The sequence below is a fragment of the Canis aureus genome, chromosome 28, assembly GCF_053574225.1.
Source record: "Canis aureus isolate CA01 chromosome 28, VMU_Caureus_v.1.0, whole genome shotgun sequence".
Classification (NCBI taxonomy): domain Eukaryota; kingdom Metazoa; phylum Chordata; class Mammalia; order Carnivora; family Canidae; genus Canis; species Canis aureus.
In genome coordinates, this window is record NC_135638.1 from 41,246,111 (window position 1) to 41,318,199 (window position 72,089).

At 40.8% G+C, this 72,089-nt stretch overlaps 1 long non-coding RNA gene across 2 annotated transcripts; it reads left to right on the plus strand.

Annotated features, from left to right (window-relative positions):
- Positions 1 to 24,278: 24,278 nt before the first annotated feature.
- LOC144300676 (uncharacterized) lies at positions 24,279 to 37,821 on the plus strand. 2 transcript variants are annotated; one of them, XR_013367485.1, is made up of 5 exons: positions 24,279 to 24,636; positions 24,805 to 24,970; positions 31,790 to 31,935; positions 32,462 to 35,765; positions 37,087 to 37,821. It is a non-coding gene; the product is annotated as an uncharacterized LOC144300676 (long non-coding RNA). The 2 variants fall into 2 exon arrangements; XR_013367484.1 differs by having other exon boundaries at positions 24,279 to 24,970.
- The last annotated feature ends 34,268 nt before the right edge of the window (positions 37,822 to 72,089 follow it).

Sequence of the window (72,089 nt, forward strand, 5' to 3'; positions counted from 1 at the left end):
CAGAGCCAAAGGCAGACACTTAACCTACTGAGCCACTTAGGCACGCTTGCCTTGGAGAGTACTGTCCACCAAGTATACCCTGGTCACCGTCCCATGCATTCATCAACCCTTCTCCGTTTGCCTCTGGCAAATCTTTCTCATGCCCAGGAGTGAAAAGCAGTTTGGTTATCTCCTGCCACCTTTGCTCAACAACTATTCTTTCATCAAATATTTAGTGAGTACTTACTCTGGGAGGGCCCTGCTTCGTGTTCTGAGGTTCCAGCTGGAACCGTGTGCTCACCCCTCGTGGCGCTTTGTCTTCCAGTAGTGGGGGACGAGCAGCAAGCAAGCAGACAGTATATCAGATAGCCATAAAGGCAGAACAGGGAAGTGAAACAGGAGGCTCCTATGGGTTGCCAGGACTGAGGGTGCTATTTTGTTTCCGGTGATCCTGGAAGGCTGTGCTGATAAGAGATCTGAGCAGAGACCAATTTTCTCCATAGCAAAGGAAGCCAGCTTTTTGTCCTTTATGGAAGGAATAGCATGTGTAAAACACTGGGACAGGAATAGCGGCGAGAGGAGACGACAGTGTGGTTGGGCAGAAGAAAGGAAGAATGTGATAGGAGATGAGGTCAAAAAGGCCAGGTCATGCAAATTGTACAGGTCAGGCGAAGACTTCAGCCGTGCTCAGTGTTGACAGCTGGCCACTCCAAGTGACTTAATCTAATTTCTGCTTTAAAAGCCTACTCTGGATACGTGCAGAAAAGAGCCCAAGGGAGCTATGGAGGAGGTGGAGACCAGGCCGGCAGCCTCCCAGGGCCCAGTGAGAGACAAGGATGGCTTAGTGAGAAGGCACTGGTTTCTGGAGGTATCTTGAATATGTGATCAACTGGATGTGTGGCGTGAGAGGAAGAGATGAGTCAAACATGACTTCAGCATCGGCAGCCACAGCCTCACCCTCCTCCCCCAGGAGGCTTATCAAGGTAGCGGTACAAACAAGGACAGTTGTCTCTGTAGGAGGAGTTTGGAGAGGAACAGCTCCTGTAACCAGTGTCCCACCCACTGTATATCCATGGGCTCCTTTCTCCTCTCCCTGAGGAGGCAGAGGGGGTTGGACCGTCCTCTGGCAGGAAGACAGGCAAAGGGAACTTTTCCTAGAATTGTGAGTAACAGAACGCTGCTAAAAATGAGGCTTGACTTTATAGGGCACATACTGGAAATGAAGGCTATTAATAGGCTCCTGCAGGATGGCTGCCACACTGAAAAAGGCCACGCAAGGCAGCGTTCACAGGAGGTGAGAAAGCCCCAGGGCTCCTAAGCAAGGCAGGGAAAGAAAACCATTTCATAGAGGTGCGTTAAATGCAAAAAAGATTAGCAATCATTTCCCATCACCCCTGCGGATGGCCAAACAAAGCTGAGAGCTAGTATGTGACTTTTTTTTAGATGTGTGTGTTTTTTTTTTTAAGATTTTATTTATTTATCCATGAGAGACACAGAGCGAGAGAGAGAGAGGCAGAGACAGAGGCAGACGAAGAAGCAGGCTCCGTGCAGGGACCCCGATGTGGGACTCGATCCCGGGACTCCAGGATCACACCCTGGACCGAAGGCAGGCTCTAAACAGCTGAGCCACCCAGGGATCCCCTAGTGTGTGACTATTTGACCTAAACAGAGAACTGAAAGCTAAACAAGCAGCCAAGAAAAAAGAATCCACTGTGGTTTATCAGAGATGGTGAAAAGTGATTAACTTTTAAAGGACCAACAGGACACATACCCTTGAATCTTAAATCTAATACAATTGTTCCTTTAAATTAGTAACTGGTAACCAGTCAACCTCACCCTAATAAGGAGGTTATGACCCAGACTCACCAGGCTCAAATCCTGGACAAGGAGCAAAGATGCTGAGTTGGATGCTATCTGGTCCAATTCTGTCTTTACACACAAAAAAATAACATAATGGGTGCTTTGGCTCCCTTCAACAACATTTGCTGACACCTGGTATGTGCAAGGCACTGGATGAGCCATTCTCACACGGGGCTGCATCTGTGAACCCAATGTGCTATTGGGAAATGAGAAAATCATGCAGCAGGAATGAGAGTGGTTGAAAAGCAGCCCATCTCTCAAGTAGCAAAATGAAAACAAAACAAAACAAAAACAAAAACAAAAGTGAATGAATTCTCATTGTGTGCCATTTTTCCTAGCCAGGGCCCTGGAGAACTATAGATAATGAAACCAGCACGGTATAGTAAAAGAGAGCGCAACTTTGTAGTCTTACAGATCTTATTTTGAATTCAAATATACGTGCTCCTCACTGACCTTTGAGAAACTGACCTAATGCTTTTTTGAGCCTCCGTTTCCTCATCAGTGATATGGGCATAAATTACTTATGCCAGAGAGTTGTGGGAATCGAATGGGATAACACTCAAAGGGACTGGCTCCAGTGCATTGCTGCAAATGTTAGTTTGCCTGGTTGCTAATGGAAGAGGAAAACAAAGAAGTTAAAACAAGAGAACTTACATAGCCTGGGAATCCAGAAGGAAACCATTGCAATAGGCATATTTTCCAAATTGTGTCACTGGACACTGATCATATACTGAGTATATAGTTGCAAGAAATGGTGCCCTACTTCTCTGGACCCTACCAGAATGCCTTCTGTGCCAGTGCAGTATTGCAGTAACTCTGTTCAGAATTTGTCTAGTTTGCAAATGAAAGTAAATTGCCTTGCTTTTTTTCCGTAATCTTGTAGATTTTTCAAATTTTCTTCAGAATTTAGAGGACCCCTGAGTTAGCCAGACTGCATTCTTTGAATGCCAAGACTCAGGAAATCCCACGAGGTGGTTTTTCTCCTTTGATTTCACCCGTGTGTCACAAAACTAGCAACCCCTCAACTAGAAACAGAGTCTGTGACTAAATCAACACCTTTTTTTTTTTTTTTTTTTTTTTAACCTCTTGGAAGAGATTTGGGAGGAATCTAAGTATCATTGTAAAATCCACAAAATCCTCAAACCCACTGAGCGAGCAACAGATGAGGGAAATTGTTCCACATCCTGTCAAGAGGAAACGAACAGGACTGGGAGGAAGAATGTGCTGCATGGTGCGATTCCTGATGCTGAACATCTGTCACATTTTTGTGTGGAGCTACCATCTCAAGCAGACAGCGAGGACCCTGCGTTCAGAAGCCTCCAAGTGCAAACTGGAGCTGTCCCCCTTGGCGGCTGTGGGAACACGGACAGGAAGCAAGGGACCCTGGAAGAGACAGTGTAGGAGTACATCCTGTGGGGATAGATAAAAAGTAACGGCCAGGCTGTGGGAAACTCTTCCGAGCAAACATGTGAGCTCAAGAATTTCCAGAGCCAAAGATCTGACTTCAGTTATTTGTTGTATCTATTTGTTTTCCAAGAGATTCTGCATAATTCTGACAAAGCAAAAGAAGATACAAATCTAAAACACGTATGATTGTGTCGTTTAAGCTTTTGCTCCCAGAGCATTCACATGATACTGGCACAGGAGTGCCAGTCTGAATTCAGATTTTGTCTCTAGGGACAGGGGGCCGCAGGCAGTGGCAAGAGGTGCACGAGAGGCCTCTGGTCAGCAGGCACTCCCTCAGGTCCAGGGGGTGCCTTTCCTACTGCATCAGCTACTCTGGGCCAGTGAAGAGGAGTTCTCTCAGAATCACATAACCAGGAAGCAATTTATCATAATCAGGCTCCTTATCAGAGTCTGGCATTCTTCTGAATTTCCAAGAAAACTGCTCCATAATTTTTACCAAGACTTATAATTCATCCATCTAATCTTGCACACTAGGATTTTAAGCAATAAAGTACATGTTGGGTAAAATTGTATTTCCAGCACCTTTTAGAGGCAGAGACTTATTTTTTAATCCTTTTAAGATAATAGCTGAATGGATTTGCTCAGACACACCTTTTCAGCTGCTGTGAAACAGAATTGAGTAAGGGGCTTCTGTACCTTTGCAGAAGCATCTTGCCCTCAGCAGGTGCACTGTCCAGCCCCCCACATGGGCCACACCGGCCACAGTCCCCGTGGTCAGCACTTCCCCTGAGTGTCTCCTCAATGCCCCTTTGGAACCTGTATCCAGTGTGTCAGGTCTCACTTTCAAACACGTTTCCTGTTACCTCAAAGTCGGCTTTACAGAGTGCTGGGCTCTGTGTTGCAACACAGTGACTTCTCATGTGTGCAAACTTCCACGGAGTGTGGAAAACACTCCACCGGATTGAGTTGAGTTAAACTGATTCCATGTTTTCCACCTTGTCTTTCCCATCAAGCAGCCCTCCACCTCATGACCTTCTTCTCCCTGAGGTCGCCTCTGTATCCAGCCTCTCAGGAGACCAATTGTCCGGGAGCCCTCCCACAAGGCCACAGCTGTGTCTCCAGTTCAGGCCCCGCCTCAGAGGCACCACACTCAGTGTGCTCTCTATTAATATAAGTTTTACTCCCATCTGATCTATGTATCAAAACAGTCTTTATTTTTCCTTAAAGAAATGTTCCCTTCCTTTCACCTCTTCATTGTACCCTTCTCTCCAAACCTTCTTTTCAGTGCCTTCACGCCCTGGAAGGACAAGATAGAGCCAACCATCCCGGCAGATGCCCCCAGGTGGACGGGCCCAGAAGCCAGCCCTTCGCCAGGGCACCAGGGCCCCTTTCAGTGTGGTCTTCCTCTGCACTCATTTCCAGAAAGTGCAGCCAGAATGTCTGTCCTGGCTCTGCTGCATCCAGCTCTCTGCTGTGGGTTTACAAATTTGCCTTCCACTGTGGGCCGTCGGAGGCTACGGCAGTCCACCCGACAAGTCACCTCCCCCTTGGATTTCACCGTGAACGTGGATATACTCCTGCATGATGGTAAAGGAAAAGGGACAGAGCAGGAAGATGTTCCCACAAACACAAAGAATCACAAAGAAGAAGAATTAAAAATACCCCAGGAGTCAGGCTGAACATCTCGCAAAGCATCGCTGAGTTCCCAAAGCTGATGGAAATATTCTGAAGGTATTAATAGAGTGCAGATGTTAAAGAATGCCACTTAGAATTCTGCTGAACAAATGACCCTATTGGGAGGTCGTTTCCAGTCTCCAGGGACATTCCACAGAGGGCCCAGCTGATTGTCTCATATTGAAACAACATGTCCAAGACACATTCCAGCCAGAAGAAAGCGGAACAGGGCTACTCTGACCAAATATAAATCATAAGGCAAAAGGGCAACTTCACCGCCTCGGTTCTCTGTCCCTCCTTCCCTGATTCACCCTCCCACCCCCTCGCACCCCCTCCCGCCCCCCAAGGAAAACAGAGGGTTGAGTAAGCGCCTGCCAAGCCAAGCTGACTCCGGCGCCAGCCGCCGTCGGCCCGCGCGGCACAGATGGAGGCCGTTCGGGAAGCTCACAGCTTTCCACGCTGAGGCCCTGATGTTTTTACTGCGCTGCAATTTGTTTCTGATCTTCAGTCAAATCCTTACAATGCTGGGATCCCCTAGAGAGTTTATACTTTGACCTTATGACAATGAAGCCAGAGGCCTAGGAACAAATGGATAAGAGAGAAATTCTGTTGGTGAGAGGTGGATGGTCGGAGGATGAGGTGGGCTTCATTACTAAAGTAAATGTGTTATTTGTGAAATTATTTCCCATCCAATAAAAAGAACACAGTGTCTTTAAGGACACAAGCTGCCAAAATGGAAAGAAAGTCTTCTTTCAAAAACTGCCAGACCTGGCGATCCTCAGTTACTCTGTGTTCAAAAAAGGACACAAATTAGCTGAAGGTGGGGGCTGAAGTTCTTCCATGGGGCTGAACTGGCAGCTAGACAGGGCCTTTCAGAGCTCGGTTTGGCCATGGAGATGTGGGCGAGCCAGGGAGGGTCCCTCTCCAACCCCTACCTGTCCCCACCCCTCAGGGGCAGACCCCAAGCTCTAGGCCAGGAGCTGTGGTCAGATTCCAGATTCCAGATGCCCCGACCACCGGGGTTGCTGGCGGGTAGCCGGAGGACACCAAGCAGAGCAAGAGCAGTGTTTGTTCTCACCTACTGGATGAGACACAGGGTCTCAGGGAAAGAGGAGGACACAGTCAGTGGTTGAATACCACCACCTGACAGGCCACGAGACAGTAGGGTCAGGGGCACCGAAGACTCTCCTTTCCTCCCAGCCTCACCGAACAAAGGTGCATGTGTCCCTGAGGATTTGCCCAGAGATACGAATTTAAGAACAAACGCATACAAGAAGTGTTCGGTCGATACCCAGCCTGGAAACAGGGGCTTCACAGTAGAGCCACCCAAACTAGGAGCCCCTCAGAGCTCAAGACAGGGCGCAGGGCCTCCTGTCTCTTCACCCTCATTTAAGCTCCCTCCTCCCTGCCCCATGTACAGGCAACACAGAGGAGGTAACCAGAGAGAAGGGCTCCCAGATGGGGCACTTGCTTAATTCAAATCTTGGCTTCCTTTCAGCTCTCTTAATCTTCCTCCCAAAGACAGTCCCTGTTTGGGGCTCAGTCCAAATATGAAGTAAATGGCCAGAGTGACATCAGCATGCACTGATGGAGAGCGGCTGATGTTTGGTGTGCAGGAAGTTGCTGGGAGAACCAGCCTATCTCTCATGGAGACTTCCATGGTGGAGGGTCCCAGAGGACTGTGGGCTGTTCATTATAAATCACCCCATCCCAGAAGAAAATAGCCCAGAGCATGACAGATATAAAATGGTTCTCACCCACACAGAAACATATCAGCAAACACAGAGGAACAAGACCAGCTAAAGAGGCTAGTTTTCAAAAAAAAAAAAAAAAAAAAAAACACTTCCAAGTGGAAAAGAAATAGCCAGAATTATTTTTTCCCCTGAGAAGCTATCAGAAAGCAAGATTATTATTACCCAAAGCAGCTGAATGTTTGGGCTTCCTCAGAAAATAAAACATTCCTTGGATAGAGGGTGCCTACTGACGCTCCCACTGCGGGTCCTGCTTCGAAGTGCCAACAGGGGCTGGGGTCTGTCCATGGTTCCCTCCCAGGTAAGTGGAGAGGAGAGGCTCTGCACAGTCCTCAGGGAGGAGAGGGTATTAAATGAGCTGAGGAGAGAAATCTATGCAAGTTTGGGGGTCAAGGCAAGGTAGGCAGTGGAAACATAATCTAGGCTGAGATCTGAAGGAATTATCCAGGTGAAAAGGAACAGGAACAGTAGTTTTATTTTTATTTTTCTAAGATATTATTTATTTATTCATGAAAGACAAAGAGAGAGAAAGAGAGAGAGAGAGACGCAGAGGTTGAAGCAGGATCCCAGGAAGGAGCCCTGATATGGGACTCGATCCCAGATCCCAGGATCACTCCCTGAGCCGAAGTCAGACACTCAACCACTGAGCCACTACTCAGTAGTCCTGAAGACTACTGTCCTCAGGAACAGTAGTTTTAGACAAAGGGAACCACCAATCGTTTTGGGGGGCTTGTTATGGGGGCAGGGGTAAGTAGAGGATGCTGTGGAGGTAGGTCTGCAGAAGCAAGTAGTAACCAGACCACAAACTGTTAACCTAGACGGTAAAACCATGCTAAGATGTGGACTTTTTTTTCAATTTTTTTTTATAATAGTAAAATACGTATAACATAAAATTTACCATTTTAACCATGTTAAGTGTACAGTGTATTAAATACATTCATATTGTTGCATTTCTAGGAGTCGTTTCATCTCACAAAACTGAAATTCAGTCCCCATTAAATAACATCACCCACTCCCCCTCCCCCCAACCCTGGCAACTAGTAGTCTACTTTCTTTCTCTGTGATTTCAACTACTTAAGTGCCTCACATAAGTAGAATCATACAGTATAGGATTCTTTGGCTTATTTCACTTTACATAGGGTCCTCAAGTTTCATCCATGTTGTAAAATATGCCCTTCCCTTTTCAGGGCTGAATAATATTCCACTGTATGTATATACTACATTTTGATTATCCATTCATCTGTCTATGGACACTTGAGTTGCTTCAGTGTTTTAGCTATCATGAATATGCTGCTATAAACGTGGATGTACAGATATCTCCTCTGTACTCTGTTTCCAATTCTCTGGGGTATATACCCAGAAGTGGAATTGCTGGGCCATATGGTAATTCTATTTTTAACTTTTTGAGGAACCTCCATACTTCTTCCACAGCAGCTGCATCATTTTACATTCTCACCAATAGTACACAAGGGTTCCAATTTCTCCACATCCTCGCCAACACCTGTTATAAGGATTAGACTTCTCAAGAGAAAAACCTTGGAGGATTTTTTTTTTTTTAATATCCAATGCAGAGGGTTGAGTTAATCATATGCCTCAGTTCTTGGCACATTATTATCGTTAGCCCATGTAATTATTAAATTTCCCTGTTTCCCATCCCCCACTCTTTCCCTTCCCCTTCAAAGGCATTGCCTTTACAATGTCTCTATTTGAATGTGTTCTTAAAAAGTGTCTTTTTATGCACATGTATTCCCTATTCCTGTAAATGGATGGTGTAATTTACCTCATTAAATGTTTAGGTTTTTTTTTTTTAACCAAGTACTATGTTTTTCAGGTAGTCCATACTGTGGTGCATGCAGGGGCCCATTGCTTCTAACCAGAACACTGCACATTGGTTCCAGTTTGCCCCCAACCCCTGTTCTTCACACCACACTCCTGTGAACATCTGCAGACCCCTCACCACAAGAACCTACCTGGGGATTTCCAGAGTTATTGCTGGTCACAGAGTGGTCCCATAATTGATTTGCTTGAAGGGGGCCAGTTCTGTCCAAAATGGCTATCACATTTGCATGCCCACCAACAGGGCATGAGGGCTCCCACAAGGAGGAAGCTGTGGTGAGAAACCATGCTTGCAAACCAGATTAGAATTCAAACTTCAGTGTCTAAAGAGTGGAGTCATGGGGGGGATGTTAGCAAACTCCTTAAACAAAGCAAATAAGCCCACCCTTCATATTCTGAATAATTCTTAGGCAGTGCCTTTCTGTCATTCTCTTGTTCCAGACAGTGCTGATAATTGGACTTGACCACAAAAGGTCAACCTCAGAGATTAAGTTCTCTGTCCCATGCTCCCTACACCCTTCACTAACACTTGGAAGCTCATGCAGCTTTTTAAAAATGTATGTCAAAAGCAATTTGCTAATAAGAAACCATAGAAGAACCAAGGATCAGGGGATTTCAGTCACACTCATGTGAAAACTGTCTGTTATTATAACCTGTACTCATATAAGTGGTTGCCTGCCTAAAGCTGTAGGATGGGTGGAGAACTAAAGAGGATGAAAAGTGGAGTCAGTGAAGAGAATGTGGGAGAGAACTGGAAGGGATAAGTAGATGCTAAAGTCAGAGCCATTATAAAACAGAAGGTCAGAGGGTAATCATCCGTGAGCTCCCCCTCCATCACCAACATCATAAAAAATGTCTTTGCAGTGAAAAGGACATGGTCACCAGGGAGCTGCCCAAGAAAGTGGGACCCTTATGAGCCATAATGCATAAGGATTAAAAATAGATTATATGTACACTAGAAATCAAAATTCTGTATTCTTTATGTATGCATCTGGCTCTCTAAACCTGTTTCTTGCTCTATAAGATGATGATAATAAAAAAAGTTTCTGTTTCTCCTTGTTGTTCTGAAGGCTCATTCATACTTTGTGCCAGGCTCTGCTCTAAGTATAAGGAGGTGCAGCAAATGAGCAAGTCAGACATGGTTTCTATCATCAGGAATCTTACACCCTAGTAAGGAGAGATAGGGATAAATATATTTTATTCCCCCACCACCACCCCAAACCACAGGTATGGTAATCCAGGTGTTAGCTGGGAAGTCCCAGCTCCTCAAGAGCTAAGTGCTATTATATTCTACCTCTCCTCTCAAGACTGTGGGGGGAAAAAAAAAAACACAGTGATCTCCCCAAATCATCTGCAAACAAGTTTCCAAGGAATTTACTTCCCAAGATGATCTCTGTCTCCTATCTGCTGCCTATTTTGAATTCTTGTTCTATACATATATTACAGCAGCCAGATCTTTCCTTGTCTCTAATGGAACAAGCACCATTGGGCTTCCCAGTGACCCCCAGTACTGGGCTCAGTGGATGGTGGTTCTGTCTTCATCTCCCTTCGACCTCCTGAAAGCTTTGACACTCATGACCACACCTTCCTTCCTCAAATGCGCTCTTCTCTTGGCTTTGTGTCCCTCTTCCCTCTCTGCCACTCCCTTGGAAGTTCACCCACCTCCCCCTGCACGTTAAATGTGGAATCTTTTCAAGGATTTGCCCTAGGACCACTTTTTCCTCACTCAATACCAATGGTCAGCAAACTTTTTCTATTAAGGGTCAAAGAGTTAATATTATAGGCTTTATGGGATATAGGATCTTTTGTTGCAACTGCTCAGCTCTGCCAGTTTAACACAAAAACAGCCATAGATGATATTTAAGTGAACAAGCACTACCATGCCCCCAATAAAACTTTATTTACAGAAGCAGGTGGCCATCTGGTTTACCGCATGGCCAGCATTTGGCAACCTCCATACTCTACTCTCTCTTAAGTGAACAGATCCATTATCAAGTCTTCAACTGCTATCCAAACATATGGTTTTCACCCAGGTTTCTCCTCTGACTTCCAGACCCATTCTTGCCCTATTGGATAAACAAAATGCACCCCGGTCCACCAAACCTACGTGGATGTCACAGCTTCCTGACTGTCAAATCAACCTCTTCTGTTGTCTTCTAAGAAACACACCCAACCAGTCAGACAATCCAGACACCTGGGAGTCATTCTGGACTCTGCCTGCACCCTCAAATTTAAGTCCAGAATGAAGTATGCTGATTTTACTTGTTAAGAATTACTAGAGTTTTACGCTTTCTTCCACCCACAGTGTTCCCTTTGCCCATATTCCTGCCACCTTTGCTGGGACAGCCACACCAGCCTCCCACTTGGGGTACCCACATCCACTCCTCCCCTCTCCAACCCACTGTCTACAGCTCAATCAACAGGTGCTTCCAAAACGTAGCTGGGCACATACTTCCCTGCACATGACACTGTCCATCATGCTTAAAATAGCCCTGAGCCTAGCCAAATAGCCTGGCAGTGTCCACCTCCTTTCCTTGTCAGCTGCACCTCAGTCCCTATTTCCCTCTATCTACCTAAAATTCTCTTTTCTTCCCCTTCCCTTATCTAATTTCTTCCCATTATCCAATGCATTTCAGTTGAATATTTATCTTTTTTGATTGGGGTTGGCAAACTACCACTCATAGCCTGAGTCTATCCACCATCCATCTTTGTAATTAAAGTGCTATTGGACACACTCATGCTGTGCAACAGCAGGTCTGGGCAGTTATGCCAGACCACATGGCCTGCAAAGCCTCAACTATTTACTCCCAGGTCCTTTACAGAAAAAGTGTGAAACACTGGTTTTGCTTATTTGATAAGTCTATCTTCTACACTGGACAGCAGCCCCACGAGGATAGAGATTGTGTTTGCTTTTCTTCACTACAATACCTTCGTGCTCCACACACCAGGCCTGACACTCAGCAGAAACTTGGATATGGGGATACTGGTTGAACAAATTAATAAATGATCAGATATGCTGTGCTGTCTGGGCCCACTTTTCATAGTAAGGAATTTTCTAGTCATGATTCTGGCAGTTAAGAGGATAATCTTCCTTGCTTCTTTACTAATTGCATGCACTCCAGGGCAATAATAGTTGAGGCCCGTTGATGACTCTTCCTTCTTCTAAGAGGGAGTAGGCATAAGAATAACTAGTCTGATTAGAGGGAGCCTCTTCCCCCAAGTATGGGCAAAGCAGTCATGCACAAACTAAAAATTATTCTCGCAGAACAGGCCCTCATCCACACGTTTCACATGCATCCTCACAGCCTGCACAGCACAGAGATCCTGGCATAAAGGCAAAGTCATTTGAAGAAGCTCACTCACAACTGCTGGGTGCAAAGTCTCTTCTTTTCAATGCACCAGCATTTCCAAATATGTGTGTTATGGAAATGATTATGAGGGAAAGGGGGTTCCCTGTTCAAATGTGATTGGGAAAGCCCTGGTAGAGATTCTGGAAGAAAGAAAGAAACTTGTTCAACATTTCTGAAATGTATTTGAGCTAGGGAAATACCTAGAAACCCTCTAAACAGACTTGGAGAACACACATTTTGAATAATCTGACTGTCCGCCATTTACGCAATGTTAGAGCCAGTCAGGCATCCCTCAATTGTCTGCACAGTGCCTACCATACGCCTGCCATTGCTGACCTGAAGTTAAGAGGGTGTGGGGAGTGGGCGGGGGCGGGGGGTGGTAGTGTCTCAGGCCTTCCTTCCTCTAGCTTTCAGCAACTAAATCTCCTCCCTACTCCACTCTGTCTCAGAGTAAATGATTTCTACTGCTTTAAGAGAAAACCAATCTCATTGCCTGAGCAAAGGAATTCACTCAAATTGAAATGATGGAAAGAATTCTCATGAATGATCTGAGAGTTTGAAAGATGAGCATATACACATATTCATGTGTCAGCTGGGTGTCAAAATACAACTCACTCTAGGTTACGCCCTTGTGAGCCCCCATTCATACTCTAAGTTCATAAATAGTGATCAGAAAAGCAGCGACCTTCTGAGATACTGCCAATGGTCTCATGTGTATAACCAGAGCCACCACCTACATGTGATATACTGTATTGCTTTCTCAGTGACAAGCGTCTCATTTATCTTTATATCATTCCCACAGCCTTGCTTAGTGTTCAAAAAATGCTCATTGAATGAAATTTAAAGCCTTTCCATTTTAACCTTACAGGTTTTTAGCCAATAAATATTTCCTGGGCACCTGCTACATGCAATAAACACCATTCACAGCCAAGCCACGAGCTCACAGTCTACATGGGAGATAGGCAGAGCTATGATAATAAGATAAGGCACATGATAAATATGTCATCATGATGAATGTCAACAGTGAGTTTCCAGAGAATTGGGGAGAGGCTTACAGAATAGATTCAGCCATTGGAGTACCTCGTAAGGGCAGCACACCCCAGAACCAGGCTGGAGGATCTGGACATGCCATCATAGAGGCTGTGGGGGCTGTGTGAGCCCAGGGCCGCAGGGTGGCAGGCAAGAGGGGCTGTCTGGGTTGTGGATTGTAGGGGTTCTGGTGTGCCAACCTGAGATGTCTGCACTTTTTCCTATGGGTAATGGAAACCATGGAAGATTTTTAAGATTTTGTTTCCAAATTGATTAAATCTATGTTAAACACGAAACTTTAGTGTGGAGGAAAGATTATAAGGCAGAAATCCTCTTCTTTACTTGAAAAGGCACTGAAATGAAGCTATAGTGTCCCTAAACTAATCTGGGGAGTACCCTATTAGGCATCCCCCTAAAATACAGGTACAGTCCACCATCTAGCAAGTGACACACATGGTATGCAGGAGGGAAACATCTCTGAGATTCTCCAACCTGCTTTCAATGGGACAACCCAGATAGCCAAGGACCAAAAGGAACCCACTCTTTCAGAGCTTCTGGTTTCCTCCTCCATCAGGCATGGGAGAACACATGGTTATGGTGAAGCCTGGGGAGGGCGCAACCGCGCCCTAAGGCTGCAGGAGGACGCCGGTGCCAGGCCGCAATGTCCGCCAGTGTGGCCAGAGACAGGGCCTTGCAGGATGCTGGACAATACTGGGAAGGAAAAGGAGGGAATCCTCGACCTTGAGCTGGAGCCGGCCATAGACCACTGAACCCTGGGTGTCTCGACTAGTCTCAAGAAGAAAAAAATTCTTGGAAGCTGACGAGGCAGCAAGTGAAAACAAAAGATTCTATCTGGTAGGAAATAGGACAAAATGGAGAGAAATTTGTTTTGTTTAGGGAGATAAAATAAGCAACAAACCACTGAACTCAGGTCAGCAAAGCACTGCAGCCTTCCCCCAGAAGAGACCGCAGACGACGAAGGAAGTGTATTGGAGGCATTTATAAAAAGAAGCTATTTTGAGGAAAATTGTCTTAAATCTAATATGGCTTCTTTCTGCATAGAAGGCAGCATCCATGTGAACAGACTAATGAAATCCAATGTGTTGAAAAATATCCAAGGAAACACTGGGTCATATAAACCCAAAATCAGGCCTGTGGCGGGGAGCTCTTTAGTCTCTGCACAGATCCCTGCCTAAAGGAGGAGACTACTGAACAATGCACACTGGCCATCTTGCCTAAGTGGATTCCCTCACTGAGTCAGTGCAATTACCAAGTTTTTGTTTGGCTTTGTGTATGCAGACCCAGCTCTGGAGGCCAAAACCACCAATCAGAGTAACCTCAACTAGAAAATCAGTGGGCTCAGAAGACCTCAATCATCCCCTACTCAGCCTTGGGTCAGCCCAATGGCTGTAGGGACATTGTGTCTGAAAAAATAAAATATTTTGGGCCAGTAGTATTTTCCATATGCTTTGGAGCCACTCTTCATACAAAAGCATTTTTGCTAGCAATAATTCACTGAATGCCTCTTAAATGCACTTATCATTACCAGGGGAACTTCGGGATATAACCACTAAAAGAGCTTTTGTGCTCCTCTGCCTGGTTTATTTCCGGGTAGTTTCAGAAGTGGAGTGGCCTCCTCATGGGAGAAATTCTTTTCTATTTTATCTCACTTGACTTTCTCCTATAGGATGGCCAGAAGGGCTTTCCCAACAGGGCCATTGCATCAGAAAATACTTAGAAACTGAAAACCTCATTATTTGTTTCCTTGGAAGATTATGTTTTCCAAATACATAGCCGTCTTCATTCCATAATATCAGCCACTTAGATTATGAAGCCCAGTACAGCATGCATCATTGGACTGGTCTTATATGGGTAGACTAATGACGCTATCACATTGGCAAGTGATTTAGAGGATCAATGCAGTTATTCAGAGCAATCCTGGCAAAAGACACAGGTATTGGGACAAAGAGTCATCTGAGACTCATAGTGATAGGTCATTCATGGTAAGAGAGCTGAAGGGCTCCCCTGCCACTAATTTGCTGTGAATGGGACCAGGAAATTTATGGATGATAGAAGATAGATAGATAGATGATAGATAGATAGATAGATAGATAGATAGATAGATAGATAGATAGATATCGATAATAGATAGATAATATTATACATATATATGTATGTGTGTATATACATATAAATATACCAGCTCTATAGAGATATAATTCACACACCATACAATTCATCCATTTAGCATGCACAATTCAATGATTTTTAGTATATTCATAGAGTTGCACAACCAGAACCACAATCAATTTTAGAATATTTTTGTCACCCTAAAAGAAAACTCCGACCCATTAACAGCCACTCCCTATTTAGAACCCACCACTCCAGCCCTAATCCACCTTTTATCTTTATGGATTCTAGGCAAATTTTCAATATGCCTGAGCCTCAGTTTTCTGTAAAAAGAGAGAAACTAGGATACGTGGATTCTATAGAAGTTTTCAAAAGCCTCTATCTCTTTAAGATACCTAAGACTCATAATTATGTAATGAACAATTTTTCATGGGATCTTGCAAATAGGAGCCATGACCTAGGTTCTGGCTTGGGTTGTTCTTCCTTTAGGTAAGAGTGTAAAATTTACCTGAGATGTCAAGAGTCCATTGCAACCCATTTCCTTGGTGCTCATAGGCTGCACTCTGTCACACACTCCCCTTTGGAGAAAAGAGGCATGGAGCCTCAACACAAATCACAGACCATACACAGCAACAGGATATCTTACTAAGATCCCTTACTAAGATGAAAGCACTAGTCGCATTCTAAAGAGAAATTATAGACTTTCAAAGAGATACTCCAGCATCTGTTCTGGGACACTTAGTCTCCACCCCCTTCCAGCCTCAGGAGAGGTGCCAAATGGATGGAGCAGATTCAGAGGAGATTTCATTAAATTATCCATTTTAAAATAAACTATTCAATGGCATTTTGCACATTCACAATGCTGCACAACTACCAACTCTATCAATTCCAAAACATTTTTATCACTCCAAAGTAAAACCTTCTACCTATTTAGCACTTTATCCTCATCTACCCCTGAAAACCACCATATTGAATTCTGTTTCTATGGATTTATCTATTCTACATATTTTGTATTAAATGAAATCATACAATATATGACCTGTTGTGTCTGAGTTCTTTTAAATAGTATAATTTTTTAAAGTTAATCTACATTATAGAACATATAAGCACTTCACTCCCTTTTTATAGTTGAATAATATTCCATTGTGGATACACCACTTTTGTCTATCCACCCATCCACTGATGGGCAGTAGATCTGTTTCCGTCTTTTGGCTATTGTGTATAGTGCTACTATGCATGTATGTGTTCACCCTCTTGTTTGAGTAACTGTTTTTACTTTTTTGGGGTATATTTCTAGGAATGGAATTTTGGGGTCATATAATAATTTTAAATTTAACTTTTTAAAGAAATGCCTCACAGTGTCCCACAGGGATTGTACCATTTTATATCCCCAGCAGCAATGTACAAGGATTTCTGTTGAGCACCTATCTTTTTATGTATTTGTTAGCCATTTGTATATCTCCTTTTTTTTTCAGTTTGGTTGTTTGTTTTTCAGTTGTAGGAATTCTTTATATATTCTGGATCCTATACTCTTATCAAATACATAATTTCCAAATGTTTTCTTTCATTTTATAGGTTGCCATTGCATTTTTTTGATACTGTCTTTAGATATGCAAAATTTCTTATTAATTTTTATGAAATCCAATTTATCAATATTTTCTTGCTGTTATTCATATCTATGAATCTGTTATCACCCATGGTCTTGAACATTTACCCTTATGCATTCTTCTAAGAGTTTTGTGATTTCAGTTCCTATATTTAGACCTCTTTTGCGTTAATTCTTATATATTGTGCTCGACAGGGGTCTTTTTCTTTTACGTATGGGTAACCAGTTGTCCCAGCACCATTATTGAAGAGATGATTTTTCCCCATTATTCAATGAAACTCAAAGTCTAGGTACACTTGTCAAAATCAGTTGACCACAAATGTATAGGTCCATTTCTGAACATTCAGTTCTATTCTATTGGTCTATGTGTCTTCCCGTTTGTCTCTTTTGAAGGGAGTTTTGAAGTAGAGACAGGTGTGTTCTCCAACTTTGTTTTCCTTTTTCAATATTGTTTTGGCTATTCAAAATCCTCTATAATTCCATATTAATTTGTGGGATTAGCTCTTCCTTTTGTGCAAAAACGTCATTGGAATTTTAATAAAGAAAACGTTGAATCTGTAAATTGCTTTAGGTAGAGTTGGCATCTTAACAATATTACGTCCTCTAGTCCATAAACATAAGAGGTCTTTCCATTTATTTGTCTTCTTTAATTTCTTTCAGTGATGTTTTGTAGTTTCCACTGGACAAGTCTTCCACCTACTTGATTAAATTGATTGCTAGATATTTTATTATTCTGGATGATATTGTAAAAAAAATTGTCTTATTCCCTCTTTGACTTGCTAATTGCTGCTGTATGAAAACACAACTTATTTTTGCGTGTTTATATTAAACTTTGAAACTTTGCTGAATGCATTTATTAGCTTTAGTAGCTTTCTTGTGGATTCTTAGGCATTTTATATGTTTATGTATAGAGTATCATGTTATCTGCAGATAGAGTTTTACTTTTTCCTTTCCAATGTGGATGTCTTCTTTTTTCTTCCTGCCTAATTTCTGTAAACTAGAATTTCTAATACAATGTTGAATAGCAGTGGTAAAAGTGGACACTATTGTCTTGTTCCTAATATTTATGGGAAAGCTTTCAGTCTTTCACCACTTAATGTAATGTCAGCTGTGGGTTTCTCATAAATGTCCTTTATATTGTTGAAGAAGTTTTCTTGTATTCTTATTTTGATGAGAATTGTAACCATGAAAGGATATTGGATTGTATATTTTATTCAATTTGTTAATGTCTGTCTTTTGAAATGAAGACTTTGCATTTAATATAATCCATTGGCATTTAATGTAACCAAATGTAAAAAAGGAAGAACTACTTGATAAAGAAGGATTTCCTTCTAACATTTTCATATTTGTTTTCTTTATGCCTTGTCCCATTTTATCGCTCATTTCCTCCATTGCTGTCTTCCTTTGTATTTGGTTGGTTTTTTTTCTAGTAAACCATTTTGATTCCCTTCTCAATTTTCTTTATATATTATATATATATATATTAAAAATATATATATACATATATATGTATATATAAATATATATGTGCTTATAATGGAGATTACAATAACATCCCAAATTTATAATAATTTTGTTATAATTAATGCCAACTTAACTTTAGTAGAATACAAAAACTCTGCTCCTATACAGCTCTTTCCCTTTTCACTTGTGTTGTCACAAATTACAATTGTATAAATTGTGTGCCCAATAGCAGATTTTTAATTGTTTTATGCATATGTCTAAATAATGTAGAAAATAAAAAGTAGCATTACAACCAAAAATGCAATCATATTGCTTTTGTATTTGCCCACATAGTTACCTTTCCTAGAGATCTTTGTTGCTCATATGGTTTCAAGTTATTGTCTAGTGTCCTTTCATTTTACTCCCTTTGGTATTTCTTGTAAGGAAAGCCTACTGATAATAAATTTCCTCAGCGCTTGTTTTTCTGTGAGTATCTTAATTTGTTCTTCACTTTTGAAGGATAGTCTTCCCAGATACAGAATTCTTGGTTGATGGGAGTTTTTTTCTTCATATTTTACATGTGTCATCCCACTGCATCTATTCTCATTTCTGATGAGAAATCAGCTGTTAATATAATTGAGGATCCCTTGTATGTGATGAGTCACTTCTCTCCTGCTGTTTTCAAGATTCTCTCATTTCCCTTAGCTTTCAACAATTGTGTAATGTGTCTCAATGTGAATTTCTTTCCACTTATCCCACTTGGAGTTTGTTGAGATTCTTGATTTTGTAAATTCATCTCTCCTCCTGTTTGGTAAAATTTCAGCCATTATTTTTTCAAATATTCTTTCTGCCCTTTGTGTAGCTCTTGTCCCTTTTTGGGAATCCAGTAATGCATATGTTGATTTTTTTTTAAGTGATATCTCACACGTTCCTTGGGCACAGCTTGGTTTTCTTCATTCTTTTTTCTTTGTATTACACAGATTACATAATTTCAATTGTTCTAGCTTCAATTTTTCTGATTCTTTCTTCTCTCTTTTCAAATCTAATGTTTAAATGCTCCAGTGAACTTTTCATTTCAGTTATTGTACTTTAGCTCCAGAATTTCTATTATTTCTATTTAGTTCTTTTTAATCATTTTTATCTGGTTTCCCTTAGCTCTTTGTCCATAGTTTCTATTAGCTTCTTGAACATATTTAAGACAGATTACTTAAATCTTTGTCTAGTAACTTGGATGTTTACACTTTTTCAGGGATGATTTATATCCATTTATTTTGTTCCTTTCAATGAGCTACATTTTCTAATTTCTTTGTATGTGTGATTTCTTATTGAAAATTGGATGTTTAAATATTATAGTGTGGTTAGTCTGGAAATCAGGTTATTCCCCTTTCCCCAAGGCCTGGTGTTTTTGTTTTGAAGGCTGTAGTTATCCATTTGTGTGACGACTTTATCAAACTATATTTTTTTCAAATACTGTATTCCTAGTCCTGTGTGAGCACTAAAGACTATTCCTTTAGCTTGCTTTCAGCTGGTGTTTTGACAGATTTCTTTGACTTTTAACAGCTAAAACACAAAGCAAAACAAAACATACCTCTACTAATCTTTGAAGATTGCGCGGAGGCACTCCTTCAACCCTTAGCCAATCTGTTTATAGCTCTGCTTTAGCCTTCGTTTTGTGCCTGCAATGATTTTTTAGATCAGTCATTGGTAAAAGGTTAGGGTTTTCCCAGAACTTTTCTGTGCATGAGTCTTTGCCTGAGCATGCATGTTGCTTTCTAAATTTCATGCTATATATACAGGTGCTTTAGAATACCCTAATTTCACACACACACATACACACACACACACACACACACACACACTTCAGTTTTCTCTCCCAAGATTTAGGTGGTCTCTTGTATGTTTCAACTGTAATCTTTTGCTCAAGAGGCTGTGACTTGTTTGTTTGTCTTACAATGTTTTAAAGAAATGTCCATTACTTCTCCACCCTGATAGACTTCTGAATTAGGTGAAACAGAGACAAGCACCTTGTATCAGTCCTTCAGGGGGTTCACAGAAAGGGAAGAAGAGACAAACACAATCATTTCAAATAATGTCTGGAGTCAGGGACCATGGTTCCATTCCAGAAATACAGTCTGCCTTCTTCAAGATTGTCATCAACTGTAAGGGGGATGTGGCAAGGCTAAATAAAAATGCCAAAAGATTCTACACCATTCTAAACTTGTGTTTTCCTTGATTCAGCATTCTCTTAGTTGCTATAAACTTTTTGGCCATTTTGAAGAGTTCTTAAGAAGTTCATTCTAACTATTTCTGCTCATTTTCTCATATTTCTATGGAGGGGTCAGTGCTGCCTACTCTGCCATTTTGTTGACCCACACAGACAAGAGGTTTTTTTATTTATTTATCTATTTTTTTTATTGGAGTTCTTCTACAAAGAATCCACTGAAGCATCTATTTAAAGAAAAAGCCAGTATCTGGGTACCTGGAAAAGGTGTTAGATATATTAGATAATAGCTATCTTAGGCAAAAGGGATCTTCCTATCAGAAATTTCCTTCCTTCCCCAGCCCTAACTCAAGAGAAAGAAGGGAGGATGGAGAAATACTCCCTTTCTCCATGCCGAGTCCCAAGCCTAGATTAGGATTGAGATCTAGGGCCAGAGTGAGGGTCAGATCCAATTAGATGGGAGAGTAAAGTTTTTATTTAATTCAGAATGAACTTTCAATACCTGAAAGTAAACAAGAAAGTTACAGGCTGTGGACAAAATCTCATCCCAGGGCAGTGAAGGGATCTTCAACTGGATTAATTAAAAATAGTATTGTTTCCTACTTTGCATGTTCACAAACTAAGTCCATACAATACATGGCTGACACACATCAACAGAAGATTAGTGGAGGAAAATGAGGGGCAAGAGAAAGCAGGAAGTCAGATTTGAATATATTTAACCCACTGCTCCTTCTTATAAGTCAGAAAAAAAAAATAGGGCAAGAATTAAATTAAACTTTTAACATGACATACAAGTGCATTATAAAACTTAGGATCTAAATGTATTCTCATTGCACTGACTTCCTTGCTGTGTTAAACAAGATATGTGGGGGGTGGGTGAGCATGAGCCTATAACATCCCAGGATTCCGTCCAGAGAGAGCCCTTCCTCACTTTCAGGCCTATGAAATGGCCAAGGCAGAAAATCCAGAAAGCCTGCTGCTGGGATCCTGCAGAGGGTGTGCCTCAGCACCAGCTGTGTGGAAAACCATGTGTTCCTCGATGGTTTCTTTAAACTTGGTGCCAGGGAAGCTTCAGCAAGTTGAAAGTCTGAGCTGTGATGAGTATGTGAGACATTCCAATTCCAGTGTTCCCCACAAAATTAAAAAAAGGAGAAATGAGGAAAGGAAGGCTGAAGTTCATGGGAGTATAATAGAGTTTGAACCAACTGAGCATTCATAACCCTACCAATCCCATCTGGAAATGGGGGAAATAAATAGCCACTCTTGTCTTCATGTCTCAGAACTCCAGCCCAGGGGGCAGCAAGGATAGTTGACAGTGTTTGCTCATCTTTTACCCAAGTGGATCCTATTTAACCTGGTTACTCCTTGCCATGCACTTTGGTTCATGTCTTTCTGGTAATAAAGTTGAAATAATTTATTTTCTTGGCTGCTCCATAAAATGTTCTATGAATTCATTCTAAAGGAGAAAAGGAAGAAGGAGGAATAAATGTGGCATTGGCTTTTCAATTGTGGTTTTCATTTCCATAAACCTTAGATCACAAGAATGCATGAGATATTTACACAAATCTTTCCACAATTCCTGTGGCCTTTGGGGGCATAGCATTTGCATGACTTCACCACCATGGCTGGCGTGTGCTTTCTCAGCAGCTTTGCTTGCAATAGGGAGCAGTCCCTACTAGGCTTGTAGCTCTGTGTGTGTGTGTGTAGGATTTGTCCATATGTGTGCAGAGGAAGAGAGAGAGAGAAGAGAAGAGAAAAAGAGAAATTGTCATTTCTTTTTTCTTGTTTTTTCTGTAGCAAATACAGCTTTGCAAAGGGATTCAAATTTTTCTACATCACAATTTGGTGAGTTTCCATTTTGTAACTGTACACTTCTAGATAATTTCTGTGGGAATGGCAAAGTGAGAGGACCCTAACTGTGGAGGCTGAGGTCTCAGTTTTGCAGCAAGGAGGTGTGAGGGCTGATCTGGCCCAGACAAGAAGAATGTAGCAGATTTAACTGTGAGGAAAGTGGAACCCAGATTCCACTTCTCTGTGAGTCAGATTTCTGTGGCTGCAACAAGTTCTCCAAAAGCTAGGGGACTTAACAACTGGGGGTGTCCTCGGGCTAAGCAAGACCTTGGCATCAGCTCGGGGAGCCCACACACAAGCACGGAATGCACAGTAGGTCCTGGGACAGAGCAATGCCTAGGCCATGTATAGCTGTTTCTCATGTAGACAGCCCCCGCCCAAAAAGACTTCAAGGGCCAGCTGTGTGCATCAAGTTAGAGAAGTAATGTGCAAGTCACTACACCAAGCCACCCAGCATCCTGGTGGAATACAAATGAATCATCAATTCACCAGACACTACACCAATCATCTTCTTTCTTATTTCTCTGATTTTATATTATTGCATACTAAGAATGCTGACATCACACCATCAGTATAAATGGTAGAAGATCCAAGAGGATGGTATGGAGGTTGGGAAAACACAGACCTTATGCAGCAGGAGACACTTGCCATTTTAGCCCTCCTTCTACATCATCCTCATACCACTTGGTCTCTTGCTTTGGAAGAAAAAGCACAAAGTTCAGCTAAGTAGACCTGCATCTAAATCCTGTCCACACCATTCCCTAGCTATGAAATTTTGGCCATATTCTCTAGCTTCTCTCTGTCTTTCTCTCTGTGACTCAGTAGTCTTTTTATAAAGTAGAGAAAATGGTCTAAAAATGTTGTGAAGATGAAATACAGTGCTTCATGCAATGTACCAGTGCAATGCCCAGGGCTCAGTAAACTCAGGAATTTCAAAAAGGCACCAGTTGAGCCTGAGAACTGTCCTCTAATGCAGGTTTATAATTCTTTTGATTCCCCTGACACCTGCATTGGACAGAAGCAAAAATCTCTGCCCTCATGTGAAACAGGACTGTGTTCGAAGTAGGGAAACACAAGGCATCCAATGGGATTTGTCCAGTGATTAACAGTCAGCATGTGGGGGTTTGTTGGCCATAGGAATGAGGCATGGATGCCCCAAATGAGGGCCCACAGTATCTGTGAGAGTGTGGTCCCTGCAAGAGCAGATGCATGCTCTGATTCCAAGCAGGAATGTGTGTGCACAGCCAGCTCCGTGGATGTATGTCCATGCATGCACTGCCACAAGGTCTTTCCCAATGTCTATTCTTTATGAGGTTTCCAGGGAAATTTCGTGTACTTTCATGAAGATTTAACAAGAAGCAACATAGTTTTTACTATACGCAAATTAAATAGCCTGATCAAAAGTTTCAATACATTTTGATATTTTAATGTGACATTAGGGCTCTGTTACATCCTGGAGAGCTTGAGTCTAAGTCAAGGGCCCTGTGCTCCAAGTTCCTCAGGAGCCGGCAGCTCACAGTGCTCTCCTGGGGTTGGTCTTATCTTCTCCCACTGAACAGAGGCAGCTCATCTATCTCCTTAAATGAATATGAAGATGGCTGGCTGGGCTGTGATACAAGGCATTGTCAGCATTTTTATTCTATATCATTTAGCACCTAGAGAACAAAGCTACTAGATTTTAAGTCAAGACCTCTATAAGCCTAAGAATTCTGCATCACTATTCTTAGTTTAAGCTGGGGGCAGGGAGAATGATAAAGTTCTCCCACAGAGGGAAAAAACAAACCCATTATTCTTTTAAAAGTCAAAGTATCTCAAATCTCCTGATAAGAACATAACACCCCATGCAGATCTCCGTGAGGAAGCCCTTCACTGTGGTGCTCAAAATATTATCTAAGAATGGATTTTTTTTCTGTGCCAGCAAGCTCTAATTCTTTATATATTATAACCAGATCAGGCAACTCCTCATGGACTGTGATTCTAACAGTGTTTGAAGTTAATCTAAGAAATGATTTAAGCAATACATTTCACAAACCAAGTAAAAAACACAAATAGAACCATACAGAAGCCCTCTGAGAGTCTTCTTTGAATAGTGATTCACTAGGCAACAGGATATAGAACAGCCTGTAAGCAGTGGAAGCTGTCTGAGGCATAAGTGAAAATTCCGAGAACTCTCCTGACTGGTCCTTGAGAGCAGAGTTAGGAGCAGTAAGCTGAAGAAACCCCAGGAAAAGCAGGACACATTTCCACTAGCCATGTAGCGGTTTGGGAACAATCTGTGACAACTCCCAGATGAGTGACTTGTTTTCCTCTTTTTATTCATAGTTTTATAACACTGGCATACACATTAAGGCAGGTCTGGCAGGTGTAGTTCTGGATTTGGTTTCCTTAAAGAGCTTAATCAATGACAGTGAATCTCAACTGTCATTCACTCACTTAGAAACTCAACATCAGCACTGAATTAAGACAAAATTGAGAGAATCTTCCGTTCAAACCAAGAAGGTACAGAACAATACCTAGAAATGCAAAGCCTGTAATGATAGGGGGAAAAGCAGGTTCACTAAAACACTTCACTAACTGTAACCCCTAAACTTCTTATGGTTCTACTTCTAATCTAATGCCTATAAATCCAGCTCAATGTATAATCAAGTTGTATTTCTTCCTCCATAGCCTCCTGCAGCTTATGTTCAGATAAGTGCAATTACATACTCTCAACTGACCAAAGCTTTGAATAATTGTTTAGTCCCAAGCAAAGTGACAATGATAAGATCTCTAGGGACAACGCATGATAGAGTCCAGTTCATCCTCATCAGAGCACCAGAGGACACAGCCATCAGTAAGTGCATCTTTGTTTTTGGCCAACATTCCTTTCTTCAACTTTGTTTATTTTGAGGTGCTCCATGTCTACCTGGCTCAGTGAATCCTAAACTAAGGACACAGACCTGGGCAGTGATCACCATGGTGAAGCTAACACACAATATATGCTAGCCAGAGCCCTGCAGAGACAGCCAGCTTTGGGGAGGCTTCACCTCAGTTTCACTTCTCTGGACATCAGAGTTCCCACTTTTACTAAGTGAGGGATGGGTAGAGGTTGCATGATCTCTGAAGGCCCTACCTACCAGTGTCTTAGAAAAACTCTATTCTGTTTTACTGAAAAGCCACCATACCTGCTGACAGTTCCCTTAGCCAGCTTCAGGACTGAACTCTTAGTGTCGACCCACTGGTTGTCATAATGTACAGAAATCCTTTAGATAGAGAAAGAAGGAAGGTTAAAATATCTATAGCTACCCTCTTTAGACCCAAATATATTTTTGCTCTAAATTCCATCCCTGACCCTCATTCAAAAACCATTACCTCTACTTTTGTTCTATATCTACATCTGTAGTTTAGTCCAGTTATTTGATGCTCAGAGGTAGTTCAGAGTAGGCAAGCAGGCATATTTCACAGAGTCAAATGGAAGCTGGGGACACAGATACTGGTGAGAAAGTAAGAAGCTGCCAACAGGTCATTCTGGATATATTATCACAGTCAGTTTCCAGTAGGCCTTCTCTCAAGGCAAATGATTTAAACAGCATATTGCTGAAGTAGATTCTTCACAGACACAGGCTGGTATGACAGATGGGCATTATTATTCATTTGAGACAACCAAGTAGCAATTCATATTTTTGTGCTTTCTAAACCATCATCTACCTGTCATTTCATCATGGTTTCAGTTCTCTTTGACTGAAAGAAATGAAAACCTGCTTGGCCAACTTAAAGTAAACAGCAATTTATTGAAAAGGTATGGAGTAGTTCACAGAATCTAAGGAAGACATGAAGAACAGGGCTCAGGACCTCTTGGTTAAGAAATCCACATTGCTAATTTTCAACTTAAGTCAGGAAGCCAGTGACGTTTTCCCTGGGATACTTTGTCATAATGAGAATCCCAGACTCCAGATCATTCTTCACACACCTGGAATGTTATCTTTTTTGAACTGATGTTCCCAGTCTGTGCAGTATATATGCAAAGCAAAGGCAATGTCAACACGTGCAAGAGCTATGGCAGATCCTAAACAGGTAAAGCAAATGCCCAACTAAGGCCAGCCTGGACTGTATCTTTCCTGCTTTGCTCATCAGCCATGAAGGCCTTGGCAACATGAGATCCCTCCACAATAGTGGTGTCTGGGCATGGGATGCCCAGTCCTGAAGAAGCTAGGTTCCATATAATCAGGCTGTGGTATTTCTACCCACATGTAAAAATGTATTAGAAGCACAGTTGGCCCCTAATCTATCCAAATCTCTATCAGTGGGGAATGTACTCAAATTGTTCCACTGTACAGAGTGCATTGTTCCCAGACAAACCTCATTAAATGTATAATAGGGGAGTAGTTAGAAAACACCAAGGCCTCTTTGGTGAGTTTAGATGCTGATCTTTACTTAGCCACCCATGCTGATGACCAAAAATTATGCAATATTAAATTTCCCTCAGTGAGATAGACTTTGGCAGAAGATTGTAAAGATAAAAACATAGAGTTTAAGTCCAGAACCCCAAAAATTTATATGGCTGTATTCAGGTCTCTTAATAGCCCTTTCACAGAGCTCTTGCTGGGCTTCTATGAGATCATGTTATATACATTGTCCAGTACAAGCTACACAATGCAGAGTAGCTAGCACTAAAAAAAAGAAAAAAAGAAAAAAGAAAAGAAAAGATTTTAACACACCTTTCCAATTTCCTAAATATCTGCATCAACTTAGAATTTAAATGCTACTTCAGTGAGTATTTCAAGCATGTGCATACGTGGAAGAAAGGGAAAAGGCTGATGGGAACAAAGGCAGAATGGATGACAGAACACACAGAGTCAGCTGGTAACTAAGCGGGAGAGACTGGAGGAAAGGCAGGCTGGGGGCAGACCTGTGGGGACAGGGTGTGGCCAGAGGACATGAGCAGCCTCAGACCCAGATTCCCAGGCAGTGAGTGTGTTCTAGGATACCATAGGTAGCTTTTAAAAAGTAAAATATCTGGCCTTTAAGTATTTAAACTCAACCAACATTCTTTGTAAGTTGTTGGATACTGTGTGGCTCCCAAGCATGATGTGTGTGAGGAACTACCGTCCATTTTCCAGGCCATTCTCTGGTCCCTCCCAAGCACCCTTCTCTCTTACCCCTTTTGCAAGAAGCCACCTAGACAGTTTACAGAACTCAGGGAAATCTGACCCCAAGTCTGGCCCCTCACATCCCAATCGCCCTCATCAGTGATGAATCTGGAACTCCACCTGCAGTCAGTCAGCCTCAACTTCCAGGTGGACGGAAAGCTGTGGCCTCAGGAGTCACTGCTCTTCAGGGTCCACCATGAAGACACATCACTGCAGACCTGGAGCCTAGGGCCTTACAGTGATATGAGAAATACCTTCTTTGATTGTTTAAGCCACTTTGAGGTGCTCTTTCAATGACTTACAACCAAAAGCATCCTAAAAAATCCACCTGGTGAATGCAGCAGAAAGGACTACATCCCAGCTGCCACTAATGAGCTACTGAAAATCTGATTTCCTCATCCACAATACGAGGAAGTCTGCCGTGTTTCTGTGATTCCTACAATCCTTCACCCTTCTAAAGGTCGGTCTTGATGGTTCTTCTGTAAAAAATGGGCCCCCTGGGACCAGGGGGAAAGTCAGGGTACAAATTACATACAGTGGGGATTGCAAAAGAACAAACTACATCACTTAGTTAACTGGCTAAAAAAAATTAGCTAACTTGTGGAAGCTTCTAGTCTGATGACTCTTCTCTTTAGTCCCTGAGGTTACTGTTCTTCTTCTTCTATTTTAGTTTCACCCTGAGACCAGGGTGGAGTCATTCTCCTCAGCTCACGTAAAATAAGGTCTTTTTCCTCTGGGGTCTTTGACACAATCATATTTAAATTCTTATTGAAAATATACTTGGTTAAAGACGCTAGCCTCTCCAACTCAGAGGCCCCTGTTGCAACCATGATATTGCTGTCTTTTCTCTGTCTGTGGGTTCTATCTAATACTCTACACCTTTATAACCTCCTGTCTTCTGAGAAAGGACCCTTTTTCCTTCACATCAATAACCCTGACTATAACTACCCTCCTAAAGCCGCAAAGAAGTCTACTTCCTCCATGAGTCCATTCATTCACTCAAAAATATCCCCTGTCTACATCTTCAGGTTAATATGTCAGAGTCACTGTGGAGTATAATAAGTTAAAGAATATGAGGTCTCTGCTCTTAGGGAACTGAGAGTATAGCAGGGGGTACACAGGTGCAAATAACTCCAATCTTAGCAGTGTCTGATGATGTCATGGAATGGATCCAAATACAGCTAAAAAAGCTTGGGAAAGGGGCTAAGATTTTCAGTTGGAGGAATTCTGATAATAGCTGCTTGGATAGCATGGGATTTCAGCTCTGTTTTAGAGGATAGATTGAATTTGAACTGATAATGATGGTGAGGTGAGGGCATTACAGACAAACAGAAAAGGCAAAGGCAAAACAGAATGGCAGGAAAGGTGGGGCACAGTCCGGAAGAGGCACTTAGCACAGTGTGGCCGTGAGGACAGGAAGCAGATTAAAGGAAGCTAGGACACCAGGTTGAGCCCAGGTGCTGGTGTTGGATCCATGGTAAGAAAACATAACTTTAGTAGATGATAGAGAATCAAATTTCATAGTTATCACACTGTTTTTAATTTGGTTTTTAGTCCAGTTCACCATATAGTAGATTGTGAGATCTGTAAGGATTTCTACAGCTGTCTCTCTCTCTCTCTCTCTCTTTTTTTTTTTTTCTCTATAAACTCAGCACTTAGCTTTTTGTCTGGCATACTTTGGGTTCTTATGTTTGTTTAATGAATAGTTGAATTGATCAGATCTGTACTTTTTGAAAAATAATCTAGCAGCTGGGAGAGAAAAGATCACGGTTTCAGTGGGGGAGGTCTGAAGAATCTAGAAGTAGTTAGGAATTCAGAAGGAAAGAGACGAAAAAGAGAACAAAAAAAGAATGGATTAGAAAGCCATTGGATGAGCACGAGGTGTTATACTGTATGTTGTTAAACTGAACTGCAATAAAAAAATATATACCAATAAAAAAGAAAAGAAAAGAAAGCCATTGTGAAGGAAGAACCATCATAAAGGAAGGCCTTGATGGAATGGGAACACTGATGTTGGGAACATTGCAGGAACTTGCTGTTTTATTTTTTCACTACTGTGTCTCCAACACCAAGATTATAGACACTAGGCTGTCAGCATTATTTGAACAAATGAACAAACATATTACATTTCAGATGATGGCAATTCAATCACTCATAAATGTCTGATTTGGTTAGAAATATGGGCCTGGCATTTAGGACAAAGCATTTCAATTTTAGAGTCATCTCCAAAAAAGACAGGTGTTAAAGATGCAGCCTCACCCATCCAGTCAGGAGGAAAGAGTAGAAAAAGGAAGTAGGGAAAGAGTTGGCAGGTTCATGGCTACAGAGAGCAGAGCAATTTCTAGACAGACCCTGACTGAACAGTTTTGTCAAATATTCTCGAAAACTTAATGGAAATGAGGATTAGGTCTTGGCCATGAATTTGACATACTGGACGTCACTGGTGACCTTCAAAAATATAGTTTTAGGGGTACTTTGGTAGCTCAGTAGGTTAAGCATCTGCCTTCAGCTCAGGTCATGATCCCAGAACCCTGAGATAGCCCTTGTGGGGCTCCCTGCTCAGCAAGGAGTCTGTTTCTCCCTCTCCCTGCTCATGCTCTCTCTCTCAAATAAATAAATAAATAAAATCTTAAAAAAAAAAAAAAAAACCCACATATTTTAGTATTGTGGGTATGAAAGACAGGTTTTATTATCCCTGGTCAGATATCACAACACACAGACACAAACTCAAAGCATGCATTTACACTTTCATGTAGAAACAGACACCTTTGTCTCTCTCTTTAGGGAGTGGGGTCAGCCCCAAACACACTCATTTTAAGGCATCAATTAGGGTTTTTTTTTTTTTTTTTGCCAAATGGTAGGTGACTACATGGGGATTTTATGGTGGGACATTCAATTTGAATGGTCAGAGAAAGTGGAAGATAAGAGTCAAATAGAAAGAGCTGAGTTTAAAGCACACCCAGCTCCAACACAAAATGTAATTCCACCATTAAGGGTCTGTCTCAGGAACCTTCCCTGAGAACTGGAGGGGCCCAGCCTCCAACCATCCAAAATGGAGTGAGGAATGCCGGACTCGCAGGAATTTGAGCCCATCCAGGGCAAACCCTGGTCTAAACAACACTGAGGTGACAGCAAAGCAGATTGCAATCCCCAGTTTACACTAACATTGGCCCAGGCTTGCTAGAGTCCCTTAGACCAGAAGGACCAGGGTCCCTGGCAGCTCACACCTAACCCCTCCTCTGCGTCCCGATAAGCAGCTTACACAGCCCCTCTTCTGTGCCACAACATTCACTGCAAGCATGACTGGAATTGTCCCCAGTAAAAAAAAAAAAAAAAAAAAAGGACTAAATATTATTAGTAGTCTGGAACATCATCTATATTAAAAATCTAAGCAAGGGGGAAATGAATTCTTTAAAACAAAGAAAAGCCAGAGTTTAGGAAACTCTGATGGATGTCAAAGGCCTCCTCTCTCTTTGGAGGAGCCATTTCCCTCTCGTTTCTGCAAAATACTGCACTTAGGAAAAAAAAAGGGGGGATTAAAAGCCCAAACACGTGTTTTGTGACCTCAAGGCATTTTAGCCCGAGGCAGTAACCCCGAGGCGGCGGAGAGGAATTAGACGTTAGGAGGCCCTGAAGGGAGCAGAAGTGCTCGGCGGGTTTCCACAGTGGACGGTTGGGGCGGCGGCCGTGTGCGGAGCTCGAGGTCCCGCCCGGCACCCGCAGGCCCGCAAGGCCGCCCCAGGGCTCCGCGAGGTCGCGCCGGCGGGGCGGGGCGGGGCGGGGCGGGGCGGGGCGAGCGGGCAGCCCGGCTCCCTCCAGCACCGCCTGCAGACCGGAGCCGCGGCGTGGCCTGCGGAGGGGCGCCCGGGGCAGGGCGAGCCAGAGGCCGGGGGGTGAGCGCGCAGGGGAGGCCACGGACGCCGGGCCCGGGGCGCCGCTCCGAGAGGTCCCATAAAAGTGCCGTTTGTTGCGAGCCCGCAGGAAGTGGAGGCAGCTTTGGCACACGTGGCCACGGTGCTAAATTAACTGTTAACACAAATAATCAAAGTGCAAGACCCATCGAGCGGCTGGCGCCAGCGGAGCGCGGGGGGGGGGGGGGGGGGCGGGCTGCGGGCGGCAGGTGGAGGCCTGGAGCGGGAGGTCGGACGGGTGGTGGGCGCACTGGTACTACTAGGCAGGGGAGCAGAAGGCGCAGCCCCTGAGTGCGGGCGTGGAGCCTTACTGGCAGTGAGACTGGTAGCTATGGAGGGAGCAAAAAATGTCAAATCCGAGGGGGGGGGGGTGCTGGGGGCAGGCCAGGCCTCCGCAAGCCTGCGCTGATGAGGAGGTGCAGAGACCTTCTGAGCAGCTCCCCAGGGAGAGTCCCAGGAAGGAGAGCATCAGAAACCTGCTTTGTGAGTACATGCTTCTTGTTTTCCACCAGTAGAAAGGTCGGAATCTTTTTCTAATTTTTTTTTCACAGGCCACCTCTGCAGCCTTGCTCTGTGAGTTGTGTGCCCAAAACCATCACCTTCAAATTGCAGGTAGAGAAACTAAGCGAGTGCTGCGGAAGTGGACTGACCAGCTGAGGGCTGGGCCTCCTGATCCTCATGCTCCATAAGGGCCCTGGGTGCCAGGTGACATCTACACTGCCAAGAGCTGGGAAGGAATGAAACCCCTTTTGAAGGAGGTAGGAGAGGAGGCCCAAGTCATGGCATGTGTTTTAGGGTGCCCTTGCAATGATCCTGGAATCAGAAAAGGGTCCTTTCTGGAAAGAACTTTTTGAGAAGATTCTTAAACACTGATACCTATTCTTGGGTAAACTATTTTCATCCAGGTGTGTCTCTAAGGATCAAACAAAGAAAAGTTGAATCAGAATTAGCCTAGCAAATAAATTAGAAAAAAAAAAAAAAAAGCAAGAGAAAAATTGGATAGCAACCTTAAGATGCCTCAGTGAGAAAGAACACTGTCCTATTTTTACTACATCAGAATGGTCAGCTTCTAAAGGATGAAATAGAAGATCAAATTGGTAATCTGGCATAATTTAGTTTTTATGAGCATTTAGAAACTGGATTTAACTTTAGTGCATTTATGTCCGGCACATCTGTTTATATAAAACTAATGAAAAACAGGAGAATCCCTCTCTTTGGAAAAGGTATAAAAAATATGATGTAGTGATTAAGAAAATTTTAACATGCCACTTTAATTCCTATAAGGTGTCTTCATAAGAAAGGAAGATGGTGGAAATCCATCCTCCATTACTTCCCTGGATATTCAGAGTAACTCTGGGAGACAGGTGTGGTCACCAGTCCCACACCTCGCATCGGGGACCCCAGGCACAGGATCGGGTGCCACCAAGGCTCATCAGCTAGTACCTGGGATTTGAACCCAAGGCTATGTCTGGAGCCTGTGCTCTTTCAACTGTCCCAGAAAGAGATGGTCCAGAGAGGTAACAAGAATGTTATATCCCTCTGTATTCATTTGCTTGTCAAATACTTATTGAGCACCTACCATGTGCCAGGTCAGGAGCCAGGATCCAAGGAGGAAAAGCAAACAGATGGGATTCCTACTTCACCAGAGCCAACCAGCAGGCCTCCCTGTGGAGCAGGGAGATGGGCATGAAGTGAAGCTCCTCACAAGTGACTAATTACAGGTTGTGACTTTGTGGAACTCGGTGGAAGCAGAGTGATAAGGTTCTCTCAAATAGAAAAGGACAACGACCTCACTTTCCTCCCAGCACGCCTCATAATGACGATGAGGACACTGCCAGGAATATCAAGAACTCTATGCAGGGTGTGCCGCTGTATGCCAGCCCATGTGCCAAGCACCTTCGCAGACTGTTCACTCCTACCAGTAATCCCACAGTTGAGTCTCTCTTGTTATCCCCATTTTTTGGATGAGGAAACCAAGATCTCAAGAAATTAAGGGCATTCCCCAGGTTTCATAGGGACAGGGCAGAGTCATGTCAGATCTTATACTTTCTTAAAGCTTGCTTCCTTTTCTTTGTGTCCCAGGAGCATGTCTATGTAACATAAAAAAGGATGCCACTCATGCTTTCATTGCAATATTGGGAAAGTGGTGCCACATATAAACACAGGGCATATTGCAGGGCACCCAGCACAGAGTGACCAGACTTGGGGCTAGGGGAGCAGGCCACCTACTCTACAGTGAATCTGCACCTTTCTAAGCATAGACAGAGCCTTTAACTTCTGTAGGCTAATGATGATAATACCAATAACAATGATCACAGCACCCTGCCCTCCACATGGTCACCTCACAAAATCTTTGGAACAACTTGGGTATAAGTACTATTATTCCCTTTCCAGAAAGGAAGAAACTCAGATAGCAAAAGTTTGTGTACCTCACATAGTTTAGACCTGAGAATCAGAACGCAGGTCCTCAGGCCTCCAAAGCCTATGCTCTGGCCACAGTGGTACACAGCAACTCTGCAAAATGAAACAAGGTACAGAAGTTTCTCTTCCAGATCTCTTGTGCAATAATTATAGGGTGAAAAAAGCTACAAATTCAGTTCCTTGTTTTAAAAAAAAAAAAATTTAACTAGGCCAGGTAAACAGAATGATATTTGTACTAGCTTGGTCCAACTCTAAAGACTCATAATGGAACATCTGAATTAGGTCAGAAAGGACCAGGTTACCCATTAATTGTGTCCCAGCTTATGGTGCCGGTTGGCTCTGGGCACAAAGGCAGCCTACACAGCCCCTCCTTAGCTGCCCAGAACATACCAGGAGCAGCAGAAATGGGCCACATTCCCAGGCAATCTCCATTGTGCCCACTCCACATGGTACCCAGAGCAGAGGAAAAGGGGTCATGTTATAGCATATGATTGTCAGCCCACTCTGCAGGAAAGGTGAGCCTGTCCCACCCAGGCTTCTTTCCCTTTGTGGCTAGTTCTCCTTATGGGTGACAAGGAGGATCCCACTGAAGTCATCCAAAATATTTACAACCTGAGGCCTGGATCACAAGGAAAGAAATCAGGCAACCCTCCCTCATTGCTGCTATCACATTGACAACCAAAGTTCCAGCAAATTTGGATGGTCAATCCAAGAAGCAGTTCGAGCATGTCCCAAACAGAAAACATGTGATTGGGTAAAATGGCTCTCAGCTCCCAAGGCCTCTCCTCTTCATGGCTTCTGCAGCTCTGTCCCCCTCACCTGCCCAGTGAGAGCTCGGCAGCACCCACCCTGACAGCCCCCCAGTAACAGCCAGCTCTGATAAGAGCCTCTTAGATTCTCTATGTACACAACTGATAAGACTTGCTGGAGTTTTCTCTTTTTACCACTACTCCTAGGAGGAAGAAATCCCTAGAAATGGAATTTTAGAGGCCAGAAATTTACAGAGGCCTATAAAGCAGTTGATCATTCTGCATAATCACAAGACTGTCCCTGTCTAAAAGAGTAAATTTCCAATAAACCAGACTGATGTGGCACTTTGAACTGAGGGTCCCAAGACCTGGGTTGCACGCCTGTCAGTTGTATGCACCTAGGCAGACCCCTAGGTCAAGACTGAGACTGCCCCAGTGCCTATGGGGCTTGTGCCTGACACACTACAGGACTTTATGTGGGACTTTCTCAGTTGCTATGCAGATGTAGTGACATGTGCTGAAGGAGGCAGAAAGATTCTTCAAAAATAAGAACAAAAAATATTTTCCCCTCTGAGTGCAGAGGGCATGCTGTTAGACCTTCGCAGATTCCAAGGACAGTTCTCCTAGAATCTCAGAGTATCTCCCAAGTAAATGGCCCTTACCACCACTGGATTCATTTAGACTGACTCGCACAGCATGTGTGTTGGAGAGTCACAGCCACCCTTGAGACTGGATTTGGTGAAGAACAAACCAACTGGGACAGCTACAGAGGCAGCTCTGGCCAAGGGCGGAACACCAACCCCAGGCTTCACCTGCTCTCCCACAAAACCCTCAGATGGATGGCACCTCCACCCTCCGCCCTCTATGGCCTTCCTATACATCTGGGCATCCTGTGTCATCTCCTGCAATGAACTTTCCCAGACTAACCATATCTCTTCTCCAGAGTCGTACCGACTACACTCCCATAGTAGCACTTGGTATGAGCTTCTAATATGGAACTTGTCACATGATAGATATTTGCTGCCTTGTCTCCACACTGCCGAAATTTCCTGTGGCAGGAATGGTTTTCTATGCTCACGTGCAGTCTCACACATACAACTGCACAGATCCTGAGGAAAAACAAGCATGCCTTTTATGCCTGCGGTATCACCAAGAAGTGCGAGGTCCTGTACTAGAAATAGCAAAAGGTCTTTCTGAACAAAATCTAAAGGCCAGTAAGAGTTCTATGAGCAAAATCATCAATAGCAAAAGGCCCTCAAAACCAACTTATGTTTGCCATAAAATACGAATGTGTTTTTGTAGAAGGCACCTGAAGGCACGATATTTAAATAACATCTCATCATTCCATTGGATTTAAAAAGCCAGAGACATAATATTTCAGTTTTAAGATCACAAAATTGAGACTGAATTCCTTGAAGGTAAGATCTGTGTCTTATTTATCTTTCTATTCTCCATAGAAACATGGTAGGCACTTATTAAGAATTAAATCAATGAACGAATAACAACTGATAACAAAAGAGGTGAAGAACAGAAACAAGGTAATATTGATAAAAGCATTAAATTAGTAAAGAAAAACTCATTTCAGATTTGTTTTTTAAACTCTTTTTATTAGAGTCAGGCACAGCAAACCTGAACAAAGTTCTATACTCCCCACTCAAGAGAGGTGAAACAGAACTCTGAGGAGTCATAATGCTCTTAACAAGATCATTTAACATATTCTATTGTAGTTCTTTTTATGGGTCACATATCCTTAGCACACAGCATGGCTTTTCCCCTCTAGGCTTCTATTTCTGTTCAAGTGAAAAGTTTGGGGTCAGCTAAATTTGACACCTCTTGTGAAATTCCAGAGGCTCAAACACTAATGGAATTTAAGACAAAAGGATCTTCTTTTTTTTTTTTTTTTTTTTTTTTTTTTTTAGAAATATACCCAGGAGGTCATTATGGGCATCTTATTAATAAGACAAAAAGAAACGTGGAAGGGAGTAGAAGGGAAAATAAAAGCAACCAGACAGAGTATTAAGTTCTTACAACAAACATAATTTTGTGGTTGTTAACATTTCCAAACCCCTTAGGTACTTGATTGCAGTATTGAAGAAAATATATAATTTTTTTTATTAAAGAAAGTTTTCCAAACTATAAAATGTTTTCATACCAAAACAAAACCAAACAACCCAGTTTAGCAGCTATTTTCTGTTTTAAAAGAGGTATGGAAGCTGTTTCTAGATATAGCTGGGTTCGCTGCCTGTCCTGTTCTGTCTCCAAAGTCTTTTCCAGAACATCCAAGTTTTATCCCAATGTCAAGCTTCCAAGACTTGGTCACTTAGCTACTAAGGATTGCTTTGAAGCTTGTACACTTTGGGAGAAGCGTGGGAGGAAGGAGGGGGAAGAGCAGTAGGAGGGGGTGGACATGGAGACCAAAGCTGGCCCTCCCTGCAGGAGCCTGTGGCAGGACTGAGCCCACTGCAGTCTCCACAGGGGTCAAATGGCATTTCAGCCTCATGCTGGAGCTCTGTTCCTTCCTGTCTAGAAACAGGGTTTTCCATTTTATTCTCCAAAGTAGCCAAAAGTATTGCACATTTGCCGTATCAAGCCCAAGGAAAATAATACTACGAACCAAATAAAATCGGAAAATAAAACAAAATTTTAAAAAGTAAAATAAAGCACTTGGTCACCAAACTTTTGCAATCGCAAAGAAAGATGTCTTTTATATTTCCTGTTCTATATGTATTTTTCATACAGACTCCATTGTCAGCCACGAAGTTACCTTTACCAGGAAACAGATCTGAACATTATAACAAAATCTCCCAGATATTTCAGGCCAGAGCTGTTTAAAAAAAGATGTCTAAAAATTCCGTTGTCGTTGAGAGTTCTCCAATCATAGCCATGGTTTGTATGTTTTTTGTCTTTGTTGGTGTTGGAGAGCATCAGAATTCCACTACTAAAATCACCCAAGCCTCCAGAGAGCTCAGAAAACTAATTCACTTGAAATCAGTGTAATTTATTTCCAGTTTGCTCTACACAATTGACAAGAATCAAATGCATCAAACTTCAGACTTAAATTCCACCTCTGCCACCACTGGTTCCAGGACAACAAACCTACTTCTCTCTACTTGTTGTCTAACTTAAAGGAAAACACAGGGTTTTTTCTGAAGACTGTATATCTTCCAAGAGATTTCAACAAGAGTTGTCATTTGTTTTTGTTTTTTTTAAGTTTTGCACTTTTGTAGATTTGGCAACCACAAACAACCTAATGAACAAAATATAATATTCAAAACCAATGACTTTTTCTCTGACAAATTATTTCTCTCCCTCAAAAAAATCATTATGCAAACTTAGACTTACTGTATCTACAAATAAAATAAGCATACATTCCATTTTGGTGATGGTCTCCTTAACAGGTTGTGTAGGTGTCTCTGGGTTCCACTGTTACAGATTTCACTAGGACTGTTCTGCACACCATCACAGCCAAATAGGAATGAGTGGTGAAGATTTTAGTCCTAAATGCGTTGATAACAGCAGATGGACATTTCTAGGGCTTTATTGCACATCACACCCTATTGTTGTTACAGTTTTATGTTGTTATTTGTTCTTCTACCTTTTAGTTGGTGGTAGGAAGTGGATGTTGAGAGTGTAGACAAAAAATAGATTTGATGTGTGGAGATTACAATCTGACCTTTGTTCTGGTCAGCCTGCTGCCCTCCGCAGCTTAGGTCATCCCATACCACATATGGAAGTCCAGTTAATGAGAAAAGCAGACATTCTGTGGTGGAGACAGCAAGACTGGGTTTTAATCTCCTAGGGAGAGAAGTGATTTCATTCCGTGGCTCTAGATAGAAGTGAATCAAACCCTATCACTTCTTCATCCCCTCCCTGTACATTTTTGCACCACAGCTATCCTGACTCATCTTTTGCTGTTGTTTTCTATGTAAAACACTGGGTTCCTCTCTGTCCACTACCCTTCTAGCCAGTCCTTGCATGCTAGTCTCACAAGCTGGATCACCTTCTGCTTCCCTCAGGGAAACCTGATTAGGATCTGCAAAACGTTTGCTTTTTCTCTTTCCTATCCTGCTCCACAGTTGCAGTTTCTGGGAACATAGGGAACACCAAAGATAAAACGTAATCAGATTTGCCCCTGTGATGGCAAATCAGGAAACTCCACTTGTCACCTATTGGAAATACTTTCTGTTAGTCAATAGAGAGAACAAATATTTTGAAAAGCAGGTGAAAATTGAAGTGGCAGAGAAAAGCCACTTGTTACCTTCCTTGGAAGGTATCTCCCACATTGCCTATGGCCACATGCATTACTATCTCCTTGCCCAAATATTCATACCAAGGATTTCTAGAACTTTGAACTCCTCCTGTGCTTCATATCTACAAATAAAAGCTGAATTGAATTTGTAGTCTGTTTTAATTTATTGAGAGAGGAAATCTTATCTATATCTAGGCCCATTCAGCAAATTTTCAGTCACATCTGTAGAACCGAATGCACAGATATGACCTAACTTTGCGATCTTGACTAATCCCTCAATCTTCCTGAATCTCAGTTTACTAATCAACACAAATACAGAGTTTGGACTATTTATTGCTATGGTTCATTCCAGTTAGAAAATACCATCCTCACCATATTTTAAATCAGTCTCACCATTGAAGCCAAAGCACCACAAAACTCTTGAAAATGATTAAGTCTCAGGAGTGGAGGGAAGTATATCTCTGAAGGGCTACCTGGAGGAGAGTTCCTCTTGAGAAGGAATGCCTATGTGCGATTTAAATGAATGAGAAGCAGACCTTTGTTATTTTTAAAGCCTTTTGCATTTGGAGGTTTATCTGTTACAACAGCTAGTTGTTAACTAATATGCTTCTGGGCTTTATCATCATTTAAAATAATGAAAATAATTAGCACCTATGAAGTTCCTGGGAGGTTAAATCAGATGATGCATGTGAAAGGGACCAGTGTCCAGCACGTATGCATTATTTCTCTGCTTCTTCCTTCCAACCAGCTGCAGAGGGAGGACACAGAGACCTCATCTGCCTCTCTGCCTCCACAGCACTTTCCCTCACCCTGACGTTTAGCTACTGACCTTACCTTGAAGATCATGCTGTTCCTTGGGAACAAGAGTCATCCCATGAAAACTGTGTCACAAGATCCTGGTTTTCTGTCTGCCAAGAAAGCATTGGGTAGACCTGTGATATTCTTTGAGGGGACAGCACACACTGAAAGTCTGGACTACTTCTAGAAGGCCATCCAGTCACAAGCAAGATCCTTCATCTACCAACAAAACCACAAAAAGACCACACAGAGTTGATTTGGAAAAAAAAAAAACAAAAAACAAAAAAAAAACCATGACGTACAATGACAAACATGAGCAGAACACAAATCACCAGGTAGGACCACAGAGAAGGAGGAAGAAATAGGGCACAGGATGACCCTCTTATGAGAGCGATGGCACACTAAGTCACAGAGGTGCCACCTCTAAGCAGTAGTAAATATGCTGCTACAGAAGACACTGTGAACTTAGTGGTGTGAATGTTGGAAAGAAGAGAATTTCCAAATTCAGTTTACACTAAGCCATGTGCTCAGTAAACTAGGAACTAGAAAAGTAAGAGCCTCTTCACTCATGATGATGGTGACAGTAGCTCACATTCAGGTAGACTTTCCCTGTTTCCCTGTTTTCCATATTAACCTTGACAGCCTCCAAAGTCTCCTTGATTTCACACCATGTCACTGTTATTCTCAGTCTATCACTTTTCTTGTGTATATCCTCAAAACAGACCTCAATGCCTTTTTTCCCCTCTAAGAATGCTTTGAAAATTTGAAAAGTTTCTGTCACCCAGAAGGAAAGCTCCTTTTAGTGCCTGCTACCCTCTGGCCCTGAAACCTACGATTGGTGGAACAATCCGATACACTTGTTCCACCAAGCATAAAAAGAAAGCTGAAAGTTTGTGAGACAAACAAAATGAGTTAAGCAAAAGCCCCAGGGAAGACAAAACCTGCCTGAAGAACGAGTCCTTGCCTCTGAGCTCAGTCTCAGAGGTCACGCTAGCCTGACCGTCCAGGTTTTGCCTAGAGAGTGTGAAGCCAGTGTGAACTGAGGAGCAGCAGGCCACACCACCAGCACCACTTGCCCTCCTGGCATAGCTGGCCTTATATCTCACCCTCCCACCCCCCACCAAACCCCCCTGTACTCTCAGCTTCTCCTCTCTAACAATTCTTTGCACTTATTATAGGCCAGTGTTCATCTTGCATGACTCATTGGGCTGTTTTTCATGCTACATCCTTTCTACCCCAGCCAGGTTTCCTGCCCTCAATTGCTCAGTGAGATACTTCCCACTGGTGAGGTCAGATGGAGAATGCTGTGCTCCCTCCCCTCTCTGTCATTTGGATACCAACTATCTACCACCCTTCTGGCTTCAGCAGCCTTGTTCACTTTTCCCATTCCTCCTTTATGCAGTCCTGAAAATCATCTTCACACCCAGGAAAATCCCTAACTGTGTTATCATACTTCTGTTTTCTCTATTAGTACTTCTTAATTTTTGCAAGACTCCTTTGAGTCTCTGATAAAAGATATCAATTCTTTCCAAAGAAATGACCTGTACACTTTGATCCTGGTCAGCCTCAGAACATGGCTGCCCCTGGGCCTTGGGGGAAGCACCTTTGTTCTCAAGGTTTCTGGAGCTCTGACACCAATGGATGCCAGATGCCCAGCGATGGAGAACTCCCACAGGGTGCCTCTGTGTGCTTTGATGAGACTGGGAGAGCCTGGTCACCACTCAGGTTAACCTTTCTCCTCCTGCTCGAAGCTGTGGACAAACATCCAGAAGAAATAAGACACATGGCTGAGGGAGAGGGGAGAGATTAGAAACTGTAATTCAATCTAATATTTGAGGCTTGGCAAGTGTACCTATGGGATTTCATGAAACCCCCGAATCTTTTTCATTTCAGAGCAATTAAGCAGACCCCAGCGTCCTGGCTCCAGTAAGCCGCTCAGCTCTCGGTTTTATTGCCCGTTTCCTTCTGCTTTGCCAACACTAGCTCCCATCCTTGCACTGTTTCGGTGCCACAGAGAGGCCCCTGCGAGCGAGTGTGGGGCCAGGCGCCGGGGGCCAGGACGGCGAGGCACATGTGGCTTCCAGGGCCGCAGTGCTCAGGCACTGATGTGTGGTATAATCAAAAACATCCAGCAGTAATTTAATAGTTCCCACCAAGCACAGACACAAAGTCTAGCAATTCTTCCCTCCACATACTTAACCCTTAGAGAGGGAGAGAAGGGCCAAAAGAAGGGGGAAATTAATCCTGGATAGTTGCTACCCTGGGATTTTTTGCGTTTTGTGTTTTGCTCTGATGTAAGAGAGAAAGATGTGAACTTTGGAAACTTGCAGGGAGCAGGAATTCATATTAAAATGCCTTTCTTCAGTTCTGGTGGAGAGGAAGCCGGTTGCAAAGGGCAGTGAGACTCACACACTGGGGAGGCCCATCCTGCTGACAGTGTGTCCATCTTCTGGACCAAACCAAACATCAGTGGACACAGTGCCATGAATAAGATGCTGTACTTTTGAAAAAGTGTTTGGATTTGACTTTGATACACAGTGAGACAACTGACTTAATAGAATCTAAGGCCAAATGAAGCAAAAGTGACCAGCTTCATTTTCTCGGTTCTGTGGCTCACCCTGGTCCCTCTGGAATATTGGACATCAGTGTCACCCAGCAGCATGGCTGGGCACATTCTGACCCACAAGTGGACTCAGTAACTAGGCAAGGGACAAAAGTGGAAGCATGAGTTTTGGGAGAAATTTGCCTTCCAATTACAAGTTTTTATTTTAAATTACAATAAATTTCCCTAAATTAGTTACCCACCATTGTCAAAAATTGCCATATCTGATAGGATTGGTGACAGCTCTCCTCTGGGTGTGGCTTGTTAGATGATCTACAGACTCACATATATTTGAGAACTCTGATCTTGAGGCTTCTGCAAGGCAACACACACACACACACACACACACACACACATACACACTCATTTTATACCCACTGTGCACTTAGGATCCTGCTGCAGGAAAGAAGGTCCCCAAACTTGGCTTCACCTTCAAAGCACTGAAGGAAGTTGAAGACATTCCCTAAATCACAGACTTTGAGTGGGAACCCAGGAACTTTTAATTTATAAAAGCTCCCCCAGATCACTCTGATATGTAGCCAGGAGCTACTGTCAGGGAGTGTTCTTGCATCCATGACTTCCCTGGAGAGTAATCATGCCTGTAGAAAGGGACTGGACCTAATGCCCATATGCATAGCTTTGCTTTATAACTCCAACAAGTGGTAGGACTCGCAGAAATCAAGTGACCATTCAGGCCTTCACTTTCCTTGTCTGCAGAGAATAATAATGGTATCTGTGTCTTAGAGTTTTATGCATGTGGAAATAGTTAACATTTGAAAAGCATTTGGAACAGCAAGTGGCATGTTGTAAGTGCTAACTAGGAATTAATTACAATTTCACTTTGAGAAATAAGTTAGATGATGTAGAACTGATTCAATGGTAAAGAAATTCACAACCCTGGGAGAGTCCATCAGGGAAGGTTTCATAAAGAGCCTTGAGCTAGGCCTAGTGGGGCCATGCTTGCATTCCATGTGGGAGGGAAGATCCTCCACAACAATCTGTGAGTGGAATTGATTAGGAGATGTACAAAGATGGATAGAAAGGATGTAATTATGTGCTTATTTATGAATTAACAACAATCCTAACCGATAGCTAAATCAAATGGTAATTCATTTCGAGTAATATTTTCAATCTTCCCAAAAGACCTAAATAACTCCATGAATTATATCCTTGGAGTGAGAATGAGGGCTTCTTCAGAGAATACATGCCCCCTCCTCCTCTAGGGTCTGATATCCTAAATCTATGTATGTCCTAAATAGTCAAGGACTGCATGAAAGGTACATGGATGAGATGAGTCTCTGGGCTCTGGTGACAACATGGCATGTACTTCTGCTTCCTCCATCCACTAGGAAAGGGAGTCAGGAAGAGGTAGGCCATTTGCCCACAGTTTAGACCAGGAATGGCCAGAAATGGAATTCTTCACTCCAGACAGAAGGTCCTAACGTGTGGACCAAATTTCACCCCCTTCCTGATGAAGAAAAGTGCTCTATCAGATATAAAATACTTTATATATATTTTAAAATATAAAAATGGATGTGGTATTTGTTAATTTACATATTTGATAAACATGTACAGCTTTATGAAAAACATCTGTTATTCTCTATGGTGGGAGAAAGTAGATGAGACGACTCTGAGAATTAAGATTTTCAGAAAGACCAGTGTTCTTCCTTGAAATCCAGAACAATGCTTTGTTGTGAAATGTGCCTTAAGTGACAACAGTTAGCATCCTGTCCCAAATAGGAGCAACCTCCCAAGTGAAATCCAAGAAATAGAAATAATCATGACAAGAGAATGTGCTACATCAGACTAATCTGGGTTCTAATTTTTTTCTTCTACTTTCTTTGACATTAAATACTGTCTGGTCAAAAAAAAATATATGATTCAGAGTGAGCCATCTGTCTTTTGTTTCTTCTTGGGTGCATTGCCACCCACAGTAATGAGCATAATTCTGAAATCAGTAATTTTGTTTTACTGATAGGACCTTGATTAAAGGAACTTTACAGGAACTTCTTTGTTTGCTTTCCTGGGCTCCTGAGAAACTTCTAGCTTGGCCCTAAATCCTCCAATGTTCTCAGCATGTTCAGCACAGGTTTTCTGGGGCAGCCCTGACTGGGGTAAAGGCTTTCCCCTGGTTCCAGAGGGATGTGGACCATGGCCCATGGACAGACACAGGGAGAGCAGTGTCTGATCTCATCTTGGGCTCCTAAGCTCCTTTGATCCTTCCATCGAAGCCTTCCCCACAAAGCTACCACCAGCTCCTTTCCTGGGGCAAGCCGCCCCCTCTCCTTCCCAGCCCACCAGCCACCCAGCCCCCACCATTTTAGGCCATCCATTTCTCAGCAGGAATCTTTCTACTTGGGTGGCTTAAAGTCATTCAGCCTTTGGCCTTATGCCTGTAACTCCACCCAAAGCATCTAGTAATTGCCCTGAAATGCAATGCCAACATGTTAGACAGCCTCCTTGCAATCTAACCTCACTTCATTAAGTAAATCATCTTTTTCTATCAAGAATCACTCTTCACAAAGTCTTCTCATGACAAAGAGGCCAAATTAGTGTATGACCTGAGTCATGCAGGTGGCCCAACATCACATAACCAATGACTCCCATCAGCCTAGAACAGATCCAGACCTGAGGCTGAATTGGGAACTTAACTTAGGAACCAATCACATTTTCCTCCTTGCCTCCTAAAAGGCATCTCCTTCCTACCCTCCACTGTCTCCCAGGGCTTCCCCTTTCTCAATTAAAGCAGCATATTTATCCTGGATCCCAAACCCTTTCAAGCCAAAGTAGTAATTCTCCAAGCATTTGCATTTCAGATTGTTATCTCCAATCATTAAATGGAAGCTTTGTGTCTTGTTAAAGGAATGTCTGGTTGGAGGGGAGGATTTTGGATAAATCCTCCTTACATCTAAAATCACATCAAGAGTCCCTGGAGCTTGGATCTGAAAGAGGCATGGGCACCGGGGCTATGCTCCTCTGCCTGCCAACATTATCCCTCACCTGGCTCACAACCTCCTTCCCATTCTTGCACCCCAGGCTCTCCAGGGGATGTAGATTTTCCATCTCTCTCCCTCCTCAACTTGGCCAACTCCCACTGACAGACCACAAGCCCTGCAGATCCCAGACTCTTCCTACAGCACTGGTCTCAGGACAGGGGCAAAGGTGCCTGGCAGGAAGAAGGGAAGAATGTGGGAATTCTGGTGAATGTGAGGAGGTATAGAAGAGACCCAAAGCAGGGCTGGTGGACCCAGGAAGGCCCAGCTGATGAAGCACACAAGATGAAGAGCTCTGTCTTTGTACCCTGGGAAGTGGCAGCCACATCCAGTACTAGGAAAGCTAGAGTGACACTAGATCTGAGTGCTAGAGACCTAATAAGAGAAAGCATGTAGAAGATGACTTGTCTGTGTAAAAGTCATACTGATTATAGTTATTTTGGTTAACTGCTGATCATTTGTGTCTGATTATCATACAGCACAGTAATGACTATGTACATCCTGAAATGTGTGCCAGATTAACTGTGTTTTGTTTGATTACAGCAGCAAATCCTGCCAATGTATGACCACTTGGTCTTTATAATTAGTTTCTTCTGTGGCACTATCTACTCTGGCAGCATGGCTTTCTGCATTTGTCCTAAAATAAATGAAGTAAAACAAAATAAAATGAAGTAAATTAAATAAAATTCAAATAAAATTAAATAGGGATAAACAACACCAGGCCTGTCCAGAAGTCTCAAGTAACCAGTCCCTTGCCCATCTTGACTCCTGGAAAGAAAATGGAGTGCTGACAATCAGGATGCAGCTTTGTTCTGCTCACCTACTTACCTCTAGTACCCAAAACAGCACCCCACACTGTAGGTATTAATAAATAGTGAGCAAATGCTAAAAAAAGTAACTGAAAAGTGGAATTAGCCTAGGAAGAAGGGTCTTAATAGCTCCGCTGTGAGTCCCCTGTGAACAGGTGGGATAGAGACTAATTCAGCACAGGTGACAGTGGGTCATCTGAATTGGGACCATGGTTCCAACAGAAGTTCTTAGGACTTTGTTCACAATATTCACTTGTTAATATCTCTGTTCTTCTCTAAGGAATATGGAGTGCACAACTGGCCCTTGAACATCAAAGGAATTATCTGTGTTTTCAGAATTTTGCTACTCAACTTACCAAACACCTACAGGGGAGAAGCACTACATGTCTGCCCTTTGCCAGGAAGCTTTCAAGCTCAGTCCCAATAGACCAGATGCAGCCCTCACCATGCCCATGCTCCTAAAAGAGCCTAGCATTTGGACCTTAGCATGCCTCATGAAGAAGGCATATCTGGATCTGACTAGCCAGCATCCTAGCATTGGTGAATCCCTCTTTGTCACTTCTTTACCACTGTTGCCTCAGTTTCCTCTTCTGTAGCTATTTTATTATTTTCAACACACTCTACCTTGAGTCAAAGTGGGTGCTGTGAATTGAATCATGTCCCCCAAAATTCATATGTTGAAGCCCTAACCACCAAAGTGACTGTATTTGGAGATAGAGCTTTTAGAAGTAGTTAAGATTAAATGAAATCATAAAGGTAGGGTTCTAAGCTGATAGGGTTACTAGCCTTATAAGAAAAGGAAGAGAGCGATCTCTGCCTCCTAATGAACCAAGGAGAGGCTACGTGAGGACACAGGAAGAAAGAGGCTGTGTGCAAGCCAGGAAGAGGGCCCTCACCAGAAATCCAATTGGCCAACACCTTGATCTTGGACTTTTAGCATCCAGAACTGAAAAATAAAGGTTTGTTGTGTAAGCCACCTGGTCTGTGGTATTTTGTTAGAGCAGCCCAAGCTGACTAAGAGAATGAGATTTAATTGAGAACTTTAGGCAGGCTCCTATTTCAAAGTAGGTGCTCTATAGAAGTTAGCTCTTTCCTGAAGCTCTGCACTGTGAGCATGATCTCTCTTTGATAAATTAAGACCATGTAATGCCTCAGAATGTTGTTCTGCATAAGAAGTCTCCACATACAGTAATATGAAACTAAAGAAGGTGTTGGAAACACTGGTGATTAGACATCTTTAGTAAAGCAAATTTCTTTCTTTTGCCAGCCAAGTTCCATTCTGCTTTTGTGCTTTAGAGAGATGTTGTGACTCTACTGAGTTAGGATCTGTTTCAATTAGAATAAAGTCACATTCTTTGAAAACAAGAATCCCATAGGCAAATGTGTATCTATGTCCTCCTAGTGAATGTCCTGAACATTCCATAGTCCCTTTAAAAAGTCATTGCTGAAATATTTAATGTTGTGTTGCTCCTCCAAGGGCTGGCCAGAGGCAACAGTGTGAAATGGCCAAAGTTTGCCCTTTGTCTGCCCTCAGCTAGCTCAGAACTGCTACCTTCATATACCACATCTCCTATGGCCCTCTTCTCCCCCTCCCTGGCCCCTAGTCTTTTGAAAAGGACATGAAGAACTAACTATAATTAAGAATTTAGATCACTGATATTTCTCAAGGAGTTTTGCACCTCCCTCTGGGGAGGTTCCATTTCCACAAGCAATGAATCCTTAAGAAAAATAAAGAATTCTGAGATCATAAATTTTAATCATCAACCCTCAATAGGGTTAGCTGTAACTCAGGATAGGATGGGAAGTGATGCCTGACTGTGCACAACCAACCACTCTAGCAATCTTGGTCCTGCTCTGCCATTATCTAGCACCCTTCCTCCATCTGTACCACAAATCGACCCTCAACTTCATGAAGAATGATAACAAAGGGATTTAGTAGAATGCTTTTAAACCCTTCTCCCACAGATGAGATTCTCTCCCATTTCCCAAAATAAAAGAGCTGACAGATTCCTGAGTTAGTCGTAGGCCCAGGGAAGAAATGTAACCCTTTTGTTTCTAGGACTAAGCTCTGCTTTGACCCCATGTGGCAGACAGCTTATAAATAAGACAAAGGGAACGACTTTACTGACTTGTCTACACCAAACTTCAGGTAGGCCTTATGAGCAAGAGAGGTCAGCAGCTGCTTTGAGAATCCTGACTGCCCTACTGCCCTGCTCATTCCCAGAAATTCTACCATTCCAATGAGACAGGAGCTCTCTACTAATATTGCAGTGGCATTCGAGTCAGAGCGCCCATCAGGTCTTAGGCCCTGTAATATTATGATTTGAAAGAAATACATATTTGGGGGCACCTGGGTGGCTCAGTCAGTTAAGTGTCTGTTGTCAGTCAGGTCATGAACTCAGGGTCCTAGGATGGTGCCCTGCATTGGGCTCCCTGCTCAGTAGAGAGCCTACTTCTCCCTCCCCCTCTCCCTCTGCTACTCCCCTTGCTTGTGCACCTTCTCTCTCTTTCTGTCAAATAAATAAATAAAATCTAAAAAACAAAGCTCACAGCTCCCCAAACTTTTGGAACTTCCTAAGTGTTGAAAGTGATAAAGGTGTTTTGTTATGTTAATGAGGTGCCTTTTAGAAAGCATCTAAGGATGGTGACTGGTTTCTGGTAGAGCCAACCACATGATTAGAGGGTTGGAACTTTTCAGTCCTACCCCACTGACCTCCCAGGAGAGGAGAGGGACTAGACATTGAATAGGATGCCAGTGGCTGATGATTTCATCAATTCTGCCTATTTAATGAAGACTCCATAAAACCCAAGAGGACAGGACACTGGGTGGCTCAGTCAGTTAAGTGTCTGCCTTCAGCTCAGGTCATGATCTCAAGGTCCTGGGATCCAGCCCCAAGTGGGGCTCCCTACTCAGAGTCCCTCTTCCCTTACCCACTTGTGCTCTCATTTTCACTCTCTCTCTCAAATAAATAAATAAAATTTTTAAAAACAAAACAAAACCTAAAAGGCCTGGATTTAAAGAGCTTTCAAGCTAGTGAACGTGTGGAAGTGAGGGGAGAGTTGGCTTGCATGCAGAGGAAGCTCCACACCCCTTCCCCATACCTTGCCCTATGCATCTCTTCCATCTGCTTGTTCCCTAAGTTATATCCTTTTATAATAAACCAATATGATCTAGTAAAATGTTTCTCTGAGTTCTGTGAGCCACTCTAGCAAATTAATCAAATCTAGGGAGGAGGTCCTGGGAAACCTCTGACATAGCCTGTTGGTCAAGAGTAGCCCAGGTAACAACTTGGAGCTTGTGGCTGGCATCTGAAGTGGAGGGTGGAGGGCAGTCTTGTAGGACTGAGCCCTTAAGCTATGGAATCTGATGCTATCTCCAGGCAGATAGTTTCAAAATTGAGCTAAATTCTTGGACACCTTGTCTGAGAATTGCTTGTTGGTTCAGGGAACCACCCCTCCCCCACTGGAATTGGTCTCAGGGTTAAAGAGACCTCTTAATCTGTATTCATTTCTTTGCCATGGCAGCTCCAATGGCAGGAGATGCCAGCTATTGCTTTGACTTGGAGAGGAACACATGGGTCCTGGTAGTGTTCAATATCCCAGAGAGCAGAGTTGGGCAGAGGGACATAGCAGAACCCACAAAACACAGAGCTGCAAAGTGGCCAGTACCATAGATAAAGAGCTATAAGAGCAGAGGGCAGGAGAGACCAGAAAATGGGGAAGGTTTGAAAAGAGCCAATTAGAGTAAATATTCTGCATGAGACATTGCCCTGCTGTGCATGCAGTTGGAAAAGTATCCATTCATGAGCAAGGAAGCAAACAGCTGACTAAGTAACTATCCTTCAAAGAAGCAGATTTCTTTATTACTTTGATGTATTAACAAATGCAGCCACAAAAGACATTTAAAACAAGACTTGCCATTTTTTTTGGAAAGCCAAACCAGGGTAATGCTTCCGTAAATAACATAAAGAAGCATTACTTAATGTGTGGCATTAACTACTACCTGGGGTGCAGGGCTTGTCATTCCAAAAGTAAATATTTGCCTATGAAGAAAATATTGGGATTGGTGAAACCAGTTTTTCAGGTCCAGTACAGAAAAGTAATAATTTGATTTATTTCTTCCCCTGTTCTGTTACAACGAAATCACGTAGAAAGCAACTTTTCCATATGTGTGCATGTTTTATAAAGATGAGAGAGACTCTAAGTGAACAATTATCAAAATATGATGCCTACCGCAAGTATTCAGTGTGTGTGACATAGAAGCTATGATTTTCTTAGCAGATCTCTTAAGGTCTCTTCAATCAACGGTTTGCTGAAATCTGCTAGCACCAGCTCAAGAGAGCCTATTATGCACACATTTTCATAACAATTCATTGAGTGACATCACATTGGTACTTGAAATCAGCCTTGGTGGGAGTATTTCCACCACAGAAAACAGAAAACTCTATAAACCAGGGCTTTCGGTCTCCAGAGATCTAAGTGTTAAACATTTCCCAGCATACCACTGGGATAAATTGTAGAGCAGAAATAGACAAACTAAGGCCTTCTGCCTGTTTTCGTATGACTCAAGCAAAGAATGGCTTTTGTGTTTTTAAATGGTTGGAAGAACCATCCTCAAACACTATTTTCAAACACTGAATAGCTTTAGGAATTAGCACTTGCTACAGATTTGATAATATTTCTTAATAAATTCAACCAAAAATTAAAAAGACAGAAATGCTTATACATAATACTTATAATGTGATAAAGTCATTTCATCATCTGCTAACATTGTTTGAATAACAAGTAATGTCAAGATGCTTTCTGTGTTATTAAAATTTAAAATAAAAAACAACATCTACATTCCCACACAAATATGCCATGGATATATATTTTTGAGCTCAAACTATAGTTGCAAGTACAAAGGAAATACCCATATTGCAAAATCCATTTAAGCTTTCTGGGTCTAGAAAAACATGGTGTTCTTTTCTCTGCTTATCTTCTCTAAGTACAACTAAATAACACTGGACATCCTGGACATTATAAACAGACGATGATAAAAAGATCTCAAAAGCCTAGAGAGAAGGAGGTGGGCTGACTAGAGACTTCAAGACCTGAAGAAAAGCAATGTGATTTTCTGAGCTTCTATCTGCCATAGACCTCAGACTAAGGAGTCTGAGGAGCCTGCAAATCAGAACTACTAACAGCTATAAACAAAAACTTTTCTAAGCTTTTCTCTCTGACCAAAGAGCTGGGAAAGAGGAAACCCAGCAGAGTCCTAGTGGGGAGCCCCAACTTCCTCTTTGTGACCTGAGCATTAGTAGCCAGGCCAGTCCACCTATAGGGCCAGGCTGAGCAGAGCCCTTCATTGCCCTGCCCTCCAGCAACTGCATAAGGAGGAGATCTAAGTCTTGTGGCTTCTGAGCTTCTGCCCCCGGTGACAGAATGTGGGCCAGCAACATATGACAACCCAGAGAACTGCTATCCATTCCTGTAGGTGTTTCAGTCCATGTGGATAGCATCCTGGAATTGAAAGAAGACCCCAAAAGCACTTGGGTGTCTCAGTCAGTTGAGGGACCAACTCTTGGTTTTGGCTCAAGTCATGATCTCAGGATTGTGAGATTGGGCCCTGCATTAAGCTCTGCACTCTGCATGCAGTCTGCTTGACATTCTCTCCCTTTGCCCCTCCCACCTCTCATGCTCTCTCTCTCTCTTTCTCTCTCAAATAAATAAATCTAAAGAGGGAAAGAAAGAAAGAAGAAGAAGAAGAAGAAGAAGAAGAAGAAGAAGAAGAAGAAGAAGAAAGAAAGAAAGAAAGAAAGAAAGAAAGAAAGAAAGAAAAACAAGGAAGCAGTCCATAGAAGTGGCAGAAGATTAGACCAGAACAGCATTACAAAAGATCTGAAAACTAAATATTGGAATTAAAGCCAACAAAAAAGCCTACATCTATGGGTTGAAGTTAAATAGGGTAATAATCTACTGAAACAGAAGATTTAAATATATTAGAAGTATCCTAATATAATCAACAAAATGTCCAGGATATAAAATAAAAATTCACTCATCATATCAAAAGCCAATAGAACTGCAACCTCAATGAAAAAGATAATTTAGCACACAGAGATGAATTAGAAGTTGGAATTATTAGACATATATTTAAGCCAGCTATCATAAAAATAGTTAAACAATATTTCAGGACAAATGCAAAAACAGAAAAATCTCAGTAAAGAGACTATTTAAAAGAACAAAATGGAAATTAACAAAATGAAAAAAGAACAAAATGAAAACACACAGTAACTAAAACTTTAAAACTACTTGAGGAACTCAATAGTTGAGAGGTGACAATAGATGATACATTCGGTGAACTTGAAGACAGGATCAATAGAACTAACTCAATCTAAACAACAGAGAGAAAATAGATTTGAAAATGATCAGAGTATCAAGAACCTATGGGATAATAAATGATCTAACTTTCATATTTTCAAAGTCCGAAAGGAGAGGAGAAAGGAGTGTGGGACTAAAAACTTCTCAATATTGAAAAAATACATAAACCTGCAAAAAGCTGAAAGAAACCTAAGTGTGATAAACCCAAAGAAATCCACAGCAAGGTACATCATAATTGAATTTATAGAAGTTAAAGACAAAGAAAAAAACTTAAAAAGAGTCAGAATGGAATGACACATTACTTATAAAAGAACAATTCATATGGCAGCAGATTTGTCATTTGAAACCATGGAGGCCAGAAAGAAGTAGCACAGTTTTCAAGTCCTAAGAAGAAAGAACTGTCAATTATGAATCCTATATCTGAATAAACTATCCTTGAGGAATGAAGAGGAAATAAATAAATTCTCAAAGTAAAATTAAGATAACTTGTTACTAGCAGACCTACACTAAAAGACTGAGTAAATGAAGCTCTACAAACATAAAGAAAATGATAATAAAAGAAGGTTAAAATTTTCAGGACAGAAAAAGAATAATGAAAAGAGTAAAAAAGATAAGTAAACATAATAGATTATTCTTTCATGAGTTATTTTAATCATTTTATGGTTGAAGCAAAATTTACAATACCATTTGATTTGATGATAATATATGTAAAGGAAATACTTAAGATAATTATATGCAAAAACTAAGGAGAGTAAAAGGACCTAACTTGAAACAAGGTTAGCACTTCATTTGTTGATGAAATGTCAACACCCATAAACTGTGATGTTACATATGTTTAGGGTAATATGTAGAATAATCAGAAAGAACACTATCCAAAGTAATATCCTCAAAATATTATAAAGAAATCAAAATGGAATTCTAAAAAAATGTTCAAATTACACACAGGAGAGCAAAAACTAAAAAGAAAAAAATATAAACAATATAAACAGGGAAAAAAGCCAGACCTTAGCCTTAGCAGAGCAATAATTACTTTATTTTTTAATTATATCTTTTTTTTTAAAGACTTTATTTATTTATTTATACATGAGAGACACACAGAAAGAGAGGCAGAGACATAGGCAGAGGCAGAGGGAGAAGCAGGCTCCATGCAGGAAGCCCGATGCAGGACTTCATCCTGGGTCTCCAGGATCACACCCTGGGCTGAAGGCAGATGCTCAACCACTGAGCTACCCAGGCGTCCCAATAATTACTTTAGATGTAAATGATCTAAATATACCAATAAAAGCACACAGGTTGACACAATGGTTTAATAATAAAAAAACAAAATACATGACCCAAATATATACTGTCTACAACAAATTCACCTGACACATAACAACATAGCTAGGTTTAAAGTAAAAGGATAGGAAAAGATACATTATACAACATGAATTTTTTAAAAATAGTAGTGAATATATTAATTGCAATAAAGTAGATTTCTTTCTAGGTACATGCAGAGATGTACCTTGCTGTGTAGAGTAAAAAGGAGGACATTACATTAATCCTTCAAGAATATATAACAATCCTAAATTTTTATACACGAAATACCAGAGCTTCAACTAATGGGAGTGAAAGGAGAAATAAATTATAGTTGAGGACCACAATACCCACTCCCAGAAATTGATAGAACTACTAGACAGAAAATCAACAAGGATATAAAGCAACTCAACATCACCATCAACCAACAGAATCTAATTGACATTTATAGAACACTCCATCTACATTCTTTAAAAGTGCCCAATAAATAAAAACACAAGCATAACATGTGAAAATTTATAGGATGCAGCTAAAACATTGATCAGATGGAAATTTATAGCATTAAATCTTTCTAATGGAGAAAAGGAAAGATCTCTAATAAAAAAAATCTAAGTTTCAACTTCACAAAAAAAGAAAAAGCAAAGCAAAAGAAAGGAAACAATAAAAATAAGACAGAAGTCAATTAAATTGAAAACAAAACAAAACGAAATGAAAACCAATTCATAGAAGAAAAGTTGGTTCTTTGAGGGAAAAGGAAACCAGTGAAATTGACAAACCAAGTTGACAATGATTAAAAGAGAGAAGACACAAACCAACAATATCAAGAGAAAAATTAGGTGGAATTACTAAACATCCTGCAGGATAATAAGGGAATACTGCTAATGGAATTCCAAAAAATATAAATGTTTATACCTGTAAATTAAACTTAAAAGAAATGCTCAATTCCTGGGATATATAAATTACCAGAGAACTTAAACAATTACATAAGTATGAAATAAACTGAATGTGTAATTTAAAATATCTTTTAAAAAGGTAACTCCAGCCCCAGATCATTAAGAAAACAATTTTACCAAAATTCTTCCAGATAATTTAGAACAGGGGGAACACTTCTCAAATAATGCTATCAAGAGTTCTATTTTTTTGTGTGGGTTTTTTGTTTGTTTGTTGTTTTTGTTTTTTAGCTAAGACAGGTTTATTGGATGTTTCTTTTTTATCATATTTTATGCCTTTTATATTTTCCATATATTTGTATATATTTTATGTTTGTCATGGTAAGTGTACTCTTTTATCATCATCTCTTACTTCCCCATCCTCTCACCCACCTCCCCTCTGGTAACTATCAGTTTGTTCCCTATACTTAAGAGTCTATTTCTTAGTTTATCTCCTTTTTTCCTTTTGTTTGTTTGTTTTGTTTGTTAAATTCCATATATAAGTGAAATCATATGGTATTTGTCCTTTTGTTCTCTGACTGACTTTTTTGCTTAGCATTAAATTCTCTCCTTCCACCCATGTCATTGCAAATGGCAAGATTTCATTCTTTTTTAGGAATAAAATAATAATAATAATAATAATAATAATAATAATAATATATCCTCATCCTGAATTATCCTGAATAATATCCTCATCTTCTTTATCCAATCATCTGTCGGTGGACACTTGGGCTGCTTCCATAGCTTGGCTATTGTAAATAATGCTGCTATAAATATAAGGGTGCATGTTTTCCTTCAAATTAGTGTTCTTATATTCTTTGGGTAAACACCCAATTGTGCAATTCCTGATTCATTGCACAGTTCTGTTTTTAACTTTTTGAGGAACCTCCATACTGTTTTCCAGAGTGGCTGCACCACTTTGCATTCTCACCAAGAGTACAGAGGCTTTCTTTTTCTTCACATCCTCAACAATACCTGTTGTTTCTTGTGTTTTTGACTGTAGTTTTTCTAACAAGAATGAGGTGATATCTCATTGTACTTTTGATTTGTATTTCCCTGATGATGAGTGCTGTTGAGCATCTTTCTATATGTCTATTGGTCATCTGAATGTCTTCTTTGGGAAAAGGTCTGTTCATGCCTTCTGCCCATTTTTTAATTGGATTTTTTGTTTTTTTGGGCATTGAGTTCTTTAGATTTTAGACACTAGGTCTTTATCAGATATGTCACTTGCAAATATCTTCTCTCATTCTATAGGTTGTCTTTTAGTTTTATGGACCATTTTCCTCTGAAAAAGATTTGAAAACTAGATATACTGCTTCTCCACACAAACACACACACACAAAAAAGGATAAAAAGACCACGTTGAGACAAGTAAGAGAGACATAGCCTCACAAAAACCCCATCTCTGGCATGGCAATCCAAGCAATACAAAGGTCCATGGGAAACTGAGATTCCTCTTTTGAAGGTCTCATGTGCAGTTTCACTTGCCCTAGGATTCAGCAAAAAATTAGCAGTTTAAAAAGTGCCCCCTATGTGAAGGAGATATATTTTCTGATCAAAATTCATCTGCTGGAGAAGGAAGGGACAATTGAAATGTTCACTGAAGATGAAGGTGTTGGAAGATACCATTTTTGTACTCTCTACCTATGCTAGCACAGGTAGGTGAGCTCAGATGTGGCACCCTCTCACTGCCTTGTTAAGATAGGTGGGGCAAGTGATCATGGCACTATCCCTCTGCCTTGCTAAAGCTGGAGTACATAGGCAGTTGCAGCGCTACTTCACTCCCTGACTGGGACTGGTGAGCAGGAGCAGTGGTGTCATTCTCTTGCTCCTAGCCTTAAGCCATCATGTGCACACAGAAAAGCATTCCCCCACTGCATTCCTGAAGCCTGCAGGTGCACACAATCAAGACATTTTCCCACTACCTTTCTAAAGGTGCTAAGTATGACCCACATACTTCCAGCCACACCTAGCCAGGGCCAACAGAAGGGCACAATCCACTCAAAAGATGCCCCTTGATCTCCTGGCTCTAGTGGCGAAGAAGTTTATGTTTCTGGGCCCCACATGTAACAATCAGAAAGATAATTTTTGGCAGGCTAGCATCCCCAGAACACTGCACAGACAGAAAAAGAAATATCCCAGTACTCCATGAAAAAGGCCTATTAGCCTGGAGCTTCAGCCTGGAGGAAAGGCTTCAAGTTTCCTATACATCTAGAGTCTAAGAAGAAATTCCCAAGGCATATAAGGTGGACACCATCCTGCATGACCTCTTAGTCCTACTACATTGACAAGATATCCCAGAAAACAGTTTATATCATGATTTTTACAACTGCCACCCAAAGGGGACACCTCCAAATCTCTTGGTCTGGAGGCCAGCAGGGATTACAATTGCAATCCCACAGCACTGTACATATTTGTGTACTTTAAAAACTACTGCCTGAGGACTTGGCTTCCAATGAGCCTGAAACCAGGCATTAAGTGAAATTCTTCCCCTGGAACATTGACAGATCTTAACATACCTTCAATAATGGGGATAAACCAAGAATAAATCAGGTGGTTCAGACAATCACAAAGGTTTAAGAGACAATTAAGGCTTAAACAAGATTGAATGAGGAGTTTCATCACCTACATGAGGTCACTCTGTCAAGACTGAGGGAGATAGCTGTTTCATCTAAAACACAGAAACAATCACAGAGTCAAGTAAAATAAGGAAACAAAGAAATATGTTCCAAACAAAAGAATAAGACAAAACCTCAGACAAAGACCTTAATAATATAAAGACAAATAATTTACCTGATGAAGAATTCAAAATAATGGCCATAGAGATGCTCACTGAACTCAGAAGAATGGATAAACATGATGGAGACTTCAACAAAGAGAAACTCTTAAGAAAGTACCAGACAAGTCATAGAACTGAAGAATGTAATAACTGAACTGAAAAATGCACTAGAGGGGTTCATCAGTAGACTGCATGGAGCAAAAGAATAAGCCAGTGAGCTGGAAAACAAAGCAATGGAACTAACCCAGACAAAGATGAAAAAGGAAAAAAGAATTTTTTAAATGACGATAACAAAGAAACCTAAAGAACAACATTTAAAGCATAAAGCATTCACATATTCAGTGTACCAGAAGGAGAAGAGAGAAAAGAGGGACAGAAAGCTTACTTGAAGAAATAATGACAGAAAACTTCCCTAACCTAGGAAAACAGACAGACATCTAGGTCCAGGAAACTTAGAGTGTTCTAAATAAGATAAACCCAAACAGATCCACACCAAAATACATTATAATCAAAATTTCAAAAGTTAGAGAACCTTAAAAGCAGCAAGAGAAAAACAAATTGTTGTGTTCAAGAGAAACCCCATAAGCATATCAGATTTATTAGCAGAAACTTAGCAGGCCAGAAGAGAGTGGCATGACATATTCAAAGTGTTGAAAGGAAAAATTTTCCAAGAATACGCAGCAAGGTTATCATTCAAAATTGGAGGAGAGATCAAAAGTTTTCCAGACAAGCAAAAACTGAGGAGTCCATCACTACTAAACTGGTCTTACAAAAAATCTTAAAGGGACTTCTTTAAGCTGAAAAGAAATGGCACTGATTAATAACAAAACACATAAAAGTAAAAATCTCATTGGGAAAGGTAAATATATAGTAAAAGTAGTGGATTAATCACTTATAAAGCTACTGTAAGTTTAAAAGACGAAACCAGTAAAATTAATACTATAATAACAAGTTATGGGATACACAAAATAAAAATATGTAAAATTTGACATCAAAAACATAGAACATGGGGAAGGGAAGTAAAAATGTACTTTGGGATGTGTTCAAATTATGTTGCTATCAACTAAAAATAGATGGATATATACATAGGATGATATATGTGAACCTCAGTAACCACAAAGAAAAATATATAGTAAATACCAAAAAATAAAATGAGAAAGAAATCTAAACATAAAACCAAATGGTCATCAAACCACGAGGGAAGAGAAAGAATAAATGAATACAAAAGAACTACAAAAATAACCAGAAAGCAATTAACAAAATGGCTAATAAGTACATATTTATCCATAATTACCTTAAATTAAATGCACTAAATTGTCCAGTCAAAAACATAGGACAGCTGACTGGATATATGCTTTTTTAAAAGACACATCTATATACTGCCTACAAGATACAAGTGGACTGAAAGTGAAGAATGGAAAGAGATGTTCCATGCAAATAAAAATGTAAAGAAAGCTGGTGTAGCTATATTTATATCAGACAAAATAGTCTTTAAAATAAAGACTATAATAAAAGACAAAAAATGGCATTACATAATGATAAAGAGATCAATCCAGCAAGAAGATATAACATTTATAAATATATATCCACTCTACAGAGGAGCACCAAAATACATAAAGCAAATACTAACAGACCTAAAGGGAGGAATGGAAAGCAACACAATAATAATGGGACCTTCAACACTCTTCAAAGGATAGATCATCCAAACAGAAAACCAGTAAGGAAGCATTGACCTAAAAGACAGATTAGACCAGAGGAATTTAATAGAACATATCACCCTAAACAGCAAAAGACACATTCTTCCCAAGTGCATGTAGAAAATTCTCTTGAATAGATAACATATTAGGCCACAAAGCAAGTCTCAAATTCAAGGTTGAAATCATATCATGCATAATTTATACCACAATGGTATGAAATTAGAAATCAATTACAGGGGAAAAAAACTGAAAGAAATCACAAATACATGAAGATTAAACAACTGTCACTGAACAACTGCTGGATAACAGAAGAAATCAAAGGAGAAATGAAAAACACCTGGAGACAAATGAAAATGGAAACACAAGTACCAAAACTATGGGCTGCAATAAATGTATTCTTATAGGGAAGTTCATAGCAATACAAAACTACCTTAAAAAACAAAAGAAATCTCACAAAAACAATTTAACTTTACACCTCAAGGAACTAGAAAAAGAAGAACAAATGAAGCCCAAAGTTAGTTAAAGAAAGAAAATAATAATAAAGGTCAGAGGGGTAACTAGTAAAATAGAGACTAAAAAAAAATTGTAAAGTTCAAAAAAATGAAATCTGTTTTTTTTCAAAAGATAAACAAAATTGACAAACATTTAGCTAGACTCACCATGAAAAAAAAAGAGACAGAGTTCCAATAAATAAATCCAGAAATGAAAAAGTAGTTACAACTGATACCACAGAAATACAAAAGATTATTAGAGACTACTATGAACAATTCTATGCCAACAAATTGGACAACCTAGAAAAAAATATATTAATTCCTATAAACATACAATCTTCCAAGACTGGATCATAAAGAAATAGAAAATCTGAGTAGACTGATTATTAGTAAGGAGGTTAAATCAGTAATCAAAAATGTCTAACTAGCAAAAGTCCAGGACCAGTTGGGTATCACTGGTGAATTCTACCAAACATTCAAAGATTTAATACCTAGCCTTCTTAAACTCTTCAAAGAGGAGAGGCATTACCTCCTCTTCCATTTGAAGAGGAGGTAATGCCTACAAACTCATTTTATGAAGCTAGCATTGCTCTGATACCAAACCAGAATGACCACCACACATTATTATTATTATTATTATTATTATTTTATGTATTATAAACCCAAATAACAGGCTGAAATCCCTGATGAACATGGATGCAAAAATCCTTAACAAAAAATTAGAAACCTGGGATGCCTGGATGGGCTCAGTGGTTGAGCATCTGCCTTCAGCTTAGGGTGTGATCCTGGGTCCAGGATCAAGTCCCACATCAGGCTCCCTGTGAAGAGCCTACTTCTCCCTCTGCCTATGTCTCTGCCTCTGTCTCTCTCTGTGTCTCTCATGGATAAATAAATCTTTAAAAATATTTAGAAACCAAAGTCAGCCATACACGAGAGGGATCACACACCATGATCAAATGGGATTTATTCCAGGTATGCAAGGATGGTTCAACATTTGTGATCAATTAGTGTGATACACCATATTAATTAAAAGGTTAAAATTATATAATAATCTCAATAGATGCAGAAAAAGCATTTGACAAAATTCAACATCCATTTTGAAAAAACATACAACCAGGTAAGTATAGAAAGAACTTAGCTCAACATAATAAGCACCACAAATGAAAAACCCACAGCACAGTCCATTCAGAGGATTTCCAGGTGACATGATGCAATGAACAGAAAAACCTAAAGATTCCACCAAAAAACTGTTAGAACTAGTCAATGAATTCAATAAAGTGGCAGGATACAAAATTAATACACAAAAATGTATTGGGTTTCTATATACTAATAATAAACTATCAGAGAGATCAAGAAAATTGTTTCATTTACAATTGTATCGAAAAGAATAAAATTTCTAGGAATAAATGTGACCAAGAAGATGAAAGATCTGTATACTGAAAACTATGAGACATTGATGAAAGAAATTGAAGAAGACATAATAATAAATGAAAAGATATACCATGGATTGGAAGAATTAACATTGTTAAAATGTCCATACACCCAAAACAATCTACAGACTTAATGCTACTCCTATTAAAATTCCATTGGCATTTTCACAGAACTAGGAAAACATAATTCTAAAATTGTATGGAACCACAAAAAGACTCAAGTAGCCCCAAAAAATCTTGAGAAAGAACAATAAAGTCAGAGGTACCATGCACCCTCATTTCACACTATACTACAAAGCTACTGTAATCAAAACAATAATGGAATATTATATGTGGAATAAACAGACACATCAATAAAACAGATTAAAAAGCCCAGAAATAAATCCATGCATATATGTTCAATTAATTTACAAGAAAGGGGGCAAGAATATACAATGGGGAAGGAACAATCTCTTCAATAAATAGTGTTAGAGAACTGGACAGCAATACGCAAAAGGATGAAACTAGACCATCCTCCTATACCGTATATAAAAATTAACTTAAAATAAATTGAGCATCTTAATGTAAGATCTGAAACCATAAAACTCTTAGAAGAAAACATAGGCAGTAAGCCCAATGACATCAGTCTTAGCAAAGTGTTTGTATATTTGACTTCAAAGGCAAGAGAAATAAAAGCAAAAATAAACAAGTGGGACTATATCCAACTAGAACATTGCTGCACAGTGAAGGAAAAACCATCAACAAAATAAAAATAAAAAGGTAACCTACTGAGTAGAAGATATTTGCAAATCATACATCCAATAAGGTGTTAATATGCAGAATCTATAACCATACAACTCAAGAATCACAACAACAACAAAAAATCTAATTTGTAAATAGTAGAGAATCTGAATACAGATAGCCAATAGGCATATGAAAAGATGCTCAACATTATTGATCATCATGGAAGTGAAAATTAAAACCACAATGAGATATAACCTTACACCTGTTAGAATTGCTATTATCAAAAGACAAGAAATAACAAGTGTTGGCAAGGGTGTGGAGAAAAGGGAACCATCATACACTGTTGATGGGAATGGAATGGGAATTGGTACAGTATGGAGGTTCCTCAAAAAATTAAAAATAGAGCTTCTCAATGGTCCAGCAATTCCATTACGGGGTATCTATTTGAAGAAAATGAAAGTATTAATTCAAAAAATATATGCAAAAAAAAACAAAAACAAAAAGATATATGCACAGTTATGTTCACCAAAGTATTTTTTACAATAGCTAAGATATGGAAACAACTTAAGTGTCCATTGATGGATGAATGTATAAAGAAGATGTCACACACACACACACACACACACACACTGAAATACTACTCAGCCATAACAATGGAATGAAATCTTGCCATGTGGGACTGCATGGATGGTAAAAGGCAAAAGCTGAAAAGTATGGTTTCACTTATATGTGGAATCTAAACAACAAAACAAACAAGCAAACGAAAAACAAAACAAAACCTAGACTTAGAAATATAGAGAACAGGTCGGTGGTTGCCAGAGGGAAGGGAGGTTGGAGAGGGTGAAATAGATGAAAGAGATTAAGAAGTACAAAATTCCAGCTATAAATAAATAAGTCATGGGAATGTAATGTACAACATGGGGAATATAGTCAATAATATTGCACTAACTTCGTACAATGACAGATGGGAACTAGACTTATTGTGGTAATCATTCTGCAATGTATAAATGTTGAATCATTATGTTATATACCTGAAAGTAATATAACATTGTATGTCAATTATACAATTTAAAAAATAAATAACAACTTAGGAATAAATTTAACCAAGGTGATGAAAGATCTATACACTGAAAACTATAAGACTTTGAATAATGAAATTAAAGAAGACACAAATAATAGAAAGATTCATGTTCATGGATCAAGAGATAATATTGCTAAAATATCCAAACTACACAAGGCCATCATTCAAGCAATGCTTATGAAAATGCCAATGTCAGTTTTCACAGAAATAGAAAAAAAAGAACTATCTAAAATTTTTATGAAACCATAAAAGATAGCCAAAACAAAATAGAGAAAGAGGAATAAACTGAAGGCATCACACTGCCTGATTTAAAACTATGCTAGGAAGCTATGGTAATCAAACATGGTACTGGCCTAAAAATGAACACATGAACCAAAGGAATAAGATCAAGAGGTCAGAAATAAATTGCTGCATACAGAGTCAAAAAATATTTGAGAAAGAAGTTAAGAATACTCAATGGGGAAAGGATAATACACTTCAATAAATGTGTTGATTGAGAAAACTGGATAATCATACACAGAAGAATGAAACTGGATTCCTATCTTATACCACTCAAAAAAGTAACTTGAAATAAAGACTTAAATATAAGACCTAAAACTGTAATACTCCTAGAAAAAGACATTAGGGAAATATCTCCTTGACAAAGGAGAAATTGGCAATTTACAAATTGGCAACAATTTTTTAGATAGGAGACACTAAAAGCATAAACAAAATGAAAAATAAATAAGTGGGACTACAGAACACTGAGAACATTCTGCACAACAAATTAAAAAGCAACACAATGAAAGGGCAAACTAAAAAACAGAATATTTGTAAACATGTATCTGATAAGAGGTCAATATCCAAAATATATAAAGAACTCATACACTCACAAACAATTCAATTTTTAAAATGGGCTGGGGACTTGAATGGATTTTTTTCCAAAGAAATACAAATGACCAAAAGGTACATGAAAAGATGCTCAACATCATTAATCATTAGGAAAATGCAAATCAAAACCAGAATGAGGTATCACTTCAAACCTGTTAGAATAGCTAACATCAAAAAGACTAGAAGTAGAAAGTGTTAGTGAGTATGTGGAAAAAGGGAACCCTGATACACTGTTAGTGAGAGTGTCCACCATTGGTAGAGCCACTATGGAGTTCCTTGGGTAAGGTATGGAGATTCCTCAAAATATTAAAAATAGACGTACCATATGATCCAGCAGTCCCACCTCTGGGTGGATATCCATAAGAAATCCATAAGAAATGAAAATAGGATCTCAAAAGAGATTTAAAACTCTAATGTTCATGGCAGCACTATTCATAATTGCCAAGATACATAAACAACCTTGAAGCTCTTCTACAAATGAATGAAATATTACCAGCCACGAGAAAAAAAGCAATCCCTACCATTTACTACAACATGGATGAAATTGAGCACATTCTGCTAACTGAAATAAACCAGAGAAAGACAAATACTGTATGATTTTACTTCTTTATGTGCAATCAAAAAAGCTGAACTCATAAAAAAAAAAAAAAGAGTAGAATGGAAGTTTACAGTGGTTGGGAGGTAGAAGAACGCAAAGTATGCAGACTGTAAGAGAACTGGAGTGGCTCTAATGATATTAGACATAATCTTTAAAAATAAAAAAATGCTACTAGAGATAAAGAGGAACATTTTATAATGATAAGAGGGTTGATCCGTTAAAAAGATATGACAGTTTTGTACATAAACACATCTAACAACAAAGGCCCAAAATATATGAAGCAAAAACTAACAAACTTGAAGGAGAAATAAAATTCAATAATGGAGATACCTGTAGACTTCAACAATTCACTTTTAATAATGGGTAGAAAAGGTAGGCAGAAGGTCAATGAGGAGACAGAAGGCTTGAACAGCACTGTACACCAACACAACTGCACAGGTACTTTTAAAAGAGTGTATGTTTATATACCTGTGCAGATCTTTTCACTTTCAACCTATTTGTATCTTTGAATCTATATTTTGTCCCCTGTGTAGAATATATACTTAGATCTTGTATTTTTACCCAGTGTGACAACCTCTGCCTTACAGATTGTTTATTTGATTAGATTGTTTGATTCATATTTAGCATTATTATTGATAGAGCTGGATTTATATCTGCCATTTAACATGTTTTCTATGGGTCTCATTTCTTCTTTCTTTCTCTATTACTCTTTTACTACATTCTTTTGCATTAACTATTTCTTGGTCTCACATTTCAATTGCTTTAATGATTTTTTCATCTTTTTAAGTTATTTTCTTGGTTTCTTGGTGGTCCCTCTAGGGCATACCAGATACATCTTAACTTATCAGAATCTACTTCATATTTATCTTGACTTAATGCAGTGAGACATAGAAATGCCTGCCTTGTTCTTGAGCCAACTGTAACCAGGAGAGGGAGTGTGCTAATGGCCCCAACATAGCAGCAAGAGGAGTAGGGATTAGCAGCACCAGATAGTTATTAAATATCCCAGTCCTTGGCTGTAAGTTAGAATTATACTTGTCACTTCTAAAATTGTCAATGTATCTTTCCACCCCAGAGTTTCCAGGTAAGCCAGTTAATAGCTGAGGCCTGGGCACCAGTAGTAAGGTCTTGAGTTAATTTTAAAGTGTAGTCAGAGTTCAGAAGCAGGCACAACACAATATATCTTATGATGTTGTAACCTCTCTGACGAACTGAGGCTACCAAGATATACTGTCTCTAATTCCCAAGTCATCCAATCAACTACCTGAGACTCCCACCAGAATTGCTAATTATCCAGGATTCCCTTAAGGCTGGAGCAAAAGCTTAGTGCTTACTGTAACCCTCCCATTTAGAGACTAACTACCAGCTGCTAGCCCAGGTCCTTCTCCAAAGATACCACTCTGGACAAAGGCGTCACCACTGTTCTGGGCTCATCACTATCGTAGGATCTTGCCACTCCCCATGCCCTGCCCATCAAATCAAATCCTTTCGGATATTGATTTTTTTATCTTCCCCATGGGGTCCACAGTTTTTCCTACAGCATCCCAGCCCTATACACTTCCTGCTGCTCTCTCCAGAAGCACAGATTCCCATTACTGGAAGAGCACATCAGGAGGCCAAACTAGGACAATCAAACTAAATTTAAGATGTACCATCATAGCCAATCATAATGGGAGCATCATAAATGAATGCCAAAAATCTGCAGCACCCAAAATCCAAGAATCAAAATTAGACTGATACACAGAGCTCTACCCCTTCCTACAATGCCCATTTCTCTCTCAATTTGACGTGTCCTTTTGTCCCCCTTCCCTTATTTAATGTTTGGGCTCACTACCAGCAGCCACTTTATTTACCACTTCACTATCTTACTAAAGGAAAGATGTTTCCACAGAGCACATCTTCCCAGAGCTTGACAGCTATGAACCCGTTTAGTGTACCCAGTGAAGGCAGTCAGGTGGGTCATTGCTGGTGTGAATGAGTCTACATGGGGTCTACGTGTGCTGTCTATGCCTGTATACTTGGCTAGTGAAGGAGGGTTAGAGATCAACAATGAGCCACAGGGAGGTTGGAAGGGCTGTCCCCATCCCCACACCCATACTCACACCACAGAGAGTTTGTTTCCTTCATTCTAAACAGGCTATCTGCTTGCCTGGATCTGATGGCTGGATCCTTAGGAAATAGGGGATGTTTTTTTGTTGTATGAAAAAAAACACAAAATAGACCCATTGTATTTGGATCCACAACAGCACAGTTAACTACTGAAATCTAAATTCTCATGCATCACAAGTTTCTTGAGAAAGTGAGCCTTCTTCATTCTTGGGCAGAGAAACACTCTGAGTGTTCCTCATCCCATCTCCAGGGGCACTAGCACTGGAAAACATGGCTAAGTGGGGTGTTTGGCAAACAGATGTCTCATACATTTTCCTTTCCCAGTCACAAACTCTTCCCACACCTGCATTTCTGGGGCTTGTTCCTTTTCCCTTTGCAGAGGCAGAGCCTGTTGTCCAGAGTTGGCACTATCAGGTTCCTGGCTGCCCGGGTGCTGGCTAGGTTCAGGAACAGAGGTGTAGTGTAATGGGTTGCACTTCTGGAGATTATTTGGAGAGGGAAAGGGGGAGAGCTCAAATTGTCTGTTATGACACAGTGCATGCTCAAAGACAGAAACAGGACCTGTGCTCAGAGGTATGAGCTGATCACAAAATGTGCTCTACTAAGTGATGAAACAGACAGTGCTGGACACAGTGGAGGGCAGAGGCCAGGGGCTATTTTTACACTTTAGGGAATGAATTTAAAAATTTTGGATGGGACAGGATGTATTACACCTAACTGGCTGGGAGACTGTAGGCATCTCTCACCCCGTCTTTCTTCTCTAACTTCTATGTCTCATCCTCCTGTATATTTCATTCTCATTTTGCAAGATAGCCACTCCCTATCACCACAATGGCAATCTCTGTAAAATCACTTATGTTTAAGTTACACCTCCATATTCAAAGCATCCTGCAAGGTAGTAGAATATAGCAACACTAGTTGGAATCCTGCACCGTGTACATTTGTTCTTTTGGGCTAATGATTCCAAAAATATTTGAAGCAGTGTAAGCTTTAGAACTTAACTCTCCCCCACCTCACCCCCCCAACCCCACTCCCCAACACACTTAAAAATCTGTTGGAATTCTCCCAACCCTATGACTCTATCCCCTTCTTCTTCTCCTTCATAATATAACTTCTTGAAAGACTTACTCACATTTGCCTTTTCCATTTTCTCATCTTCCGTGCCCACTTCAGCACATTAGCCTAGCTGCTACCCCCACCACTGTCCCAGATAGATCTCATGAAATTCAACTACCTCTGCCTCAGTCACCAGATGGGTGAACTCCTAATGGTACACAGATTCTCCCTTCCCCCTTCTCAAGACACTCTTCTCCCTGGAGTCTTGGGACACCACACTCCCCAGGCCTCTATCTCCAATTCCTCCTGCTAAGTCTCCTTTGCCTGCTCCTACTTTCCCTGGCACATAGACACTGGGGCACCCCCTTGTTCTGGATTCCAGGCCCGTGGTCTTTCTTGCCATGGATCATCTCCCACTCTCAATGACCACTGACATGCCGAGGGCTCCCAGTTTAAATCTACCATCCATGACATCTCTGAATCCAGACGTGTACATACAAACCCCCACTGTCTATCCACTCCTAGGGACCCATAGGCACACACCCAAGACCAAACTCATCATCTTCCTTCTACAGCCTCCTTGTTGCTGGCATTCCATGCTGCATTCCAGAATCTGTGAGTTGTCACTGGCATGTTCCTCTCTCTCATCACCCAGTCCACACCCAAATTACCACAAGTCGTGCTCGCTTCGGCCGCACATATACAAAACCACAAGTCCACATACTTCTCTCCATTCCCATTGCCACCATCTTACCTGGAGCCAAGCCCTTCATTTGTCATCTAACCTGGTTGTGCTGGCTTCCTATGCAGTCCTTCTCACACACCCCTGCCCTGCTACCTCCACACACAACACACACAGAGTGGTATTTTCAAAATTCAAACCTTTTAGCATGTGTCTCATCCTAAAAATAACAATAACAAAACAAAAAAAAATCTACAATGGCTTTCCATTGCTCTTATAAGATAAACCAAAACTTAATTCAGTTATCAGTTTTGGCAGTTTATGGTGGAGTCTGTAGGGTTTTCTATATACAGTATCATGTCATCTGCAAACAGTGAAAGTCTTACTTCTTCTTTACCAACTTGGGTTTTTTTTTAAAATTAAATATAAGAGTTTAAAAAAAAAAAACAATAAAGAAAGACCAAAACCCTTAGAAAGACCAAAAACTTTAGAAAGAGTTTAAAAAAAAAAACAATAAAGAAAGACCAAAACCCTTAGAAAGACCAAAACCCTTAGAAAGACTCTAGTCCCTATCAATCTCTACATCATTATATTGACCCAATCTTCCCTCCCATTCTGTGTTGGAGCCACAGTGGAGCAGGACCAACCTGGTGGGCAGAATACAGCAATAAGAGATACTGGCAATCAAGCAGGTGAAAGCATCGTGGTTAACAGGACTGCAGTACTGTGTGTACTTTCCTCATTAGTGATTCAACAGAATCTTCTTTTGAGGCCCTCTCATTATTCCAGACTCATCTTACCTCTTAGAGTAGGTGGTCCCAGGATTAACCTATCTTCTCTTATGTGATGGACAAGGGAAAACACAAGAAATAGACATATGAAGAATACAATCCCTGAAACTGTTGCATCATTTCTATTCAAGACTACTCAGTCAATATCTTTTATATAAGGACATTCATGACATACTCTGTTTAGAATTGAGAACAAAACTCTTAAGTCAAGATTCAAACTAGTCTTCTTCTATTCATGATATAATGGAAATCATGTATTTTATAGTATTTTATAGTGTTTTATTTCATTTCTATCTCTATCATCATTCAGATTGCCAGAAGTTTCAGAGTTAAATTAAGGTGAAGAGCACCAAGTATCTTTACATCATGGTTATATCTTTCTTTTCATCTTTTGCTATTGTTGTTGCTTTATCCTTTTTCCTTATTTTCATAGTCCTATTATATGTGACTTTCAGCCTAGACAACTTCAGAGATGTATTTTAAAATAAGCATTATGTAAAAGCCAAACTATCTTGTACATTTGCAAAGGATTGACCCACAAAAAGTAGACGTAGGGAAGAACTAGAGAACAGAAGAAAGAAATCATGGCTAGCATTTATTCTGCCCCTCTGAGACCCCCCCACCCACTCACCCCCCCAACACACACACACTGCCTAGAGACTTCCCAGGGCCTGGGGAGAATGCTGCAGATCCCTGGGTGGCAGTCATTGGCCTGCAAGAGAAGTGAAGGATCCCCAAGAGAGTTCTGGCCTTTGGAAAGGATCAAGGCCAGCTGATGGGGTGGCATGAATTGAGGGAAGTCAGTCCTCTGTGATTCCTATACCCAGGCAATGGACTCATTGAAAGGATACTGAAAAATTTTGCAGGTGTATTTTCAAACACCATTCAGACCAGGAACATTTAAGGCTATGAAGCCAACCGAGGTCACCCTAAAACAGAGACTTTTTTAAACCTTAAAAAAAAATGCATAAATCATTAAACCCTGAAAATACATAATGCCACCTTTTTTTTTTTTTTTTTTTTTTAATTTAACACCTTTTTCAAAATCCATGCAAATTGCAGAGCCAAAAGAAGAAAACTAAGTTTTTCAAAGTGTTGTACCAGTCTGGGTTTTTTTATAGAGCTCCTTAGATTGAAATCCATAAAATGGAGGTGCCACTTCCCATTGCTTCACCAACTTTTTAAAGCCAAGGCTGAAACTTCCATTCCTCCCTTTACTTCTTTCTACTCCCAGATTGAGAAGTGATTTTTTAATTAAGGCAAGAATCATTCTAAACTGCTGCTAACCAGGAAATGGCTCACAAATGAGCATCATTAATAAGAGTAACAGCCCCTGAGGTAGCCCTACACATGCCCGTCACTCTTCTACCTGCTGTAAGCTTCACAACACCCTCCTAACTGGGCTCTACCACCTCAGAGATAAGCAAATTGAAGTACCGAGAGATCAAGCAATATACCCAAGGTCATAGAGATGAGCCAGAAAAACTGACACTCAAACTTTGGCCAAATGCAGCGTATTTCTGACACTTTTTGTGTTTGTTTCCTTTTCTCCTCACCTATCTATGTTCCTGCCCCTTACCAATATTGACCTCAGGAAACGACTTGGTATTTACATTTCAATGTGATTTTTTTTTTCATTTTTTTTATTGGAGTTCAATTTTGCCAACATATAACACCCAGGGCTCATCCCATCAAGTGCCCCCCTCAGTGCCCATCACCCAGTCTCCCCCACCCCCCGCCTTCCTCCCCTTCCACCACCCCTTGTTCGTTTCCCAGAGTTAGGAGTCTTTATGTTCTGTCTCCCTCTCTGATACCTCCCACTTGTTTTCTCTCCTTTCCCTTTTTATTCCCTTTCACTATTTTTTATATTCCCCAAATGAATGAGACCATATAATGTATATCCTTCTCTGATTGACTTATTTCCCTCAGCAGAATACCCTCCAGTTCCATCCACGTCCAAGCAAATGGTGGGTATTTGCAGTTTCTAATGGCTGAGTAGTATTCCACTGTATACATATAGACCACATCTTCTTTATCCATTCATCTGTTGATGGACACCGAGGCTCCTTCCACAGTTTGGCTATTGTGGACATTGCTGCTATAAACATCGGGGTGCAGGTGTCCCAGCATTTCACTGCATCTGTATCTTTGGGGTTAATCCCCAGCAGTGCAATTGCTGGGTCGTAGGGCAGATCTATTTTTAACTCTTTGAGGAACTTGCACAGTTTTCCAGAGTGGCTGCACCAGTTCACATTCCCAACAGTGCAGGAGGGTTCCCCTTTCTCCACATCCTCTCCAACATTTGTGGTTTCCTGCCTTGTTAAGTTTCCCCATTCTCACTGGTGTGAGGTGGGATCTCATGGTGGTTTTGATTTGTATTTCCCTGATGGCAAGTGATGCAGAGCATTTTCTCATGTGCGTGTTGGCCATGTCTATGTCTTCCTCTGTGAGATTTCTCTTCGTGTCTTTTGCCCATTTCATGATTGGATTGTTTGTTTCTTTGCTGTTGAGTCTAATAAGTTCTTTATAGATCTTGGATACTAGCCCTTTATCTGATACGTCATCTGCAAATATCTTCTCCCATTCTGTAGGTTGTCTTTTAGTTTTGTTGACTGTTTCTTTTGCTGTGCAGAAGCTTCTTATCTTCATGAAGTCCCAATAATTCATTTTGCTTTTGTTTCTCTTGCCTTCATGGATGCATCTTGCAAGAAGTTGCTGTGGCCAAGTTCAAAAAAGGAGTTGCCTGTGTTCTCCTCTAGGATTTTGATGGACTCTTGTCTCACATTTAGATCTTTCATCCATTTTGAGTTTATCTTTGTGTATGGTGTAAGAGAGTGGTCTAGTTTCATTCTTCTGCATGTGGATGTCCAATTTTCCCAGCACCATCTATTGAAGAGACTGTCTTTCTTCCAATGGATAGTCTTTCCTCCTTTGTTGAATATTAGTTGACCATAAAGTTCAGGGTCCACTTCTGGGTTCTCTATTCTGTTCCACTGATCTATGTGTCTGTTTTTGTGCCAGTACCACACTGTCTTGATGATCACAGCTTTGTAGTACAACCTGAAATCTGGCATTGTGCCAGATGCCCCCAGCTCTGGTTTTCTTTTTTAATATTCCCCTGGCTATTCGGGGCTTTTCTGATTCCACACAAATCTTAAGATGATTTGTTCCAACTCTGTGAAGAAAGTCCATGGTATTTTGATAGGGATTGCATTAAATGTGTAAATTGCCCTGGGTAGCATTTTCACAATATTAATTCTTCCAATCCATGACCATGGAATAATGATTTGTAATCAGTATTACCACCTCTACACATAACATATGCATTGTTTTTCTGATTATGAAAATCATTCCATTAAAGATTCTAATTGGAGAATTGTTACCTTTTGAACTAACATA